The 58,640-nt window shown below is 39.8% G+C and overlaps 2 protein-coding genes across 3 annotated transcripts; one reads left to right on the top strand and one right to left on the bottom strand.

Annotated features, from left to right (window-relative positions):
* The first annotated feature begins 224 nt into the window (after nucleotides 1-224).
* On the top strand, nucleotides 225-29,074 carry cds1 (CDP-diacylglycerol synthase (phosphatidate cytidylyltransferase) 1). Its single transcript, XM_010742858.3, has 13 exons — nucleotides 225-569; nucleotides 11,714-11,871; nucleotides 15,161-15,257; nucleotides 15,433-15,530; nucleotides 16,354-16,493; nucleotides 18,802-18,860; nucleotides 19,857-19,939; nucleotides 20,208-20,295; nucleotides 21,372-21,440; nucleotides 22,031-22,183; nucleotides 22,377-22,496; nucleotides 23,199-23,302; nucleotides 23,537-29,074. Exons 1-13 carry the CDS (start codon nucleotides 504-506, stop codon nucleotides 23,670-23,672), a joined length of 1,371 nt encoding a protein of 456 aa, XP_010741160.1. The 5' UTR covers nucleotides 225-503; the 3' UTR covers nucleotides 23,673-29,074.
* On the bottom strand, nucleotides 25,766-33,835 carry tmem175 (transmembrane protein 175). 2 transcript variants are annotated; one of them, XM_027277419.1, is made up of 10 exons: nucleotides 33,629-33,835; nucleotides 32,494-32,532; nucleotides 31,860-31,957; nucleotides 31,731-31,782; nucleotides 31,469-31,504; nucleotides 31,290-31,373; nucleotides 30,975-31,139; nucleotides 30,491-30,569; nucleotides 30,200-30,335; nucleotides 25,766-29,983 (listed from the first exon to the last, which is right to left on the bottom strand). In XM_027277419.1, the coding sequence occupies exons 1-10, from the start codon at nucleotides 33,833-33,835 to the stop codon at nucleotides 29,314-29,316; spliced, it is 1,566 nt and encodes a 521-aa protein (XP_027133220.1). In that variant the 3' UTR covers nucleotides 25,766-29,313. The 2 variants fall into 2 exon arrangements, with proteins under 2 accessions (XP_027133220.1, XP_027133221.1); XM_027277420.1 differs by lacking the exon at nucleotides 31,860-31,957 and having other exon boundaries at nucleotides 33,629-33,663.
* Between the last annotated feature and the right edge of the window lie 24,805 nt (nucleotides 33,836-58,640).

The raw sequence follows: 58,640 nt of genomic DNA, 5'->3' as shown, positions 1-58,640 counted from the left end.
ATAGTATATATTTCTGGATATTATACTGATCTACATCTACATAAAAGCAGCATTTTATTGTTTATGAAATGAACACATCCACTACACCCACAACTATTTCCAACCACTAACGCAGAAATACATCTGCTCAAGAAAGACGGGTTAGTTTGTACATTTGCGAAAGTATTACCCCAGCAAAGCTTTTACTTTGAAAGTTTATCCCGGAAGCTGTGTGTGCTTGATTTATGGACCTTGACTGTGGTAGGAGGAGAGCAGGGACGGGGACTGCGGTGATAAACAAACACACGCAGTGGAGTCGTTAGTATCTTGTCGGGCTCTGTTGCGGCGCTTTGGCAGCACCGGCTGACTTTCAGGGAAGCTGACCTTCACAGACGGAGCTGTAAAGTCAAAACCGGGTTAAAAAAAAAATCCAGGATTTTATCCCCCTCTCTCCTTCCCTCTCTCCTTCCCTCGGACTCGGCTTATGTGACACATTAACGTCCCAGCAGCGAAACGAGCGAAACATGACGGAGCTGAGGAAGCGAGGCGGAGGCGGAGATCCTGACAGCACCGACAATATCAGCGACAAGGTAATTCGCACCTTCACGACAACAAAACGCATCAGTTTCTCCTTGAGACCTCGCCCTCCAAAACAAGTTAGTCCGGTTGTTGTCACGCACTGGTCAAGAAGCCAGGCCAGCTGGGTTGCCAGGTTAGCAAGGGGAGCTAAATAAGCTAGTTAGTTAGCTGCTGGCTCCAGTAATCATCCAGCAACATCAACACAGTCACGGAAACGGCTACGGATTAGGAAATAACGACTTCTAGCCGGTGTGAGGATTACGTCCTCATCGTGACAGGCGGCATTTTCACACTGGCATTATGAAATAAAGCCATGAATGTCATGTTCTTGCTGGTTCAGTCACATCCTTTTATGTGTCAGCTGAATATTCAGCTTAAAGTTGGATTCGTGTAGTTCAGTACTGGAACAGGTGAAAGGCTCGGAGGCCCTGGTGGCTTGTAGTCTATAGTAGAGTTGGGAATTGTGGGTCCTAGACGCTTTAAATAACCTTATTCTGAATTGTTTTGTGCATATATTCGCCCACTGATCTGAACCATTGTTGTCAACAAGACCACCAAATACTTACCTGTCATGAGTGATGCATTGACCTGAATGGCAGACATGCTTTTACATACAGTGAGTCAAGTGAAACTAATTGTCCAGAATCAAAGATTTTAATTTATTCATCTTTTAGCGACCCTAAATAAAACAAATACATTTCAGATTGTTTTAAAGTAGTAATTATAATGTTAGTAGCCATTTTGACATGAAATAGTCGGGTCAAGGCACGTGTTCCAAATGATACTAATTACGGCCCCGTTCCATTTATTGCAGCAGAGCCTTTCCAGTGGACCAACATGCACCACAGCAGCACCCTGACCCTCATTGATCTGAATGGAACTGAACCTTAATTAGTATCATTGGTAACACCTGTGTTTACCTACCATTTCATGTCAAAATGGCTGCTGTGAAAAAGGTCTATTAACAATATTCTTTGTATTCTCTTCGCCCATTTAGCTTTTGACCAAATCGCATTGGTGACATCAAGTCAATAAATTAATATAGCAAAAGGGGAAAAAAAAGGCCTGAAATGGTTTTTCAATCTCGAAAACAAAGGACAACATTATCAAACATAGCTTCAACAGAACATAACTGAGTATGGCTCATTCTCTTTTGCTTAGTTTTGTGAATTGAATATCTTTGGGTTACTATATTAGGATTTATAAATGGACCAAAAATGATTGGTTGTAACAACCTTAAAAGTAAATATCATGCACAGCCTAAGCCTTTTCCAAACAACAGATGAAGGAGTTGGCACAAGTTACAGGTTATATTGTTAATAATTACTGTTAGCTGCAGTATCTGCAACCACCGGCAAATATAGGTCGAGTATTGCATTAAGACTGGACATGAAACCCATCCACAATAAGATGGTGACATTAGCTTTTTAAATTTTCATTCATTTCATTTTAACATCACTAACTCTTGAAAAGGAGCCCTAACCCTTTGGCCAAGTCGCTCTGAGCTTTGGGAACATGTGATGGACATTTTGTTGACAGTTTCTAGAGTAAATAAACAAAGAAATTATCGGTGGATTAGTTGCAGTGCTAAATGTGGACGGATTCACCTGTGATGTTTATGGACAACCATGTCTCTGAAGATAAATAATATTTGAGGATAATCCAAGTAATTGTCTTGAAGCCATTCTTTGTCTTTTAAAATCTGAACCTCTGTCAGCGACCACACAATTATAGACAACTTTACATGCCCTCATTCCCCAGAGTCTTCCCTTCAGTGAGAATGTTTCAAAGCTTAGACAGGGTTAACTAATAACTAACAGCTCCTCTCAGGCCTCCAAGAATCCGGACCATTGATTAACTCACTTCAGTAAAGCAAAGTGTTCAAAATGGCCTAGAAACTCGGCAGTCCTCCATGAGATCATACATGTGCTGCTGTATGCCTGTTTTACACAAGGTCACCTCTCCAGGAAGTGTGCTGACACAGAAACTGAGATTTCCATATCACCTTAATATGTGAAAAGTCTTTGAACTTTAGTCCAAAAGCCTCTCAGTAGCATGAGTGTCTCGCATTGGGAATGTCTACGATGTGACCTCATGAGAAGCTCCTACTGCGTTCTGCTGGCCACGATTAGCTGGAGTAAAGTCTGTCAGTTATCTATAGAGGAAACCCTCTGGTGGATGCAAACCGTTAGAGCTGTAAGCCAAAGCAATAGACCCCACAATCCACAACTCATTCGCATAAAACCAGTGTGACTCCTTCCTGATGAGTGTGGCCGTGTTTATTTGTGCTTAGAACATGCCATAATAAGCCGCCTTACGAGTAGTCCCACAGCCACCACAATGCATTTCACAAACCTCAGTGGTCGGTGAAGTTGCACCCCCGTTCCCATAATGCAGGGTCAAGTGAAGCTGTCATCTCCTTAGCTTAGCTTGGTATGCTGTTAGAAGAAAAGTGGCATTATTGGCCTGGACTGATCTTGCAGCTACCTTGTAATACCTGTGAATCTGGATTGGAAAGGGTCCACAGGTCCAACTCATTGGTGATAGGTGAGGTAAGTTTCCCCCATTCAGTGTAAGTGTCTTGCACAAGTTCTGCAAGTTCAGTATGAGAGAAGGCCCACTCTGCTACAAGATAAATAGTTCTTATATTGGTCACTAACAGTGTGAGTTTGACAACTAGCGAGCTGTCTACCGCTTGTGCTGTCAGATCCATAGTCATCCTTATCAGTCACTTGGAGTTCTGATCCACCATATGAATCATCATCTGTCACCCCAACCGGACAATCCAACAAATCTTCCTCGAGGTTGGGTCCAGGTAATTCCTGTTTTCTGGTCTTTGAATCTGTTGTGGTGGCCATTCTGCAGCATAATTTGCATTGCTTGCAATCGGGCCACGCAACATAAAGTGACATCCAAACGATGAAAGATGTTGCCGTAAAGAGCATGATTTGTAACAGAACAAAATAAAGTCTAGAGCATATTATGACATGGTAGACTTTTTTTTTTATCATCATACAATATATTTCACAACCCTCATTTGTGTCTTACAGTACTCATTCTTTTTTATGTTTTTCCTGTCCCAGAATGAGTCTCCCATTCTGGGAGCAAGGGCAACATTAAAAAGATTTATGTGATTCCAGTCATGGAAAAGTTTGCGTGAATGGATGTTGAGAGGAATGCAGGTGTATTATATATCAACTAACTGCCTTTTTGTAGCTGATGGGTGATGTAAATCCTCTTTATAAGACGGGTTGCATCATGATGGTCTCTTTGTGCAAAATACACCACTAGGAGCCATCCAGCTTCGGACTGATGGTGTTTGGAGTTCATTCCCACTGGAGGTACTCGTACTAAAAACAGATTGACTTGTTATGGAACTGAAATACATCGACCACATGACTTGCACATAATATGCATTTGCTCCTGGTTACTGTTTACTGGCTGTGAGTGGGTTCACAGTTTGGCCATTCTGGCATAGTGCCACTCTTGACATCTCATTAGTGTCCCAACTTGTTTGTCCTCACCTCTAAAGTCCATTTTTGGCAAGCTCAGCTGTCCTAAGGAAGCCCTGTCTTTCTCAGCACATGAGAGGCATGACTATGAATTCAAACAGTGAAATAGTGAGTTTACTTTTACAAAAGCATTAGCCTATCTCTATTGAATTAGTTGATTTTGTTGAGCACGTACGCCCACAGTCACTACATTGGCTGTTTGGGGTGAATAAACAGTTCAACAATCAATTTAGCAAATGACACAAAGCAAAAAATAATTTTGCTTTGTGCCTGAACACACCTTTACACACTCTGCTGTTTCCGTCCTTCAATTTTAGATTTATTAACTTCTTATTAGGACAAACAACATGCTCGCAGCACACAAATGCATCTAAACTCAACCTGACATGTTAATGGACTGTTTTAATGCTTGGAGTGAAAGGTTTCCTGTGTGAGGTCATGTACATGCTCTCGGGTTTTACTAGGTCCGCAAATTCCCACTCAGCTACAAGAGAAATGCTTCTAATATTGGACGCTAACAAGTGTGAGTTTGACAACTAGCGAGCTGTCATTTGGAGCCCTGCCTCTTTTGAAAGCATCCAGCTGGAGTCTTAAGTGAAAGCAGTCGAAGAAATTGGGATACAGCAGCTACTGGGGATTTTAGATTAATATCATGGTTTCTATTAAAGGGCACTTTCACATCACATCAAGCACATTTGGAGCTTTTTATTGGATTGAACTAAAGTTTCTCCAAGACACATGCAACGTTATCCATGTGAAGTAAAGATAGTTCTGACTTTTCAGGAAATTACCACAGAAAGAACCATTTTATGGGTGAAAGGAGAGTGACACTCTGAAGGTGACTCACAGTCAGCAGTTCCTCATGTTTGAAAGCCAAGTGCAGCAAAATGAACAAAGGGCAAAACAGATAATCATATCAAGTTATTTACTTAAAGGGATTAAAAATCAGAAAGGTCCATTACTCTGAAAGAGCACAGTTGAGGATATCCTGTTTACCATGGTTACAGACTGGAGTCTGGCAGGATGACAAGGTACCAAACCTTAGCCTTGTGACTTGTGAGTCCATGTGACTTTGTTTACAAATCCTGATTCACTTGTACATGGTGTGAGCCTAATTTTACCATGTACAATGATGCAGCAAAATACATTTTTCTACAATGATTCAGACCAGAGAGGAAAAAAATGTAGGCGTTTATCCAGTAGAGAACAATGGTGCACAACACAGTTATTGGCTGTGCACTGCTGTCCACCCCCAAAGTGACAAACACGGCTATATCTTTCTGCGTCTTCCTCTTCCTCTGAAAGCATTTAAAAGATTTGCAGACTGCCAGAGAGTGAGAAATAAACGCATCAGTCAAATAATGGCTAAACTTTGTTTGTCAGCTAGTTTGGGGCCTTCTTATTAAGAAGCAGGCCTCTTCAGTGCAAAGCTGATAAGGTTTAAACAGGGATGAGTCAGCCCTATCTGTGTCTTGTTGGGGAGGTTAAAGGATCAGTTTGTTATTGTGCCATACACTGTGCTGCAACACCCAAACAGATCATGTTCTTGAGGCACATTATATTGTATGTCAGTGCAGGAAAAAGTGTTGGACTAGCTAAAGTGGCTTAAACATCCCACACAGCCACAAACAGATATATTCACACCCTCCCTCTTTATAATCTCCAAGGCCACTAATTAGTCAGCCAGACAAGCGTACCCAGCGGTGTGTGTTTGATTCACATATTGACCTGCTGCTCTCCCTTCACAGTCCTGCCCATGTTGCCGAGACAGTTAGCGACTGCTCAAGACACCACATGACAGTTGACCTTGGTGGGCTGTCTGCTGGCTGACTGGCAGCACCATTGGCAGTGGCAGTGGCGGTGGTGGCAGCAGGCCGTGAAACGCTCTGCTGGCCACAGCTTTATTCTGAGCAGCCCTAGTTAGAAATGTCTTTGGACAGGAGAGAAGTCAAGCCTGCTTCACACTGTGGCTCTGTATTCAGATAACCACGCTGTGTTTTCGTCCTCTAGCTCAGTGAAGTAAAAAGAAGCATAGTTTAGATTTTAAGCATTTTGTGTGGCTGTACAGATATTGACATGGGTTTGTAATGTTTTTGTCATAATAACTTGATGATTGCTGACTTTTAATGTAGCACCAGAAAGACATTAACATCTCTGAAACTGATGACAGGCCTTCAGTTTCATTCATACTTTGCTTTTAACTTGAAACCAAACATATATATATATATATATATTAAATAAATATTTTATTGTCACCTCATCACTCAGTCTGACATCATGTGCAGTTTTTTTGTGTTTGGGATGGGTTGATTATTTTTCCTTTCTTTAATCAGTAGTGTAACGACAAGTTAATTAACCATTTTTGTGCATTCGTTCCTCTGGCTCTGACATAGGAAGATGATGTCCCCATTCTCTACGGTACTAACAAAGCTCTGATTGTTTGTTGGCTTGGTTGTCTTTCATGCTAAGTGTAAGAGTGCTATCATGGTAACATTCTAAACAGAGTGATACATTACATGCATGCTAACATGCACACAGTAGTTTGCCAATAATTTTTCACCCAACAGGGTTAGACCAGATTCCGACTTATCAGCCAAGTATGTGCACACATACAAGAAATCTGACTCGTGCTGATTGTTTGCATGCCAGTATGCTAAAATTAACATACTGGTCAAACAAATGAGGCAAGCTATGGGTGAGGCAAACAGAAAGTCAGCATTGACTTTTCATTCATCCAGAAACACTGATTTCCCACATGATCACCTTTGTACCTACAAACTCTCTATCTCTATCTCTCTCTCTCTATCTCTATCTCTCTTTAGCTGTTGACAGCTAAGTGTTGCTGCTCGCAGCAGTGCTACTTTGGGTCAGTGTTGTTGCTGATTAGCCTAATGAGCCCATGTAGGTTATCCTTTCCCCTGTGACCAGAGCCAGGCTCTGCTGCTGAACTGGACCTCACAGGTGTGTAGACTTGTTTGTTGTCCTGTGGTGAGACTGTCGCTGTGTTTTCCTCTTTAATAGCAGCTTCTTACTGCGTATTGACTCTTCCTGGCTAAATTAGACCAGTCTCAGTTGAGATTGTGGTTCGCTGCACCTTTGCACCATGTTTATTTCTCTTGATCAAGCTGTCCATACATTCACTCGATGGTGGCTGGTTGCAGCACAACTAAATCCACAACTTTTTTTAGGTTGAGTTTATGATTATTTTCAGGGTTCATTCACAAGTCCAGGCAGGTTTTTGTTGTGGATGGTGAAATGTAACTGACCGTTATCTGTTTAAAGTCACATAGCTTCCTGTTCTGAGTGGAATCAGACTTTCCCTGTGTTGGATATCTTGAGGATTTTGTTGGGTTGTGTGGAACATTTCAAATGATCAGTTCAGTTTACTCTCATAGAAGATGAAGAAAACTGGCAAATATTAGCACATTTTAGCTGGAGCTGCCTTAGAAGGTGCTGATAGAGAAAATGGAGAGAGGCGTGTTCCTGCAGCTTTGGTGAAATGAACACGGCCTTTGTGTGGACGGGGCTTGAGCTGATTGTCACCCGTCCCCATGTCTGATCCGCTCCTCCCTGTCCCTCTTCCTCCCGCCTCTCTGCAGAGAGGGCATTAATGGCCAGAAGGAGGAGGAGGACAAAGACGATAGTGGAGGTGAGCTGAGCTGCAAGAACAGTCATGCTGCTTATGCCTCACTGTCTCCTTACAATGACACACTGCAGTTTTATTCAGATGCACCTCCTGCTGTGGCTGCTCATGTTTAATTTCATGCTCTGTTAGCATTTTTTTTGTGTCTGTGTTTTTTTAATAGCATTTCCTGCTGATGATTACAGGTGCCCAGGACTTGTTTGATCCAATTGCATAACTTTGATTTTTATTAGTAAGACTGTTTGATGTGTTTAAATGTCAAGTATTTGCACAGCGGTGAGCATACTTTGCTGGATAAACGAAAGATCAACAGCGTTTGACTTTAATTAACAAGCCTGAGTACATTCACCCAGATTATTCTGGAATATTTTGGCTATGCGCGTAACACATTTGGGTGTATGAAGTAATGTGCTCACCAAATCTGAAGCCTGTTCATAGACGAACTGTATCAGTAACTCCACTGTGAGAAAATACCACTGGCTACCAGTCAGTGGCAGATACTGAACTTTGCTTTCTGTGCCAGCCACTTTGTCAGCTAACAAGCGGTCATGGAAGATCTGTTGCTGGTAAACACTCAGTGTAGTGATAGAGGTAGAATAATGAAAGTGGCTGTGTGTATTAGCCTACCAGGCTAACAGTGGATGACCTGCTTGGGGCTTTTCTCCAATATTTGTTGCATAGAGTTCCAGCCCCTTGTCTGTGCATTCATGCCTGTAATACACACTATAAAATGATATGCAACAGAGAAAATAATCCTCATATTTGAGAGCCTGGAACCAAAGAATATTTGCTATTTTTCCCTCGAAATGATAAAAAATGATAAAAATCAACTCACTGTCAAACAATTCACCGACTAATTGTTTCAACAAAATGAAGCATGCTCTAAAACATCCTGTTATGTAGACACACAAATCATGAAAGTGAGAGCAGTTATTACTAAGATAAAAGGAACTCTTATAATAGACTATAGTCTTTATCATACAACAGGACTTCCTCAGAGACACATGAGCCACCTGTACTGTTCAAATGACGAACTTCAGCAGCATTTAGCTTGTGTTCACTTAATGCCATGATTATCATAAGTAAAGCTGGACGACTACTGGTCCAAGTAACTGTCTGTTCAGAGCCAGTGCAGCCTTCTAGAGTCACTGTATCATGTGTTTTTCAGTCGAGATATGTAAGTTACACTGCCAGTTAGAACCATGTAGCTTAGTTTCCACTCTTTGAATCTGCAGGCTTCAATGTTTCCTCATTAAAACCTGAGTGGAAATCTTCAGTTACAGCTTAACTCCCAACACCAACTCAAGTGACCCCCCTCTGTCTCAGCCTGTTCCTACGTTCTGCACTTCCCAAGCCAAAAGAAAAGCTCTTATTTAACCCTGATGCTGACCGTATTTAGCAGCGTTTGACTAAAAGTAACCATGAAAGGGAAAAAAATGTCCAGGAGCATCAGTGAGTCTCTCAAGTGTGAAAGGAAACTTTATCTCCCACAATCGGTGTGTGAGCTCAGGAGGGAATTTCACTTGGTTTTAAAAATAGCCTCTTTGATGCAGAAGTAGCTTCTCCTCTCACTGCTTTGTTACATGATCGAGTATTGCTGGTGTTCACTCAAGAACAAAAGTGTTGGGCTTAACTGTGTCACTGGTCTTACTTATTAACGATGTTAAGAGTATCTGCAGCCCATGTCCCCGCTCGTGCTGCTTAAATCTGTAAATACATCCTGTTCATCCTCACTGTGCCAGCATTTTTTTCAAAGCCACGGTGCTGATTTATGATTTTCATAAGTACGGCATATGTGCTGAGCAGTAGCAACACAGATTTCAATTTCTGTTGTCTTAACATTTTGCTGACTGTGATTGTTTATGTTGTGTGTTCATGCGGACAATGAAAGTAATTTTTTGAATACCTAAGCTGATTATTTTATTGTTTCTCAAACTGCTTTTGCACAGGCCATTTTAGATATTGTTTTCGGGAGTGTGGTGTATTATCAGCAGCATTTACATTTCCTCCTATTCTTGTCAACTCCTTGGAACAAAAACACAGGAACTTGTGGATGGGTGGGACACGACCAAAATCTAAACACAGTTTAGTTTATTCAGAAAAAAGAGGTGAAATTCGAAGTTTTGATTAAATTATGCTACATGAGTGAACAAAGTGTAACTCAACCAAATAGTCAAGTTGTCTGGCCGGAAGCTGAAGGGCAAGTCGAACTGTCTGTAGCTACAGCTAGCTGAGAGCTAACTATAGCAGTCTGTCTGTCATCATGTAAAATAAATAAAATGAAATAAGAGAGCATTTATACAGAGTTTGTTTTCATTCAGTCAAATCTAAAATGTACTTACCCTGCCTGTGTGGCACTAATGTTTGGTAAGATACTTACCCTTGGTAACGGACGTGCTGCTCAGTTGTGAAGCATGCATAGAGCATCAAATACAGGCACAGCATGTTTTAGTATTTTTCTGCCGTTTCCACCTGTATCATTTTACAGATGTTACAACTAACTGTTGTAATTTTCATGACATGAAGCCACTTTTTGCACCATTGCTTCCTTTCCACCTTAAGTGGTTCCTGCTTCAAGTTTCCAGCAGCGTAGATGCACGATGTTGACGTCATTGTTTTGCGATGTGCAGCTATCAGAAAAACATGCTGACACTGATTAAGGATCTGGAACCGGCTCTCAGTTACCTACTGATGAGCAGGGTTATATCAAGTGATCACGCTGCTCTCTCTTCCATTTTCCAGTTCTCTGTTGCATTCAGTAGTGGAAACTGTTCACATGCGGCTGTGGAGGCTGCGTGTGTGTGTTAATTGGGTTTAAATCCAGATTAAAGATTCATTAACACAAATAAAGATGTTTGCCTCTTGGGCCAGCAGCCTGTTAACCTGACGACACCAGGTGTAGACTTTCAGCTCGCTCATGCTGAGCCAGTAATCTTCCAGTTTCCTTTCAAACTTTCTCCTCATATGGACTTTTTGTGGATTTGGTTGGGTTGAAATTATGATGTTGAGAGTACACTGTTGTCCATAAAGTTGGATTAATTTTGTTTTCAGACACATTCCTCTTTTTTTATTCCTATTCATACACATCAGGCCAAATTGTGGTTTAATTTTCACTGTAATATGTTTGGAAGAGATTGATCAATAAAGTTATAGGAAGATACACTTTATCAATCAAGAATAAATCACTTTGTTACAATCACTTCATGAGAAGAGGTAAAAGTATTTTATTCCAACTTTATGGCAACAGTGTGCTTTGAAATATATAATAATAATAAATATAACATGTAACATATATAATGTTTCAGTTCAGGTCACTAGATAAACATGAATATGATAACTGGGTCATTAAAGGATCTCAAGAAACAATACCAATGGAAAGTTGTTTTTTTTAAACTGTTAATTAGTTTAAATCGTATATATACATCAGTATGTATTTAGGAAGATGTTCACTGAGTGGGAATGTGTCTTTAATTATGAAGTAATTCTAAATTAATTACAATGTCACAATTGTACCAAATGATGAAGAGAATTAATTGAGCAAATGAGTAAAGTCACAGATGATCTGATAGTTCTGAATTTCTAGAGGCTGTCTGATTTGAAAGATACACACAAAAACAAACACACTTCCACATTCACTTGCCGACCTACTTGAATCCCAGCCAAGCATAGAGGCCAATGCACCTCCTCCCCCCTCCTAGGTAGAGACTAAACTCTTGCCTAATAAAACTGCAGTCTGCCCAATCCTGTATGCCTCCACTCAGTTCAGACCAGATTCTATTTGACTACCTCAACATTTACTTGTCGTTTGCATCCAAAGCGCTCATACATCCTTTTCTTTTTCTCCATTGGATGCTGCTGCTTATACTCTTTCTTTTCTGTTATCACCTTGTGCACACTGCGCTGCTGTCTGTCTCTGTTTTATCCACTGACCCGTGTGTCATGTAAATGCTCATTATCTCAAGTCAGTATTTGATTATCTGTGTGTGTTTTGCCCTGGCAGGAGGCTGATGGCGATGACAGGTTGGGCCTGCAAGGTGACGCAGAAGGAGAATGTGACGGTGACTCCAAAGCAGACACTCCAGATGTTCCTCTCTCCACAGCAGACACCGACAACACTCCACAATACCTGAACAAAGCTCTGGAGGGCCTGCCACCCAGGTACACGCTCACAAGAGATGGATGCCAACAGATCATGTTCTTAAAATGCATCCTGGAGTTGTCACCACTTAGAAATTTAAAAAGAACTTACTCTGTTGCCTGATTTTTGGCTTTTTTTGTTGTGTGATCATGTTACCAAAAATATTCACATTTAGTATTTAACCATACTAGTGTGGTCCATTTTAGTTCAACAGGCTTTTTCCAAGATGGTACAAGGTCATCAAAAACGAATTAACTGTGGCCCACTGCTTAACTGTAACTCATCATGTTCACCTTGAAACAAATAGCCTCAAATAAGAGTAAATGTACACATTAGGGATTTATCTTTACAATCATTCAGTCTGACTTCGACTAAAATTATATTTGCATGCATGTGCGCTGGCCATTGTGTTGTTTTTCATAGCCAGAAACAACAGGAAGTTGAACAAGCGTGAAATCTTAGATTTCTTAGATTGCAAGTAGGTCACAATGCAAACGTCACAGCCACAGCACTCAAGGCATTCGATTTAAAGAAATGCAAAACAGGGCCAAAAGTGTGCAAATCAAATGACTTACTGATTTTACATACATACTGAAGAAGCCCGAGGTTCTGTTTAAATGTACTTCAGCCTTAATAATGCTGTCACAAGCACTCCCCTCCTCATCTTTCATGAAATGACCCTGACAGAGTGATTGATCATCTTTCCCCTATGAGTGTAGGTTAATTGGACCAGAAATAGATTGGATCCTGCAGACATGTTAGACCATGCTCTTATTAATGCAGTGAAGGAGTGAATTTGCAGCTAAGGACTTATATAGTTGGTGACTACTGTTGATTTAGTTTGAATTCCCCTTCCTAAATTTAATTTGAAATGACATCATTATCTATTTATGTTTCTGAAAATCTAACACTGATTCAGTATGATTCACAGCAGTAAATCAAATATGTCAGGGTTCATCCTGGTGTTTAGAATAGTTTTAAGGAAACGAAAAGGGTGTGAGGACAACCTATATGTCAGTTTTGCATCTTGCCATGTCCTTCATACTTTGGGTAAATGTGCCTAATGGAGAATAATCACCAATGGAGTTATGTGGCATGCTTAGAAGGGGAAATGTTGATCGAGTAATAGATTGTTAAAATAAACACAATAAAATCAAATCTAGAAAATGCACTGAAGGCTGACAAACGTTAAAACTCTTCATAGTGATTAAAGGAACTGTTCTTGCACAGTTGACATTCGTGTGGTGTGAAAACAGGTTTTGCCAGTCGTTCAGGGCTATCACACTTGTGTCAGCAGCACCTTGAACACAAATGAATGAGAGCCTTGTCTGATATACAGATGAGAAGTGGAGGGTGTAACCAATGAGTGACGGCCAGGTCACAGGGCTTAAAGGCTCACAAGGAGGGAAGCAGTAATCCTTACAAGCAGGAGAGCCATAGAGGGTGGTGTGCTGCAGAGAGATCTGTGGATGAACAGACTGCAGAGAAAGAGGGAGGGGGATGGATGTGGGAAAAGAGAGAGAGAGAGAGAGAGAGAGAGAGAAACAGATGTGGTATAGATGAGGAGATAGGGTAGCAGGTGATTGAGTGAAAAATGACACAGCAGAGAAGGAAGAATAGATGAAGATGACTTGAAGGTGAGGTAGTTATAATGAGAGTGGCATGGAGTCAGAGAAAGTGTGTGCGAGAGAGCCCACAGCACTGAGTGGAAGCATCGGCAGCTTGTTTTTCATGATGCAGCTGTTTTTTCTTCTCCATTCATACAGCAGGCACCAGGCTCTCTGCCCTGCTTGGCTCCTGTGCAGCTTTTAGCTGTTTCCTCTCTTTTGTTTTGCTCCCAGGCAGTGCAGCAGTTTGCCTCACAACAACACGCACTACACGATATGTTGTGAAAAGCTCTCCAGAGTACGAGGCCTCATTCCTAGTGTCATGCCACAGGTAGTACCGGTAATATGATTCGTTGTTAGGTCTAGAGAATCAGTTACCACTAAGCCTCATCGCTGTACCAGCTACTAACAGGCCACAACATACGCTGAATACCTTGACTGTAATAAAAAAAAAAAAAAAAAGAGGACGCAGTTGTTACGGGAGCAACTTCAACTAGCTTTCCACTATTCCTCCACCTGTTCACAGCAGTGTTGCTCACTTGTTTCAGTTCATTTTGGCTGGACGGTCTCAACTAAAGTTGTTCCCCACTTCTCTTTTTTTCTTGCCTTTGCTGGCCATTTCTGCATATCTTGGCACCGTGTTGCCACCTGTAGATGAGTGGAACAGCGTCACACCATTGGCAGGAATGTGTATTGTGCACACGGACAAGACAAACAAAAGGGGGCCCACTCATTAAAAAAAACATTTGTCTGAGGGAGAATTTTTCTGTGAAGACCCTGTGGGGGCTGGACTTCCAAATAATAGTAATTAGTATGAACAGACTAACAATATGGGATATCTATAATGATAAGATGCCTTAATAGAAAATGCTACTCTGTGAACAGCAGAAGTGAAAAGTAGTTTGTTACCTTGTTGAAAAGATTGTTGTCTGCAGCTCTCCATCTGCTGTCAAAAGACCATTGTCTTGTTTTGGTGACACACACATTGTTTTTCCTGTGAATAATAATAATAATAATAATAGTAGTAGTAGTAGTAGTAGTAGTAGTAGTAGTAGTAGTAGTAGTAGTAGTAGTAGTAATTAAAATCGTTGATTAATCAGTTAAGTGTTTTTAATGTAAAGCTGCAGCAGTTGGAAATGTTAGCTTTAGGTCATTATGGCATTTTTTTCACCACAGATACCCCGTTTGCTCCTCGCCTGATAGGAATATTTTTGCAGGCTGGATATGGCTTATGACCACTGCTGCAGACTCTGTTCAGCTCAGAGTCTTGTTCAGTGTATGCATCTAAACATACATTGATCAAATTTTCTGGTTTTATAATTTTGCCTTTCAACATTGGCTATAATCAGAGAGTGTCTTCTTTCCTGACAGTCCATGATTAACTCCACTCAGCTGATATAAATATAAATGCTATAAATCAGCCCTGTAAATTCAAAGCCTCTGCTCATATGATCTGCGTCTGTAATTTCATGGCTCTAATGTTGAATTATATGCAGTTCATGTTTTAGAACTGAAAAAATAGACACAGAGCCAGACAGTAAAACATGTATCAGTGTCATACTTTTCACTGTTCACTGTCTCTCTTCTTTGACTGAAAACTCAAATGAAGCATAAATTAATAAATGAAATATTCATATAATTCTTAAACGTGTTTTTTTTTTTGTTTTTTTGTTTTTTTTGTTTTTTTTTACATTCTCAACAGATGGAAGAACTACTGGATACGAGGGGTTCTGTCTTTAGCCATGATTTCAGGCTTTTTCCTCATCATCTATATGGGACCTGTCACTCTTATATTAGTGGTAAGTGACAATGATTGATACTGTACCTTGTCTATGAGTCCTCAAGGCAACTATCCTACTGTCAGTTATTTTTTAGGCTGGAAAGGAAAATAGTTGTTTTTGTTTTGCTCAAGCCTAAGATACAGACTTGAGCATTCATGGCTTATTTCTGCTCTGCTCCTATCATCTGACGTAGGTCATGACTGTCCAAATCAAGTGTTTCCAAGAAATCATCACCATCGGCTACAGAGTGTACCATTCCTATGAACTGCCTTGGTTCAGGACACTAAGCTGGTAAGGAGAATGGGTTTTACAGTGAACAGCAGATATACTGTATTATGAACCTTAGAATACTTTAATATATGTACACATGTCATTTTTTGACCAGATAGCTCTGAGTTAAGTTTTGTCTATTGTCTTGTTTCGATACAAGTGCAGAAACTAGTGCAGTATTAGCACTTGTATCAAAAACATTTAAATGATACTCAGCTCTACCTATACATCTTGGCCACAGTGGCCTGTAACAGGAACTCTAGGACGCCTGAATGTTAGATCTATATTTATTAGGAGTGTAATGGAATTTGAGGATATTTAATAATCGCGAAACGGACAGAATTTCTCTTTTAAAAAGTAACGCTTAGTCATTTCTTTTGGCACCAGCACTCCATTTAACTTTGCTGTTCCCCCAGTAATATGCTGACTCAAGCCCGCTTCGTCTTCAGGTAGTTGCTCTGAATAAGCATAACCCACCCCACGATATTGCCCAAATTTGCTCCCATTTCTGTTTCAAGTCACCTTTGCATACACAGCAGTGCTCAGTGCAGTGAGGAGCAAAGATCACTGCCATGTTGGAAGCAAATGGAAGCTAATTGAAACATGCCAATTTCACCAAGGCCACCCATCATAACAACTCCATAGACACACACACAGACACACACACAGACACACACACACACAGGTGGTCAATGTACACAACACATTTTCATACATTTCACGGAAACTCTTGCCCAACAACATGGCTCAATGCCAAGAAGCACTCAAAGGTACTGAGGAACAACATCCAAAAAGAAAAAATAATATATTAGAATATTTTAATATTAATATTTTTTTCCATCAGGTACTTCCTGATTTGCGTCAACTACTTCTTCTATGGGGAAACTGTCGCGGATTACTTTGGTGCCCTGGTGCAGAGGGAGGAACCTCTGCAGTTCCTGGCTCGCTATCACCGCTTCATCTCCTTCGCCTTGTACCTCGCAGGTGGGTGGCACCTCAAGACAATAAGGCTGCTGTATCTCACAAAACACACACGCTCTTTGGCCCCTCCACTTCGACTCACGTTTTCTTTAGAGGCGTATTAGATTTCGTCAGACACAGTGCAAGTGTAGTAGAGTTTGGTTACAAATAACATTACTGGGGAGAAAATAGAGCAAAAAGAGAAACAAAGACCCAAGGGAGGTATAAACTCATGAGTTTACAAACTGATTTACAGTCATATGAGCTCATCTCTGCTTTTACCTTGTAGCTTTCGTTTACTGATAAGATGGTTTATTGCTCTGGTAATGATTCACATACATTATGTGTAAAAAGAAGTGGCAGTTAACAAGAAAACATCTTTCCTAATAATGCTGAACAAGTTCAACAGCTACCTGTGTTGTAGATTTTATGCCAGCCACTGTTTCCATTCATGTTGGTACAAAATGAATGAATGAATCACCTTGCAAACATGCCAAATTGAGGTTATTTAGAAGCATTGTTATCCTTGTAATTTGACCTACATTTTTCTCAGTACAGTGGTCCCTCGTTTATCGCGGGGGATACGTTCTAAAAATAACCCGCAATAAACGAAATCCGCAAAGTAAGTTTTACAATTATTATACATGTTTTAAGGCCGTAAAACCCCTAACCACACACTTTTATAGACCTTTTTACACGCATTTTGTACAGTACTCCCTTAAACAGGATGCAGAACACATGTGCGGTTCTCCCTTAGCCAATTTAGGACGCAGAACACAATGCACGTTCATACTGTACAGTACGCTGTAAAAAAAAAAAGCATGCAAAATTACACTGAAAAAAATCTGCGAAACGGCGAGTCCGCGATATAGCGAGGATGACTGTACTTGTTTTGGTCATAATTCTTAGAAACCCTTAAAGTTGGTTGTCAGATCAAATTAAAAGCAGATGCATAATAATGTGTGACTGCCCGATTTAACCAAGTTTTTTTTTTTCCATACTGTGGGGAAACAAATGAAACACCTTTTTAAAGTTCATGAAAATGTTTAAAATCTAAAGTAGTTCATTATAACATTAACTAATCATGACTTAAGAAATAAAATTCAAAGTCATTTATATAGCATCTTTTATATACGCATGCAGCCCAGAGTGCTAGACAGGATAAAGTAAAAACAGAAATGGACAACAAGGAATTGAATTTTGCAAGACAGAAATCAATTTTAAAACAACAAAATAAATAAACACGAAGGTTACGAAATATGAGAGCAAATGATTAAGTCTTAAAAAGTAGGCAGTAAATAATAAGGCACTTTAAATAAAAGCCAGACTAAAGAGATATGTACAAATGTATTATTAGTTTAGTTATTATGAGTTTAGTACTCAAACAATCAGCTATCATCATTAGGACCTTGTGTTTGTAGTTTGAGGTTTGACTGACACTGCTGACCACATATGCAAACAATATGACAGGTATCATCAAAGTATGCGGTGTTGCTTTCTGTCCAGTTGGGAAAAGCACAGACAAAAGCACAAATGCCCTCAAGAGGGGCACCCCTGTAGCTCACATGGTAAAGCATGCGTCTCCTGTATCGAGGCTAAAGTCCTTATTGCAGCAACCTGGGTTCGATTCCAGTCTGGGTCCTTTGCTGCATGTCATTCCCTTCTCTCTCTCTTCCCTGAATCTCCTATCCATCTCTTTGGATTTCATTGTCAAATAAAGGATAAAAATAGCCCCCAAAAATATCTTTAAAAGAATCAATGGCAACATAAGTATGTGCATTTGTAGGAAATACGCTACAACATGCACAAACACTGATATAATCCTTTTTAGCCATTTCTCTGTCAAATGTAGACGTAGTGAATATAACTGCAGTGAAGGCTCGATCATTTCTGAATTTTCCCTCTGGTGTGATGAATAGAGCTGCTGCTCTCATTGGTTAGTTTTAGGGCCTGAACTGGGTTGTTGGAGTGTTGCTGACTTAGTTGTCTCTCTGTCGACCCAGCCAGGCGTCGGCTGCAGTTTTAAGCCCCAAGGACATTGTGAGCAAGACAGCATCTTCTGCATCTGTTGGCAGTAACCGTTCCCCTGAGGGCCTTCCCAGGTTTATGTAGACAAACCTCACAGAGATGTTTTCAGCCCATCAGCCTCCCCAATTCAAATTCTCACATCTAGTTTGTATGAAAGGCAATTGTGAATTGTTTAGTCATAGTCATGCTTCACACACCTCCCCATACAGTAAATAAGTTATTATATGTGATGTGTTTTTTAATCTAGCATATACTTTTAAAATTTGGATTAAAAACTGACAGCATGTTGTCTACTCTTTCACAGGTTTCTGCATGTTTGTGCTGAGTTTAGTGAAGAAACATTACCGCCTGCAGTTTTACATGGTGTGTATCAGCCAGTAACCCTCTCCTCCTCTCTTCTTCACCGCTAACCTTCCTGTCTGTCCTCTTCCACTGCTTCTTACTTACCGTTATGTTCTTTTTGAGACAGTTTTGGAAACTCATCTTGCGCTCTGATGTTGCCATTGTAGAACTCCTTTTGGGTGTGACACATTTTTCACACTTTTCTGCTATCTTGGAACACAAATGTGTTTTCTGTTAAATGCTGTTCTCAGGTTAACCGTCTGCATCATTATGCAGAGTTTGATCCTGGATAAACACAGGATTTCTGCAAAGGCTTTAGCTTTATTTCATTTGCATCACATGCATCTGTTTTGCTTTTTCTGCCCACACCTTTATGTGGCACACATCATCAGTCCAAACTAACTTTATTAGTAATTTTATAGGACTGTTTATTTATTAGTATTTTGCATTTCATTTTCAAGTTATTCAAGTTATATTTCAGACAGATTTATGAAAAGTCTTTCAAAGTGTCATGAATACACATTTTTTAGATTTCTGGCTCTAAAAAGAAATTGGATTCCCTCATCATTTATTAAATTACATTATCATACACACAAAAGCTCAAAGGGCAGATAAGTCATAATGCATGATTATAATAACTGGCAAAAGAAGGCACTTCCTCAGCTTGAATATTCAGTCCTGTTTGGTTTAATAATGCTGCTGGGTTATTGTTTTTTTTTTGTTTTTTGTTTTTTTTTATCATTTCACTGCATGCATCTTCACAAAATTCACTTGTTTGTGTATGGCCAATAAATTTGTGATACGAAAAGCTTCCACCTGCTGCCCGCTCTTCTCTCACTATCATACATTTCTCTGTTTCATCTCACTCTGCAATGTGGCTTTGTCAGTGTCGTTCACCTCGTCTGTCTGTTTGTTATGAATCCACTGTTTTTTCTGACACGAGCAACTTCTGAGCAGGCGTGGCTACATTCCAGTGCAGTGACACGGTGGTGTTTGTGTTTGTGTTTGCCATTCCAGTTTGCTTGGACCCATGTGACCCTGTTGATTGTGGTAACTCAGTCCCACCTTGTCATTCAGAACCTGTTTGAAGGGATGATCTGGTAAGCAGGACACAGACAGACTAAAAGAAACTCGCCTATCGCTGCACATGTGTCGTCACAAGTGTGTTCTCACTGTTTTGGTGCTCTTCATACAGACTTTTACATTTGAATAATGCAACTGATAGTCACCCAAAGTGGCAATTAATTTAAATATCCAAGACAAATAAAGCATATTCTGTCTTAATTAATGCTCATTTCAATGAGATTCATAATAATTACATTTTTATTTTCACATTTTTGTAATATGTGGCCACTTTTCTTCCTCCAGGTTCATTGTCCCGATCTCCATTGTGATCTGTAACGACATTATGGCCTATCTGTTTGGATTCTTTTTTGGGAGGACCCCACTGATCAAGGTAAATCAATTGTCACCTTATTCTCATAAGGATTTGCATTACATTTAGGCTTTGTTCAGACTGCAGGCAAATCAAATTTGTTTCTCAAATCAGATCTATAAGACATACTGCCCACACTGTTATTTGCAAGAGATCAGATCAGATTTGTGTGTCCAAACATCTCCAACCTGTCTGCTTGGGTTGCTATGGTGTAGACTGCATGATTCTGCTCAGCCACTCTGATGCACCTCCTTATACACTGGATTTGATGTCATTGTTGTACTGTACTGTCGGTCTGGATACAACCTGGATGTATGCAAAAAAGAAAAGGTAAAAATGTACAAAAATAAACTTATGGGGGGTATTTTTAATCATTTTATATGGTTTGAGTGAACAGTGTGAATAATAATAATGATGATGATGGTTATGCTTCATCATTATTATTCACACAGTGGACATATTTAGATATGCATCAGTGTTATAACTTCACTTTACATTTGAGTGAAGGCTTGGATATACTCCCAAATAGACACATAGAGTGGCAACATACAGTAGACACATAGTTCTGTTTATACGACCTTCTGGAGTCCACTTGTTTTCCACACATACAGATATATTCTGTATCTTGTTGGAGCGTAGTACAGTAGCAGTCACAAATTCAAAAAGTAACAAATTAGAGGTATGTGGACGTCCACGAAAAGTAAATTTGGGCTTGAGGATGACTTTGTGCAGCATCAGCAGTGATGGAGGTGTCTTGCACTAGACTCGGTGTATATGACTTTATCTATGTTCCACCCTCATCTAAAATGAGCTTTATGTATAAAGTGAGGAGCGCTATCATCCAGATGAAGATCTGAATAGAACTGGTGCTCATTTTGTGTTGAAAGAAGCTAGCTGAGATGGCTCAGCCTCTGATGAGGATGCTTACTGGAAGCCTCGCTGTGGATGTGTTCTGGAGACTATACATCTATCCACACAAGAGCTATTCAGTAACTCAGAGCTGACGTTTATTATAATTCACATGTGATCCGTGTTGAGGCTGATTTCATGATGATGTGAAAGACCGCCTCTGTTTCTGTCTCCAACTTCCCCTGCAGCTCTCCCCTAAGAAGACTTGGGAGGGGTTCATTGGTGGTTTCTTCTCCACTGTGGTCTTCGGCTTCATCGTGAGTACACACTATGTGCTTTTACCACTCACTCACATGGTCTTGGTTTTTTCTTCTACTCACAGTTTTCAAGTACCCAAGGCAAAAATGTTTGTTGTTTTTTTCCAGTAGCTTGCAGTAATGGATGCATTACAGGTCGACACATTTTTGGAACAGAATGAGGTGTCTCGATTGTAGTTTATTATCTGCTAAAGTTCTTGTAGATAAGAAACAGCAATTGCCAAAATGAGTTGTTTGGGTTGTGACATGATTGGCAGTTTCCCAACACGCTCACAACCTTCAGGCGGTGTTTTCAAAACATCTTGTCACATGGTCTGTAGTTTCTATTTCAACCAGAAATATTCAGTTGGATTTATGTGATTTAATCACATGCCAACCAGGATGGAGAATCATTTTTGCAGCATCACTGACCACCTTCAGTTGATGTGTTGGTACAGTATGCAGCTTTTGGAAATGTTCAAATTTGCACACTCTGAAGTTTGCACAAAAGCATGAACCCTACTTCAGCATTTTTGGTGATGTAATGCCATACTAATGTACCAACACAGAGTTAGAGGTTGATCTTTTTTTGTGTTTTGTTTCACCATCAGCTGGCCTACCTCCTGTCTCGGTTCCAGTACTTTGTGTGTCCCGTGGGCTTCAACAGTGAGACCAATGGGTTTACAGTTGAATGTGAGCCTTCTGATATCTTTGTGATGCAGGAGTACACTCTTCCCGCTGTGGTACAGAACACACTGAGATGGGTAAGACTTTGTCCTTCGTCCATTTGTAATATAAGGTGTTATAAATAAGTGTTTTATCATTGTAAACGTGGCATGCCATTGTATGATGATTAAGGAAAACTTTCATAAATTTTACTAAACCAAAAAAACAACGCTGTTAATCAACCCACATTTCAATGTTTATCTGTGTGTCCTCTCTCCCTCTCTCTTCCAGAAAACGGTTAACCTGTACCCCTTCCAGATCCACAGTATCTTCCTCTCGTCCTTCGCGTCTCTCATCGGGCCTTTTGGTGGTTTCTTTGCCAGCGGCTTCAAGCGAGCTTTCAAAATCAAAGTAAAGGACGTCTCCCTTTCTTTCTCAATTGTCTCTCATCCAACATGTTTTTTTAATATGTGTGCCTGTAGTCTTTTTTTATTTAAACAGTTGGTGGTATAGTTCTCACTTCAATTTGTTTTTCAGCTCATCGTTGAGCTCAAATTTCTAGCATTACTTGTTCACAGACAAATATTAGTTTAAGGGAGGCATTTGAATACCACAGAAACAGGTTAGACAACTTCAGCTGTGGTGAAGAGCAGAGATTTCACTTAAAGTGACAGGTAGCTCAGCAGTGCTTTGTGTAATCCCTGACACAGCAGCACACATCCATTACTGCAGGCTGTGGAGGTAAACTGCAGCCTCCTGCTGTCAGCCACTGAGTGGCTCAAGGCTACTGGGGTCCTGGCACCTTGTTCAAGGGCTTCCTGCTGTTAAAAGTTATTTCTCAAACAACTGGAACCAGTTAATGTTCGTGTAGTCAGTGCTTTCGCATTTTGCTCACTGCCTTTGGAGGACATCTCCACCTAGTGACACTATGTGTGTTTGACAGGTGATCTTTATCAAATTACAGCAGTGAAACACAAGAACACCAGCAAAAATAAATGAAGAGAATAATCAGGCTAAATCATACTGACAGCCACATACACATGATGTATTTGTTAATCTCAGCAGGTATGTGAGTTCTGGTGTTATGACCCCTTGCTCTCTCCTCTCCTGCAGGACTTCGCCAACACCATCCCCGGCCACGGTGGCATCATGGATCGATTTGACTGTCAGTACCTGATGGCCACCTTCACACATGTCTATATAGCCAGCTTCATCAGGTAAGAAGAGGAAAGGAGGCTCATAGTTAAATCTAAAAATGTCTCTTCATGCTTACAAGTTTGTATGTCTGTCGAATGTTTGCATATCAGTTTTCACAACATCTACAACCTCTGTTGGTGCATAAAAGGCTGTTACATTCTTACATTTGATTTTAAGATGAGCACCAGCTTTGGGATTTAATTTTTTACATTCTTGTTTCCATTCCGGTCACATTTTTAATTGTTGTCTTGCAGGGGACCGAACCCGAGCAAGGTGCTACAACAGCTGTTGATGCTTCAGCCCGAACAGCAGCTCAGCATTTTCCACACTCTGCACTCCCACCTGAGAGAGAGGGACATGCTGCCCCCCGCTGCTGCCCAGGCTGAATGAAAAACCTGCTGGCTTTACAGGGTGATGACTGGAGAATGTGTATGACCGTTTGGAAAGTTTGTGTAAGCATGTACACACACAGGCACACATGCTCCTAAGTATGGCTTTATGGTGTGTGATCCCAGGCCACTTGCAGAGTGTCCATCATCATCCTGCCGACTCTTCATTCGACTTCCAACCAGCTCCAAATCATGACTTCTACCCTGAGGTGACTCTCCAAGACTATGTGGAATAACCTCATAGTAAAACAAAAACAGAACAACAACAACAACGACAAAAAAAAATAAAAAATACCACCAACAACAACAGCAACAACAACAAAACAAATAGGTGGTTTCTCTCCACATGGACTGGCACATAAACAACAACATGCTTCATGAGCAAACAGGCAGTCCCCATCCTAAAAACTTACAGACTGAAGATAAAATGTCTTATTGAACAAAATGGACTCTAAAGCACATGGCTTTCTCAGCGCAGGTGGATGGTGGATGGTGGATGTGCAGTTTCTCTGTGGACAGCAAAGAATTGCACTGACTTTAGCTGAACAAACGAAATTTAAGAAGCTTTTACCAGCATAAACTGGGCCCAAAGTGTTGGCCACGTGGACCTGAGCTACAGCAAAAAGACTGTTGAGATTTGTCTTTCTGGGGGTTGGGTGTGGGTGAAGCAATGATGCAGCAGGGCTGTCAAACATACTGTAGACACTGTTTTATAGACTATGTTGTGTTTAATAGTCCTAACCTCACAGCAAAACTAAACATGTAGCATGTTCGCAAGTCCTGTCTTGGGCTACTGCTAAACTAAGCCATGTTTGTTCTCCTCTTCCACAGTGTGAACTTTTAGCTTTTAGTTTTTCTGTCTAAATTTAAACTACTTGCACAAATAAAGTCAACAGAGATTGACTGTAAGCATGCTAACGCAGAAACTAGAGCATCAGCACTCAAGTTATTGTATTGTACATAAATATATTGAAAATATTTAGCTGAACAAATATCTATCACATACTATAACTACTCTTGTGACCTACTGGGGGAAAGAAAAAACACTTCTATGAAATGATATGCAAAAAAAGATTTAATTCATTTGTAGCCTTTAGCATGAACAAATTAGATTTTTAACAGGTAGGGATGTAGATTTGTTCTGAGGTTGCTGCTTTCAAGGGTCTGCTGGGTGACCCTTCATTAGAGATTGTAAAAATAAATAAAGGAATAGTTTGACCTTTGGAAAATATGTTTATTCTTGCCAGGAATCGCATAATATCAATATCAATACCACTCTCATGTTTGTGCATTAAGTATGGAGTCTCACCAAATGCGAACGAGCAATTTGTGCACACACTGAAGACCAGCACGTAATTCTACAAAGCAGCTTGGTTGCTACATACTACATTGGAAAGTAAATAATCACAGTTTTGAGTTTCTAACCTGGTCTCCTATCTGGCTTTTGTTGAAGAATCCCAGATGCTCAATGTGGTTAGCTGATGTGGGTCAAAACTCTGGCTGCAAAATGCAGTGGAAAGTCAGCGTAGTGTCCAGCAGTGGTTCATACAGTTGATCTCCATTTTGGAAATAAGGACCCTTCTTTTGGTGTGAAGGCTCTGCAAGGTTCCCAGCAACTAGTGGAGATGTCGCACTTATTCGGTGGATTAACTGTTGTTGTATGAAATAACATGTCCAAAACCGCAAGTACTATTTGTATTTTTTTGTACGTCTCTGTTTGTGTAGAGATTGAACAAATGAGATCCATGTTCATTTGTGAATTTAAGAGGAATAACTTTGAAGAATGGCAGTCAAGCTGTTTCCACCAGCTTCCAGACTTTATGCTAAACTAGGCTAATCCTCCATATTTTACGCACATATTTGAGTGGGATAGTGATCTTGTTAAAGAAAGTGAATAAGCATATTTTCAAAATGGTGACCCATTCCTTGGAAAAAAACAAAAAAAAAACTCTCTTCCGTTATCAATTAAAGCAATGATTTTAGTTGCACTGTAGCTGTGGGGGTGGAGGCTGTAGATGCATCAGACCACTCCGAAGGTCCCCACATTATCTGACTCAATGTTTATTTAACTGTTTAAAAGAATCTTGCTATTTCTTCACTGTTAAATTATTACGTTTTGAATGTAGTTTGCAATATAGAATGTTACCAGTGATAACAATTGATTTGAGTACATTTGGAGCTTATATACTGTACGGTATGTGTGTGTATATACAGTACTGTATTAACACATATCTTTAGGTATATAAAAATCTGATACTCTGGGCAGTGGTTTTATTAGCAATATTTCATCTTATGCAAGTTGCAGTTAGACTCCTTAGACGAAGGGTTGGATAATTCAATACTGCAGGAAATCTGTGGCATTTACTTACTAATCACACGTTCACCAGTGTGATAAATGAGACAAAGCATAAGCATGTTATCAGGCTACGGTTGCAGCCGATGAGATTCTCTGATTGAATCCAGATGTTTTCAGAGAGGAATGTTTACCAAAGCACTGTCCAATTAACACTGATTTCTTTCTGTTATTGGAAAAGCTTCAGGGCCCAGGTCCAAACAAACGTCTCCTTTTTATTCCGACATTGTCTCTTCTGGAAAATGTAGAAAATCAGGAGAGAGTTTGGAACTGGGCTGCAGACTGGAGGGCTAACATTTACATCTGTGGCCTGTGCAATGTGTGTCACTGTTTTCTGTTCACTTTTTTCAGTTGTTGGGCGACAAATTGACCTGTCCAGCATGTTCTGTTTTCTTCATAAAAGTGCATTTTAGTGCGTTTTCCCCATTTGAAGGGGATGGGGATGGGGGTGCTGGGTGGACTTTTGGGACCAGCTGTATCGTACTGTATAAACCCTCTCTCTGGTCAATCAACACTACTGCTTTACAGGCTTCTCTGTATTCAACTTTCACTGTCCAACTTATGTACTGAACACAATGAAGCAAAGCATGTTGACATCTGGGCAGTGTTCAGACTAAAGCAATCTGACCAAAATCAACACAGACAGCAGATGGTCTTATTAAGATTCATATTTAGATTCTCTTATTAAAAGCTGTTTTACATGGAGTCTGGTGTGTGCCACTGGAATGATTCAAAAAAGGAGAATATCTGAAAAAATTGTGAAAAGCACAAAGACTCAAAGAATTATTTGATTGTTAAAATGGTTCCTGATGAATTTTCTATCAGTTGACTGTGTCAGCTTTTGTTAGAAGATACACATGCAAAGAGAGTAATGAAAGTAAAAAGTATTCTACAAAACCATTTAAAATATTATTGTCTCACAGGACAAAAAGCAGGTTGAACTATTAATTGGTAGAAAAATAGTTTTTATCAGCACCATCACTCAAGTAGAACTCCTTTTGTACAGTGTCCAATTTTACAAGCGTTACAATTAGTGTCATCAAAGTGTATTATTCCGCTGGAACACTCAGACTCCACAGTTTCACAGTTGTAGTTCAAACTTGAACTGCACTGTTGTGTGGACTAATTTATTTAATATATATATATATATAAGTTATGAAGGTGAAACACATCACAGTAGGAAGGAAATAGCTAGTTTGAGTAGCCCAAATGTCAGGTAATGATGCACTGCAGATGTTTGGTTGCTTGTCTTTTTAATTTATCAGTTTGTGTATATTTTGTGTGATTTGAGCAGAAATGTTTTTTTAATGGAAATCTATAGCTTTTGGAGTGGATAAGATTTGAAAATTATACAGAGGAAGAATGCTGTTAATATAGGGGCAATACAAAGTAATGTATAAACCACATATTGATATCTTGTTAGGGATATTGTGGAGCCGTTTACTATATGAAGGTGAATAAAGGTTTTTTGGGTTTTTTTTCTTTAAAATGTCGGGTTGATTGTGTTCAATGTGCCTTTGGTAATGACAAGACAGAGAATTGACTTTCACATTAAAGGAGCAACTTCAGATTTATTCACAAAACAAAGCTTCATACTTAAAAAAAACCTTTTGCACAGTGTTAAAAAGCAAATGTAGTGTTTACACGTATGTAGCTATTACAAACAGACCACACCTAAGCATTGAGATCTGTCAATGGGAATATTTGGAGAGGTACTCCTCTGGTCTCACAAATAAGCAGCCACCGTATTGGAAGAACGACAACAAGAAAAACAGAAAAGAAAAGAAAAAACTGGCAGATTTGAGTGTTGAGACTTAAAAGTATTAAGTTAAATGTCTCCATGATTTCAGATACTTAGATCTGGATGCTACTGCGCAAGTCACCTAACAAGATAAACAAAACAAATATGAAATGAAAAATGTCCAACCAATCACAAGCTTTTCACAAGCTCATTAAAGTCTTAGATTTGAGTTCCCTTTGAGTCCGTATCTCACACACACACACACACACACACACACACACACACACACACAGTACATCATAGCAGAGCACATCATCATTACATTGACCAAAATGGCTTCAGTACCTCAGGACTATTTAACAGAAACAACAGCGACCCCTTCTGGACAAATGTACTACACCTGACAAACCTTGTCATAAAAACAGAACAACAGTTTCCTTGTTTAAATAAGTTGGTTTGTTCTAATGTTAATATAATAACATTGGGTTGACATTACTTTTTTTTTAACATACTTTTTTAGAAAACCTAAAATCATTGTCACTGAAACTAAAAACATCAAACAGCTATGCACAATCAGGTCTTTTTCTACTTTAAAACATACCGCTTGTAAGTGCACTGCCTTCATACGAAAAGATAACAGCATTGGGACATATTTGAAAAAGTGATATTACATTCCAGTGGGCATTACACACAAATATCTCATTCTAAATATTTCAAAAGAGTGCAATTTGAAATTGTATGGCCATACCCGTTCAGTAAAATGTTTAAAGTGCAGAAAACTACAGACTTAAACCCATGCCTGTTCACTGACAGGTCAACTCCAACATTTATTTTGGGGGACAACTCTAAGAAAACCAAACCTCCTCTTTGTACACAGTATTATTTAGGAATACTTCAGCCACCAGCTCTCATGCATGAATTTCTACAGCTGTCTCAATTGTTTGCTTAAAAAAATCAGAGTAAAAACTAATTAAAATTGAGGCAGAATAATTAAAGCAGTTAGATGGACTGTTCATCTTACTGAACTTGGCACAGAAACTATAATTATGAAATCCTGCTCTGTCTGTTCAGCTGAACCTTTTCAGGGTGTGGTGGATACTTGGCTAAGAAATCAGCTAGCTCAAACGATTTCAAGACATCCCTAAAAAACAAAATTAGCCACTATGTTACACTTTTTGCTATTTTGGGTCACGTGAGCAATAAAACAAAGTGAGAAATCCTTTTCTGGCTGACCGAAGATGATTGATGGTTATTCACCAATCAAAACTAGCATGAGTTTATTTTTCAAGTTATCATGAAAAAAAAGAAATCAATCACTGGATAGGCTTTGGCTGTCTGTACCATTCACTACTTTGGTCTAGTGACTTTTCTAAATCTCTACCACTTCCATACTTTGCCTTCAAAATGTTGAAAAGAAAGCAATTGTCTTCTCAGTGCAGTTACCAAGTCAAACCCTGTCAGTAACTCTTTTAGAGACCAAGCATTTTAGCAATAATGCCTCACTTTCTCTGTCAGTTAGCTTCATTTTATGTGGCCTCTTCGCGTTAGCTAGGTAACTAAAGCATTGAATGGTACTCTTGTCTCATCTTCCTCTTCTACAACAGACCTTGGGTCGGGCCTATCGGGACAGAAAATGAGCCTTAGCAACGCTAGCCCGACCCGCACTAACAGCCTCAACACAAGAAAAGCAAAAGGTACCGTAATCTCCATCAGGTGGAAAATTGGGGCGCTAAATTTACTCAAAATACATGTGAGGAAAAACGTCCCCAGAGCTACGCAGGGGTACAGAGCTAGCTTAGCCAGCATAAACACGTGCTCACGCCCGCCATAACGTACATAAGGGTGCAGAGTTTCTTGTTCATTGTAAAGAGCGACTACCCAAATAGCCAGCTGAAATATACCTGCGAAGAAAATGATCACGCAGCTAATCTGAATGGCTTCCAGTTCGTTGCGAGAGTTCTCCGGGAATTCATGTGTTAGCTGGTAGGCTAGAGGCAAACCCCCGACAAACGCCAGTGAGAAGGTGTTCAGCAGACCCATGAAGCGCGTTGCCTTCGTGACATGGAGAAAGAGCGAGTGGTGCACAAACCAAAGAAGGCCAACGGTGGCGAAGGAACCAAAGTAGGCGAGGTATTCTGGGCCATATTCTTGCAGAGCTGCTATCAGGCTGCCAGCAAACTTCTTCTGCACGACTAACGGGTCTGGAACGTTGTCCTCGCTGAAAGGGGGGAACCAGACAGTAAAACTGTTAAGACTTTTTTTCCAGCACACTAAATCATGCGCATAGATGCAAAGGATTCTCCTATAGACCGACACATGGGTTGCATCAAATGTGATCATGGAGTCTCCTGATGCACGGCTTTGTGTTTTTATCTCGTTCCTAGACACAATGTACTGTATGCATTGTGTTCAAGGAAAGAAAGGGGAAACAAACCATATGTCCAGGATAAGAAGCGTTGCTACGATGGCATAAACTCCATCACTGAAAGCCTCCACCCGGTCCTTGCTGAGGGGCTCGTTGGGCAAGTAGGTGTAAAACAACATGGAGTCTGGAGTCTCCTCCACCTGACCTGAAGTGGACAAGATTTGATTTGTTTGGCGGTGTACATGACACGGGTCATTCTGAAAATAAATTTACATCCACAACTAAAGTAAATCTGATCAGACACATCAACACGTATTTCATACTTTTCTCCTACCTGTCGCAATAAAATCTAGTGCTTACCAATCGCTTTGTTGCGACACCACTTCAAACACTGGGAGATGTACGGCAAGAAAATCACAATGGCCAACAGCACATAAGACTGAGGGATGAAATGAAAATGTCACAGCAGAGAAAAGATTTACAGCATCAACAGTTCATCTATTAATTGTCTTTAAGCAAGCAACAAAGCTGAACATTTGCTTGTTTCAGCTTCTCAGATATGAAGATTTTATTCTTTCTCTCTGTTTTATAACATTCTTGAATATCTTTGTTTTAGACTGTTGGTTGGACGAAACAAGGAATCTGAAGAGGCCACCTTGAGCATTGCTTAATAATGAGAATCGCTATATCACTCGATTATAAAATAATCCTAAATCGCAGCCTTAAAACATCACAAGATGAATGGATCTCTCATAAGAGATGATCTCTAACCTTCTAATAATTTACAGAGGTTCAACTGTAACGTCTTTACACAGTTTACAAAAAAGAAGTAAATGTCACCTACCAGCTGGAAGAAGATGAAAGAGAAGATGCTGGCAAAGAAACACATGAGGGGAACCCGCATGATGACTTTGAGGATGTGGTGTTTGTAGAAGGCCTGATTCTCTGAGATCTGGATCTGTTCGTTCAGCAGGAAGGGACGGCTGAAGGCGTACAACACAATCACAGACTAGGGACACGAAACAAAGAGGATTATGACATATGTGATTACACAGAATGGAAATAAGGTGTAAGATATATATATATATATATATATTCTTTTTTTTTTTTTGCATTTGTCTCACAAAGGGCCGGAATAAAAACACTTTAACCGCCTCACCTGAATGACGCCCATCACCATCACCAAACCACAGAAGAGTAAAATCCCGAGGATGTGCTCAGGGAATGTCGCCATCAGGGAGAACTGCAAAGATTGAATGAAGTCAGTCCTCTTAACACGTATTTGTACAAACACTGAGCTTCAATTCCCGCTTAGCCACTGCAGTGACTCATACTCACCGTATACGGTAGAAAGGTTATCAGCATCATGCAAGCCTGAAACAGAACCGAAAGCAGAACTTAACATTAGAAAGAAAGAAACAAGCTCACCAGAGAAAACTTGATTCACAGTCAAGTACAATGGCCCTGAAAACATGACTCTCTTAGCAGGGAAAGGAAATTTGTGATATAACCCCAATCAAAAATATCAAACTAGACATTATTACAGTAAGTACATTAGCTTCCTCTGATTATCATTTGAAGATGGGCGCAGTCTACTCACGAGGTTCAGCAGTGCAAGGCAATCATCGATGCGTACAATCACTTGAAATAGCCTGTGAAACACAAAGAATCAGGAAGTGACAAAGTTTAAAACTTCTAAAAATAATGATGATAGCAAGCGACAACCTACCTGATATGAGCAGCCCATGCAACAGTCACAATCAGGAATGTCATTAAGTAAACAGCAATTTTTGTTGTCAGCAGAGCCTGAACGCTCTCACTCAACTTCTGCAAGACAAACACATTTACAACATGACGCATCACAACATTTCTACACTATTATACTGCAAACATTTGTACAACCACTTTTCCCAAAAAGGTTGGCACGCTGTGTCAAATGTAAATGGTAACATGTGATCATGCACCTGACCCGAACAGCAATATGTAATATGGTGCACTCTAAAAGTGGGTTTATGCATCAGGATAAATAAGCTCTTTGGTTAGTGCCAAAGAAAAAGGCTGTCTGATGGTCTTAACCAGATATTGATTTGTTGGAGGTGGGCCTTTTATTTTATATCTCTAAAATATGTTTTTCTTCTGACTCTGCATTGCTTCTGTGCTGGGATCCCTGTCTGCTTCTCTATAGCAGTCGAGCTAAAACACTGACTGAATATATACAAGCTCCACTTCAAAATATCCAAATTATCCCTTTAATCCTTGAAACAAACCTAAACACTACCACTGAATAGCCTTAATTCTATTGTTTTGAGGAAATAAATGATGACATTTGTCATTACAAATTTATTACTATTGTCAAACATTACCTCATTATCTTCCAACTTTGTATGGGCAACAGGTAATATCTGTGAATAAAGGAAATAAACTGCATTAGGAGACATCATAGAAAATAGTCTTCTCTGTATGACCTATAATGAATATAATCATAACTAATTCAAATCAAATCATTTTCTGAATTTGAACCTTTCTGTCATTGACACAAGTATATTATCTTTAAATGGTGGCTAATGAATGCTAACAACTCTACATACAGTAAACTCTGTATAGCAGCAATGCAAACTGTTACGATAGCTACAGCATATATTGCACCGTGGCAACACATGATCAAATAGAGACAACATAAACATACATATTACCCAGCAATCATCATTGCATATTTAGGCATATTAAGTAGGCTCTATTTACAGAATATGGCAGAAATGGAATACAGTATTCAGAACATTAACGTATAATCATCTGAAAAAAGAGTTGTTACATTTTTGCTACCTTATGATGAGCATTTTATATCTACAGACACCACCTTGTTGAGTCGCCATGTTTGTACTGTGGCCTAGAACGCTGACTCGTTTTTGCATTTTTAGCACATTTCCTAGTCACAATAGGTTCTGCTACACGCTAGGAAGGAGAGGGTGAGCCGAGATGGTTGCAATCAGATACCAAAAAAATGTCACTAAATCCTACACACTGGTCCTTTAACTGAATCTTTGTTTATTCATAGCCTTTATAGACTGTGTATAATGAGCTGATCATTTTGTACTGACTATTTTACCAAAGAAAATAAAACTATGACACATATTTGCCTTTCCCAGGGCCTATATAGCAAATAGCACGATTTTTGATTAACTTGAGTTCTTGTTGACGCCTTCTTGTTTGAGATGATAATCACAGACAAGGGCACGCTTTCCCCCAAACCCTTTATTGGGGGGGCCTGTTCTCTCTTGGGGCCCCTGTAGCCCACCCACCCTACTGCCTGCATTCTCTGTATTTACGCCCATGAAGCACTTGAGTCAGTGATCTAAGGTGTTACCACTGCTTGTGCAACATCCAGTTCATCAATAAAGTGATGCTGTACACTCGCGTCACATGCAGTCCAAACAGCAGACCGCCCCGCTGACCTCTACCCAGCATGTCTTTCTTCACATGTGAAGCTCGGAGTCTTACCATGACGGTGGCGATGATGGAGATGAGGGCATCGCTGTAGGCCAGCAGTCTGTGGGAGGACTGGGTGCCGCTGTGGCCCTCTCTGTCGGACGGAGTGACGCTCTCTAGGAACGAGGAGGAGGAAGGTGCGTGGCTCCTCGTGCCTTTCTTCTCCATCTCCTCCTCGACATGGTGCTCGATGATCTCGCTGTCGTCGTTTTCTCCCATCGTGGAGGAGCTACGGGGCGGCAGAGGACGCAGCGGGGACCATGCACCCAGTGGACGGAGGTGTTTGCAAACAACCGAGTGACAGAACAGCTGACTGAAAGGAAGTGGCTGCCCGGTTGTTTTCCTGTCCTCACCGAAGATCGTTTATGAAAGAGAGTGAACACTCTGTAGTTAAAAACAGATACGGTGCGTTACAACACGGTAAGTGGCGCCACAGAAAGACGAAGGGGCGTGAAGTGAAGTGATACCTCGACCCTGCTGCTGGCAGACAGAGGTGATCTCTGTGTTTTAGGCTAATGCTGTGGTCACATGAGATGTTCAGTTGAGGTAGGAAGACTTTAACAGCAGGTTGTACATACAGTCATTTATGTAAATGATTTTTCAACTTTTTATTCAGCAATAGTCTTTTTTTCACAGCAGCCATTTTGACATGAACTAGTAGGTAAACACAGGTGTTTCTAATGTTGCTAATTAAGGTTCAGTTCCATTTATTGGAGCAGAGACTTTCCAGTGAGTCAACATGCAGCACAGCGGCTCTCTGACTCTGTCTGACCTGAATGGAACTGGACCTTAATTAGTATCATTGGTAACACCTGTGTTGACTATTTCACGTCAAAAGGTTTATTGTGTGACGTCTGAAGTCTGCAGGGAAGGAACCGAGCACTGAGCAAATAATGTAACTAAATAATTAATAATAATAACTAAATGAGTGTCACAGTAAATGAACTCTTAAATGAACCCTTAAATTCGTCTACATTACTGTGCTGCTCATATCAGGTAAGTTGTCACTTGTTATCATCATTATTATTAGTAGGTAATAGTAGTCATAACAGCCATTTTAAGGTTTATTTATCCCGTCTTGATTCTTTGTGTTATACAGGTTATTTTAAGTGCAAAACATTGAAACCACATTTTCTAATTTAAAGTAGCACAAGATGAAACGTATCAAATGTTGAAACAGAGAAATGTTATTGTTTTGGGAAAATTATGCCAGCAACATGCTTCAAAAATTGGGACAGGGTTATGTTTACCACTCTGTTCACACCTCTTCTTCATTAACTCGCTGTAAGCATCTGGGAACTGAGACTTTGCTGTAATCTAGCTATCAGCTATCCACACTAAATTAAAGGTAACTGCACATTCAGATGAGTTTAGCCTGACTGTGAATTCAGAGATTGTAATCCATGATTTAGATCACTGTACATGTGTCAGGGATGCAAAACAAAAACAACAACAAAAAAAACAGCAGATGTCTGTTGTAGTCTGTTAATATATCAAGCTTTACTAACTCCATATTAGACCTGTGAAGCACTCTCCTGCCTCTAGAGGGTGACATTATACTATATCTTACACTGAAACTGGGAGATTCAGCTCTTCTCTGTGTGAGGACTCAAACTATTGTCCTATAACTCCATTTCCCCACTGGTGACACCTGTATGTTAGGGTATAAATTAATAAACAATGGAAACTAAATATAAGTTTATTGCTCCCATTAATTACTAATATGTCTTCCATTCTCTGGTAGGATATATTGCATTGTTCAGTCTGGGAAAAATTCTGGGAAATCTTCCACTAATTAGAAAGTAAAATATTTTGGTGTTTATTGATGATCTTCCTCCTCACTTCATCCCTACTTGTGTTGACACACTGCTACTGGCTCTGTCAGCCTCAGGAGCACCACAGTAGAGCTTTGAACTGGGGGGTCAAGGACAGAGGGGCAAAGCCTTGGGCGAATCCTGAGTCTGGCTCCAGGTCCTGGTGTCCACCAGTCTTATCCAACCCTTGTGTGACCAGTGTAGCTAGCGCCTTAGGCAGCACCTTGGGCTGTCTCTGCTAATGATGTCTCTACATCCTGGGGTCCACCTCCCTGAACCCTGCTCATGCAAATTAGCGTCAAATCTTTCCACTGATGCACCAGGATCCATTGGTTAAGCAGGCAGACATTTTAAAGTAATAAGTGCCCTGACCATAGTATCACTGCAGGGGCTAATACTTTGACTTTTAGTGCTCACCTTCGGGCCTCTACCTGTGCTTTTGAACATACACTTCCTGTGCGTGGACTCTGAAGACAATTTTCCACTGCAAAACCATTCAAATAAATTGACAGCCTCTGCAGAATGCACTCTCTCCACTAAACTGCTGTTGCAATTTGACTTGAAAATGAATACACATCTAAGTATTCTGTCTGTTCTGCTGTTGATTTGTACACCCATTATCTCTTTTTCCTTCTGCAATTCTCAAAACCAGCATTTAAAATTCTGCGACAGAGTTTCTTCAGTCCAATTTGTAATATGTGGCAGGTATTTATCTATATGCCAAACATTGTGTTTTTTTCTGTCATTTCTGCATCATTTGCAAATAAATATCTGTTTACAAAGAAAGATAACATGTTAGCAACAGATGCATATTTGCACTTCTAGTTGACATGGAGTAACATTAGCATTCATCCTCACAGTCCTTTTAGCTCCCGCCCATGTTCAGCAGCTAAAATAAAAACCCTGAAATACAGCTTTAACAAACTGGCATCTTGCATGAACAAGGTTATAAAACGTCTTTAATAAACCCTGAAATTCTTCTGAAGTCTATGACACTCCAGTTTTGCCTTGTAGCATTTGTATTTTATATAGGAGATAATTTGTCCTTGTAGGCTTTTTATCTTGTCCCTGGTTAGTTACATTGTCAAGCAATCAAGCAAACCAATCAAGGCAGCACAAAAGGAAGTGATAGTTGCAGCGAGTGGCTGACATAAAAGCTCCCTTTTACTGTTTCCAAAAGACATATTTAATGAGATAGAGGGCATTCACTGCATGTTAATGTAGCCTAGCAACTAAGAGCTACCAGCAACCACATACTGAGGTGTTTGTGAGCAAATCATAAGACAGGCAAGTCAAATCTCCACTTATACAGGAAGGACATTTTAAGGTTTGTAAATGAGTGAAATGAGGCATTTGACTCTAAAATATGGTTTATGTTTATTTAAATTACCAAAGTACAAACAACAGGCTGATTACAACCTCAAAATGTCAGAACCTTTAGTACTAACTAACTTCCAATAACAATATAATAACAATTCTACTGATGGACTGAGTTGATGTGGTGAACATGTTCGCACAGCTAAAAAAAAAAGAAAAACAAATCTGAGCTCCATCAGTGAGCAGACAATTACATAACATCATACAGACTGCGGATTTCATGGCTTAACTCCTTCCTCCAGACTGCAGATTAATTCAAGCTTATTTTCTCAACATGTGGCAGAACATTTGTGATGCCACACATCTGTGTGAGCTGCAAAACAAACAACAAAATTGTAATATTAAGCTTTCTCTGTGCTCCTTTGCACTGAAGAACACTTAAAAAACACATTGCTTTCCTGACTATCACCAAATCTCCTACATGTTGAGAAAGTTGGTGATTATTTTGCTCTGAGCCAGCTGGCATATAAAACTGGAGGTAACCATGCAGCACAGCCTCTCACACTGCTTGGCTATGCTTCTTTTGCCATAGAAGAGTACTTTGAGGACACACTGCTGCTCAGAGTGTTTTTCATAAGATCATTGAATCAGTGATGGGAGCTGTGTGGACAGAGAGAATCAATGTTGTTTTCCTGTTAATTCCTTACAATATTGACTTATGTTTTGCTGATTGATCATCTTACCTAAAATATTTCAGCATGTGATGAACAGATCAGCACAGAGCTACAGTCTGTATGCCTGGTAGGTAGCTTAACCCAGCAGCTATACATGTTTGTATTTTAGAACATATACTGTACTAATTTACTCAACACACATTCACATCCTATACAAACTCTTCTACTGTTGGCAACCGGGTCAGTGAAAGATTAATGGTTTAAATGCCTTGCTCAGTGGTAACATTCCCACAGCTGGTGTACTGCATTCACTTTTGCTGCAAGAACATTATAGCAAACCATAACATGAAAAACATTAAGTCCAATTCATACCACCAAAACATCAAAAACCAATACCTTATTCAAAACCACCAAACTACCAGTCTCAGTATATCAAAAAGAAATTCAAATACTGAACACTCAAAGTACTGTGTCAGAAATCAACAAACCACCCAACAATAATAACAAAAAACACAATTGTCAATAACTAACTAATAATCAAATACCAAAGTATCACAGACCACCAGTCCAGACACATCAGAAACCACCACAAAATATGAAAAATATCCAAATACAGTAATAGGTCACTAAAAAGTGACTTCAATGGACTCAACAAAACAACAGCACCTAGTCTTGAGTTTGAGAATGCCAAAACCAAACAACAAGCACCACAGTATCCTGTCCACAAACACCACAGAACAAAGCACATCACCAAAGAAAATTAAAAACATTAAAAAATTCAGACAGAAAATATTGGGGATGAATATTTTAAATCAAGAGAAAATTTGAAGTGAATTTCAGAACGTGCACTGGCACCCATACCAATAGAAAGTGTTTCATTCTTAGTGCATACATAAGCTAAATAAAACACAATTTGTCAGGCTTCATCTCCTCATTGACGAGACACTGCAGGCATACAAAAAATGTCAACCACCTGTCCAATAAAGTCACATTGAAGATGCTTGTCATCATATTTCCTTACTTTTGTTTTTCATTAAATGCAGCCAGTTGTTTGAGAAATTTGTCCATCTTCGTAACTACCAGTCTCTGACTTACCACATTGCTGTTCCACAGATGACTTGTGCTTGACTGGAGAGAGCAATGACTCTGAGTTATAGTTTGTTTGTTTGTCAGAACATAATCTGTGAAGATATTAGATTTTTTTTTTTTAAATGCCATTCAAAACATCAGAAACCACGAAACTACCTGAGGAAAAGTAGCAGAAGGGTTCTCCTGGCCTACTGCTCTCTCCTCAGTTTTTGACATCACATCAGATCACAAGCTATTTGGAAGCAGGTGGAAGCCCATCTGTCGAGGACTCATCTCTGTGAAAGCACATCACTCTCCGTTTCTCATTTCCCCCTCTCATCCCATCCTCCTGACCCCTTTCCCGGCTTTCCTCGCCTCCTTGTGCCATCCCCGTCTGAGTGTTCACATGCCATTATTGAGACATTACCTGGGTTACCTGAGTCTGGGATATTGTAGTCAGACTGTTGACTGTTCCCCCTCGCACAACCCAACCTTCCCTTCCCCAGACATGAACCATGATACCTTAATCAGTTTTGACAGGAGACGTGGCTGCCATCACAACCCCTGCTGTCTGGATTTCCTGCTCATCACCTCGACTTAATAAACTCTGTCAGATGTAACAGGCCTGCTGATGGTGGCACCTTCTTTCAGAAACCCTGCAATGATTACAGTTCATTACACTCACTAAAAAGGCCACATGTAGGCCATGTCTGGCTTTGAATCAAATGTTTTTTATCCACACGATTATTTTCAGGACTTTGTCTAAGAGATGTCGTCCATGTGGATAGTCTGAAGCAATGTCTATTCATCATTTCTACTCACAGATCCTGTTTAGAGTCAGGCACTAGTCTATCCCAGCATGCACTGGACGGTAGACTTACCGTATTTTCCGCACTATAAGGCGCACCTAAAAGCCTTCAATTTTCTCAAAAGCCAGTGCGCCTTATAATCCGATGCGCCTTATAGTGCGGAAAATACGGTATATGTCTGTTATAACCAGAAAGCAGAAGCTCCATGTTAACTTTCAAAGGTCACTTGAGGATTGCAGGTGATTTTCAGTGGCGACAGTTTTGCTGTGATGAGATGAGATGAGAGGTGACACATACTAATACAGACTTACTACTCAGGGTCCAGTTACTGTCACTATTTAGTAACTGAAATGATGATGAACTGAGGTGTTACATGGTAAATTAAAGCTATGTTTCCCTTTGGTGCCACATTGTTACTATCTAACAAACATTTTTAGAGCAGTTCAGAGGAATCTGGCCTCTGTCTTGAACAGCCTCAGATGTCTGTTTCTGTAACTTGTTCCTTTTTTTTTTTTATCTCTCCCAGTGTTGTTCATTACAGAACAGCAAAATGACTCCTTCAAACATGTCACCCCACAGAAAGAATTAAATAAATTGCATGAAATGTCAGCATTGTGTTGCGTGTGTTTGTGTGCCGTGACAAGTTAGAGTTCGTTGAAATAAAAAGAAGCTGAGATTCAGAGCCCTCTGAGCAGTCTGAGATGTGTGTTAAATGTCCACAGTATTACAGTATATCAGCTGCAGGCAGTTAAAAAGAAGCTTAGATAAATAAAGGCTGTAATATTTATTAGCTATTAATTTAATTTGATTAATAATGAATTAATTACGTTTTAAGGTTTTAATCAAAAAGCAGGCAACAGGCAAAAAAGTATATTGGTAAGGTGAAACATTTGCACAGGACATAATTTAAAATTGTGCTTGCATTAATTGACATCAATGGTTTTATCCATGTTTCACAGTCATCAGGGGCCTCATGTAGAAAGCTTGCGTACGCACAAAAAAGTGGCGTACGTCCTTTTCCACGCTCACGTTCAGATGTATCAAACATGAAATGATCGTAGAAATGTGCATGCCCCACGCCGTTTCTACAGCTATTGTTCCTTAGAGGTGATGCTGGGAAACTGTTAATAATCCTCTTACCCAGAAGCCACACATCGCGCACCGTGCCAGTGTGCCAACGCACATTTGGGCAAGTGCGCATTCAAATATCATGTTTTTGGTTTTCTTTATTTTCTGCTGGTGAAATTAGAGCTGCAGGGCTGTCTCCCTGTGTTCAGTATTCTTGTCAGTAAAAGCGGGCGTAAAATGTCAGCCACACCTGTCCACACCTGTGTGCGCGCTGCTTTTTGGTCATATTTATCCCTGTTGACAGGGCACCAACCAGAATCTCCACTTCATTCACTAGAATCTTTAGCTTAGACTCTGTGAAATTCATTTTCTTTCCTTTGTTCATCGCGTTATCTGATCGGACAAAGAGGTGAATCTCAGGTCCAGGGCCTATTTGAAATAGATTTGCATATGTACATGGGGGCGTGGACAGGGAGGAGTTGCATGTGCGCCCCATTCCACGTTGATTGGGATGTACAAAAGAAACGTGCTTGGATCCATGCGCATACGCACACTTTGATACATCTGAATTTTTTTTTGTGCGCACGACAGTTTCTGGGTTTTGGCGTACGCCAAGTTTCACGTGAAAATCCAGGCAAGTATTTGTACATGAGGCCCCCCATATCAGCCAACTCGTAACATCAAACCACCTTAGATCTCCCAGCACAATCCATATTTATCTAAAGCTTTAAAACTCAAAGAGCAGATTATGATGATGATTCACCATTCTTCAGGAAAGCAGCAAAAAATAAAAAAATTAAAATTTGTTGCATATTTCATTATGCAACAAAAATTTATGTATCATTTCCTCCTAAATTTCTGCTCTGTATTTCTGTCCACTCCATAATCTCTTCATTTATGTTCTGGTCATGTGTTGGAGTGCAGCAGTGGTCCAAACCTTTCAATCCTCGTTATGTCGCCAATATGAAACGACAGAAATGTTGAGGGGTGATTATAAATCCCTGCTATTAATCACAGAGTCTGAAATTGAGAAACAGAATAGAAGACTCTATAATAGAAAGATTAATCTCCTGCCTGCATAGCTTCATATTTAACAGACAATAGAGAGATATCAACCTTCTCATCTAAATCTCGGCAATAGAGCACATATCTCCCAAAATGTCAAACTATTCCTCTAAAACTGTTAGGAAAAAATAAATGATCTAACATAAGATTTGTATTATAACATTTTGTTACCTTTCAGTAGCTTTTTAAAGTGATTCAGCTCACTTTAAAGGATGATTGAGATATATTACTGCCTTTGGTAATTTCATTTCAAAGAGGAAGTGAAATTTAAAAAGGCAATAATAAGTCCCAGCAAACAACAACAACAAAACATGATTCCTACAACTAATGTAACTACAACTTTTATATTGTATTTGTATTGGAAGTCCACAGCAGCTGAACAGTCATCCTGAAAGAGACGGAGCCTCGTCCCTGCTGCTGCAGCTGTCCAACCTTTATTTACAATGTGCTGAGTTTACAGTTCGTGCTGCACTGGCCCAGCACAGCGTATATTATTGATGTGTCTATTCGCGAAACAGGAGCAAATTGGCAGTGGAGGTCAATTCCATTACACCTGGCTTGTGTAGTGTCAACATTCCTCAGCCTCAGGCAGACGCTCTGAGAGATTGTTTGGAGTTGAGATGAGAAGGGCTCACTCTTTTGATCAGAGCTTGCCGACCTGCACAGAGATCTTCGTTTTAACCTGCATCCAGCTGCCAATACAACCACACTCCACAAAGAAGATAGAATATAATGCAAGCTAAATAATACATTTTTACTACAGAATAAAAGCATAACACTTGACTTCAGCTCATGTGAGCCCACACATGTCTGGACAGTCTGTGTTTCAGAATTACCCAGAAAGCCTGCAGTGTGTTTTAGCCGGTCAGAAGGAAATAGAGGAGGTAATGAGCCTTTACTTCAAACCCTATTACCCAGGAGTCTCTGCTGCGACCCAGACCAACCATGCTTGGCTGCCGTACAATTCCGTCAAATGGAGAATGAGATGGATGAGACACTCCGCTCTTTCCTCCCTTCCTCCTCTTTGGCTGGTTAAAAACTTCTCTCCACTGCCGAGAAGATGTAAGTGATTAATTTGGCAAGAAAATGAGCTTAATGAGATAAAATTATTTCATGATCTGCGTAGGGCAGATTTAATGATCTGTAATGTGTGAGGACAGAGAGGAGGGACAGAGATCTATATAGGCATATTTTGGTCCTGAAGAGCCAATAATTCACAAATTATGATGCACACACATACTTGATAGCACTATTACTGTTTCCTGTTGCTTTGTGTGCCCTACAGATAGTCTATGTTTACGCATTTATTATGTCACAGACACTCAAGTATACACTCACACCTGTATGCAACAAGTACGGCTCCATGGTATCACTAAACTGTTACAGCGTAGTATGACTTCACCCAGTGGCAAACGTAGGACTTCAACTGCACTACTTCTATAGGCGTTGTCTCATAGATGCTTGTTAAAAGCTTGACCTGCATGATCCACACACAAGGTCACACCATTTCTATCTTTAGAAGTTAACATGACCATAAACCCCATCAGCAGTGCTTCAGTGACATTCACAGCCATCGCTTCTCTCGCCAGAGCAGACTAAGCTTTATTACTCATCAAAGGGATGAAATGATTGTGCCCATAGGCCATGAAAGCTTATCAGTAATATTGTGTGTGTGTGTGTGTGTGTGTGTGTAGTCCACATTTTACCGTGATCATCAGCTCACCTCAATCAATCAAGATGTGCGTTGACTAAATACATTAGTGACGTACAGAGATTAAACTCTGACAGTATGACATTAAGTGAAGTGTCCATAATCCCAGTAATAAACATGGATTTTATCTGCTTTGTGAAACAAAAGTATTTTAAATCCAGCATTATTTCCATCTGTTTACTTGCTAGCAGTCTTGTCCTTGCCCACCTTTGATGATTTGGTGCATTGCATTGTCCTTGTGTGTCTGCACAACATAAACAAAACAGCAAGCAGTTTATAGAAAGAGACAATAAAAAATCACTCCATAGCATGACTAGAAATCAAGTACAGTTGGTATCAACACAAACAGTCCAGCAGTCTAATTTGTGCAATTGACGAAAGGCAAATCTTTCTTTCTTTGGTCTGAACCCACTTGATCTTACTCATTACCATAATCACTTGTAAATGTTATATTACAGAAAAAAAAGGTCTGCACACAAAATGAACACTCTTACTCCGAGGTCCATGTAATCAATATTTTAATAACGTTCTCATCTTCTTTCTATTTTCTCCTCATCATCTTCTTTTTGTACATTTATTCTAAACACGTCTTTTTACTTTTTGTTTGTGCATGAACTGCTTCATTTTCCTCCAATGAACAATAAAGTTTTTTCTGACTGTCATTTCCTCGATTAATTTCCTCTTCTTGTGTTCTCTCCTCTCTGCCTTCTGTGCTCTCCTTATTTCCTCTCCTCTCCTCTCTTCTCTTTTCGTCTCTACCTCCTCTCTCCTTTTTTCCCAGAAGTGGGTCACCATCACGTAAGACAGGATCAGCACAGAGGATGTTATCATTAAAGAGCATCAGGAGAAGAGTTTTATCTTCCACAGAGTGACCGTCTGCCTACATCTGATGTCTGGGTTTAAGATATGAGTACTGCTGAGAATGTGTCCTGCTTTGTGTGGAGAGAGGCAGGAACTGTGTAAGCACTTAGTCTATCATGTCACATAGGACCCCACTGCAACATGACACTTTTCATCACAGCACGGTCACCTCTTCCATTTGAGACATGGGTGTTACAGGGAGTTATGTGATGTGACTTTCTTTAAAGACATCCTGGAATTTTATTATGACTCAACCAGTCAACCAGTGGAGACTCCAGGAAGCCTTTGATACTATTTTAATGTCATAATAAACTTAAACATGGTTAATTTTTATTGGACTGACGTTCACACTGGTCTGCTGTTGACTTTAGATGCATTCTCAGAACTTGAAATTTATTGCATTTAATATCAGAAAGAAATGCTTTCAATAACCTTATATTCACAGTCAATGCCCAAGGCTGACTTGTGCCCACATTGTTTTTATCTGTTGTGCGAAAAAATCACAGTGTGTCACAATGTGTCACGCCTCATCTCACTGCATGGTGAAACGCGATTGACCCTCTTGTCGTTTCAAAACTCCCTCCAGAGAGAGAGGGGAGGCAGGGACAAGCTGGAGCCATGATGGGAAGTAATTATGCACAAGACAGCTCACTACATCTTTGTTTACCCCTTTTACTTTGGTTCCATCTCTTTTTCTCACTCTCTCATTCATCCACTTTTGAGTTCATGCGTATGTGTAAGACAGTGACTGATAGTGGAGGGCAACTTGAAGGTAATGAGGCTTAGAAAGAGATGAAGTGTAACAAATTGGTATGGATGGAAAAGAGAAGAAAGAAAAAGACAGAAGGAAAGATTGGTGATTGGTTTATTGACTAAATGATTACATACCCAATTACAGTGGTGATTACTGGATATCTTAAATAATTATCTGCCATGTCCTCTTCATTTATGCCTTCTTATTTATAACTTATAAAAGAATGACAGGAAGAAAAAAGGCTAAAAGAAAGAAACCAGCCAAGAAATGAAATATTTGAGGTTTGTGCTACAATGAAATCAACTGTGTGGACTGAAGAATTGAGACGTGAAGAAAAAGCAACAGGGAGGAATTCAGCGGCTACATTTGTACACTGACATTTTCATTTCCCTTGAGATTTCCTTTTTGACACGAAATAGCTGAAAGCAGAAATCTAACATCAGATGTGTTGGTAGATGAATGTTGTGCGTATGTGTGTATATAGGCTCTCTAATAATAGTCATCTTGCATCCAGCAAACTTGTATAACGTTTGGTTTGACATGTTTTGGTCTGTGTGTGTATGTGCATGCCTGTCACCCAGCAGGCCAGTGGGAGATAGGATGGAGTGGAGGATCCATCTGGTTTCAGTCGATGGATGGAATGAATCAAAATTCACATCATTACATGAAAAATTGCCTGTATCTCACTTACAGTGGTATACCATCCCACAATTGGAATTTTTTAATCAAGACTCAAGCTCTCCTTGATGAAAATTTCATAGAGAGGGAAATCATGTGTGTGGGTCTGTGTGCATGCAGCAGTGTTTTTTAGGCTCAGCTGTCTGTTTGATGTTGGGAATGATTTCACCTCCCACAACACAACATCTGAGGTCTTGATCAGCCAGCCTCCCCCTTTTTTTCTACTCTTTTGTCGCACGCAGATATCAAAAGATATCAGGTGACAAACAATGAGAATCAAATAAGACAAAATTACAAGCGTGTCTTTCTTTCAACACTGAATTTTATTTTTACAATTTCATAGATTTTTAGCAGAATTAACAGCTGAGGTATAAGCTCTTTTACATTAACTGTACGATTACCTTTGTTTGCACTTGCTTTATCATTTGAAAATGAACTAAAATAAGCTGCTATCCTATCCTGTTTCAGGATGTTGTTTCTAGGAAAAGTGTGACTATTATATAGATGAAACCTGCAATCTTTGTGCTATTGCAGGGATTGATTCCAATCAGAAATTTGGATTTGATTCCCCAAATGATTTATGATTAAAGCCATTAGACAGAAGTTAACAAGCGAATTTGTGCATCACAAATATTTCTACATGCAAGCATGTACCAAGTTCCAAACCGATAATGGCGGACTAGTGTATTCATACCAACATGCATCGTGTGTACATACCATATATCCCATTTCTGTTGAGTGACTGAAGTTAAGCAGACTTGGCTAGTATCTGAATGGGAGACACCCTGGGAAAACTAACTTGCTGCTTGAAGTGGTGTTGGTGGGCAGATAGACGTAAAACTGATCTCCTGACTTTCTGTGGTCATTAAAAATCCCATGGCACCACAAAAAGTAGGGGGTTCCCCAAAATCCAAAATAACTAACCTAGCTGTCTCTATTGTAATATCCTGGCAACTTGTCCAGGGTGCACTTTGCCTCTTGCCAAATGACAGCTGGGACCAGCTTCTGTCCTCTGCAACCCTGATAGGGATTAGCAGTTACAGAAAATGAATGGATGGATGGCTCATAGGCTCAACGGTTCTTTCTCCGACTCCAGCTGTGTGTCCTGCGTGTTTTGGTACAAAATGGCTACCATGCATCACTTTTGTGGGTGCACTGGTTAAGGTGAGTTTCTCAATATAAAGCACAATATAAATGTAATTCATTATTATTATTTTATTATTTCAAATATTAATGTAAGTTTAGAAATATATCAAAGACATATTATTTCTTGTGATTCTTGATATATCAAGTGACCTTGAAAAACTTTGGGTTACAGCATAAGATGTCATACACTGAGATTTTCCATATTTCTTTAAGAGTTTGTCTTACTGTATATGTGGTCTTACCTGTAAAGCAGATCAGATCAAATTAAGAATCACATGGATACCTATGCTGTAAGTGAGCTAGCAGATCTTCTATGAGAGGGTAAGGGTTTGACAGCTTATGGTACAACTTAAACCTTCAAACTAAAGTAACCATTAGCTGTTGTTACACACACACAAACTAAAATAAAAGCCACAGAAGAGAAGATAGCTAAGAACGTTAATAAGTTTAACTTTAAAAGATAAACTAACCTAATAAGGCCTCAACAGTATCTGTTCTGTATAATCAGATACATGTCTTAGAGATTTTGGGAGAACTCTCTTAACCTGCCTTCGTCTTGAGTCGGGAAGAAATAACGTAACAGTTTAGTGGTTGTGTTTTTCTTTTTTAAATTTAAGTACTGAATGTGTTTTGTGATCTCTAGGACTGTAGATTGTAGACACCTTACACTCAATTGTATTGTAGTTGTGTGTTTCACAATTATATTCCAAACTTCTGCTATGCTCTTATGCAGTACTCAGCTGACTACTAATGTTCCTGAATAAGAAACACACTTAGTGTTAGTCATGTTAGGTGCTTATGGGTTTGTTAAGTCACTTGGAATAAATTTGCCTGCCTGTCACAAAACTAAAGGATTCTTGAGGGTTTTTCTAAAGATCAAGCATCTGACGGTCAGAGTTTAGAGTGCTCTTAGAAAAATATGGTAGACATTTTTTGACAAACACTCAAATTGTCTACCATTGTCAATGAACTGTCAGGAGATCTGAAACGGGTTATTGATCCCAGCATGAAGGAGTTTTTTAAGGAATCATCTGGGGCTTCTTGAGTCAGTCAATAATTTTGGACTTGATGGGATATGTAGCAATATTTTATTGAACCCAGCAGGTATCAGGGGGATGTGTTCAAATAATCTTGTCAAAATAGCAATTAGTGGGCTTGGAGAAATATATGTATTTCATAGACTATTGGAAGTGTGTACGCGCAAGCTACTTCATGGGAAGCATCCATTGTTGGGGCTTTACTCGTGCAGCACTAGGAGCTTTGGAGGTGAAAAAAGCAATTTCATCACATTTGATGGCAACGGTTTCTTTACTTGTGTCTATATGGATCAATAATAAAGCAGCAGAAGGAACTGAAGTTTGGTGCTGTGGCTGTTCTAGTCAGCCTGGAAAGAACCTAAACCTGGAGAAAACAAATGGAATAACTGGTCATTTTCTGAGGGAATTGGACTAGAGGTGTGAAGCCAGGGAGAAGGAGCTTCCTGAGCAGCACTGGCACTTGGCTTTGGGCTGTGAGTCAAGAACTTAAAAGACTGGGTGAATTAGGGCTCATTTGCTAATGGTGAAACCTGGTCCCCCCACCCGGCAAACTCATGGATAAATCACACCCACTGTTGTGCTGCAGTGCAGAGAGGGTGCTGATGGTCATGGTGGCTGGTCTCCTCTCTTCTTTATTTCCTCTCTTTAATTTTCTCTTCTCTCATTCTCATTCTCTCTATACTCTCAGGAGCTGTGTAATAGTTTATGGGGTTTGATGATGGAGCAGCAGTTTGGCACGTGGTATTAACATTGTGAAGATCCATCAGACTCAGAGAGGGTGATAAAAGGGAAAAAAAAAAACTCTCCATCACAGGCTTCGCTGTGAACGGCTGGGTCTTTGATGCAACATTAGGCAGATGCTGCAGTGAACAGAGGGAGGGTTGTGTAAGAGAGCAAAGACAGTGTCAGTGTATCAAAGTGTGTGGGTTTGACAGCATGTGTGTTTTGGTTATGTTTGTTAAACCTATTCTGGACTTTTATTGACATAAAACTAAATGTTTCACAACCATTAACTTATTTGCATAGCTGCACCCACACTTCTCTTCAGTTATATGATGCTATTTGTAGAAACAGACATGAACACATCAATAGTCTATAATATCTATGATTCAAAAGATTATGTCTACACTTTTTAAAAATTTCATTGTTAAATATATATAATATATACTAAGACTTCATTGTCACTGACTGAATGAGCATCTTTTTAGCAAAACAAGTCTATGACAAAGCTGGTACACATCAGGTGAGGGACATAAAAAGATTTCCAAGGCTTGAAGCACTGTTAGACTAATACAGGGAAATTCTGTAGAAGTACCTGAAAAGGTCTGCAAAAATACTGAAAATGTGAAATTGCAAATTCATGTTCTAACAAAACAATATCAACCCTGGTTGCTCCATGTTCAAAAGGCTCAGTTTGTCTGCCAAACAGCAAACAAAGTTAGTAACTAGCTCATGGGTCGGCGATCCCTCTGAACTGGCTCCCTGTGACTTTTGAAAATAATTGATGACTATAAAATTAAAATGTATTGTAGCATCCAGCCGGACACGTGAGGAATAATGAGGCGTTATTTGGCCAACCTGCTTTTATTGCCAAACAGTTTTGTTACAGAACTGGGTTATTGTCGGCCATAACCACGCCAAACGACATCACAGGTCCCACACATCAGCCTCGCTCGCGCCGTACTCCATCCACTCTCGCTCACACACGCGCGCTCCCCATAGACATATATACATAGACATATATACATAGACGCCGCATTGAGCGGGTTGGTCGTTGGTCGCGATACGTAAACGGCGCCGCCATATTGGTTCGGGCAGATCTGCCCGTAAACTAATACAAGGAAATGGACTGAACTTCATAAAGCGCCTTTCTACAAAGTTCTTTAAGTTAATGTCTCTTATACACCCATTCATACACACACTAATATGTCTGGGAAACAAACAGGCACCAAAAACAACGTATGTAACTTTTAAAGTGATGATTATAAATGTTTACTCCTTATGTAAGCACCAAACCAACCAACGTATGTATTTTTCTAATGCTGAGTGTTTACAGCTACTAATGTGTGTGACACTGTTACTGTGATGATAAATATTGAAATATTTATATTTAACATTTAATATGTCTATAATAACCACATCCTGAAATGTAGATGTGACATGAGGGTTTTCTGACTTTCTGAATTGAAATATTATTACTTTTTACAGATTGAAGTTATTTCTGTGACCATTGTGAGTTTTTCTTTCATTACACGAAGGGTACCAAAATTTTGTCCACGTGTGTAAGCTTGGCTGGTAACGGTGTGTGCTGAAGAGCATCAGCGTCCGCGTGGTCCATTGTGGCTAGATCTTTCTGTGACGACAGGTGGTAATTTGGACCAAAGAGGCGGACGCTGAGTTTACACGTGGTGATGTGTTTATTCGGGAGAACACAAAAAAGGGGGGAGAGGACGACGGTGGGGTAAGGGTCCGGGAGGGAGCGGGTCCGGGTTGGCAGTGCGAGCAGGGGTAGGTGTCTGTAGCACACGGGAGCTCAGGGTCAAAAAACAGGCAGGAACACAGGGAGGGAAAAAAACACAGGAAGACCAGGAAAGCACAGAGTATCAAAAACACTGGAAGTACAAGTCAAATCGAAAAGGGAGCCTGATAAGTTACCACGGGGGAAACTTGTAAAGATCTGGCGAAAGATGAATGGAGAACCGCTGTATTTCAGCAGGAGCTTAATTAAGATGAGCCTCAGGTGTGTAACAATGATACCCAAACCAAGGACTGACACACATGCACGGTGCACAACCCAGGTAATGAGGAGGAAGAAAAGGACCTGGAAGAGACAATGAAGATGGTCGTGTCCATTGTCCAAAACTACAAAGAGAAGGCAGGGGTGGGCCAGGATGGAAGGAAGAACAGCAAAGAATGAGGAATGAAGAGAACACAGATGAAGATGAAGAATTACCGGTCTGTTGTACAGGAGTGGAGTGTTGTACAGTAGAAAGTAGCAGAAGAATTGCTACTTTCTACTGTCCCATGGGCGGACTGGGACCAAAAATCTGCCCTGGCATTTTGGACCAGAGCAGCCCATAGTGTGCCATAGATGCCGTGCGCCCTAGCCTAACCAGCCCCCCCCCACTGCTCCTGCGCGGCCCACATTGCCCATCGCTAAGCCCCAGAGTGTGTTTGGGGTGTGTGATCTACTCATTAAATAAATAAAATATATATTAATAAATAAATATATATATATTATATATATATCGGGACTTGTCGGACCAAATAGCACGTCGGCCCATCGGGCAAATGCACGGTATGCCAGATTGCCAGTCCGTCCCTGACTGGTCCACCCCTGTACGGTAGACTGATAAGGGAAGGTGGATGATCAGGAGGAGAAACAGTCTGCTGTCCAGGCGTGAAACGAGTCAGGTGGAGAGAGGAAAAAGGCGAAGAGAGACACAAGGGGCAAACGAGTCAGAAAGCTGCAGAGGGAGGAGAAGATATGAACGGAGAAACAGAAGACTTGAAAGAAAGAGGGGAAAGGGGAGAGGAAGGACAGAGCAAACCAGGAAAAAGAAGCTCCAAATGTCGGCTGGCTTTCAAAGCTCAACACATGGTGGAGCAGATAGTTTCTGTAAGTGAAGCCATTCAGCGAGGACGAGGTCAGAGTACAGAGTAGGCTGCACTTATCTAATGTCCTCGTGTGAAATGACCGAACTGATGAAAAAAAAAATTGAGTGATATGCCTCGTGTTACTGCACGGTGACGGAGTTGTCGCGCACTGTGCCTGCTCACAGTGTCGACAAGATCAAGTAATCGTGACTGTCCCTGCCTTAGGTTGTCCCAAAGTTTTCAGGGGGATCTTACCCGTCATTGGTGAATCAGCCTTCCATACTTGACCTTTTAATTTTGAGTCATCCACTGTTTTGTTTTGTTTTTTTTCAGTTAACAATCTATTTGTTCTCTGTCTTGTTATCTCCCGTCACAACATGTCTGTGTGTTACTGCACAGTGACGGAGTTGTCGCGCAGTTGCCTGCTCACAGTGTCGAAAGGTCAAGTAATCGTGACTGTCCCTGCTTAGGTTGTCCCAAAGTTTTCAGGGGGATCTTACCCGTCATTGGTGAATCAGCCTTCCATACTGACCTTTTTTTAGAGTCATATCACTGTTTTGTTTTGTTTTTTTTAGTTACATCTATTTGTGTACCCCTATCTTTGTATCTCCCGTCAACACATGTGCTGTGTTACTGCACAGTGACGGAGTTGTCGCGCACTGTGCCTGCTCACCAGTGTCGCAAGGTCAAGTAATCGTGACTGTCCCTGCCTTAGGTTGTCCCAAAGTTTTCAGGGGGATCTTACCCGTCATTGGTGAATCAGCCTTCCATACTTGACCTTTTAATTTTAGAGTCATATCACTGTTTTGTTTTGTTTTTTTGAGTTAACATCTATTTGTTTCTCTGTCTTTGTATCTCCGTCACAACCTGTGCTGTGTTACTGCACGTGACGGAGTTTGCGCGCACTGTGCCTGCTCACAGTGTCGACAGGTCAGTAATCGTGACTGTCCTGCCTTAGGTTGTCCCAAGTTTTCAGGGGGTCTTACCCTCATTGGTGAATCAGCCTTCCATATTGACCTTTAATTTTAGAGTCATATCACTGTTTTGTTTTGTTTTTTTGAGTAAAATCTATTGTTTCTCTGTCTTTGTATCTCCTGTCACATCATGTGCTGTGTTACTGCACGGTGACGGAGTTGTCGCGCACTGTGCCTGCTCACAGTGTCGACAAGGTCAAGTAATCGTGACTGTCCCTGCCTTAGGTTGTCCCAAAGTTTTCAGGGGGATCTTACCCGTCATTGGTGAATCAGCCTTCCATACTTGACCTTTTAATTTTAGAGTCATATCACTGTTTTGTCAAGTAAACATGAGGCATATCACTCTATTTTGTTTTTCATCAGTTCGGTCATTTTACACGAGGACATTAGATAAGTTGCAGCCTACCTCTGTACCTCTGACCTCGTCCTCGCTGAATGGCTTCACTTATAGAAACTCCTGCTCCACCATGTGTTGAGCTTTGAAGCCAGCCGACATTTGGAGCTTCTTTTTCCTGGTTTGCTCTGTCCTTCCTCTTCCCTTTCCCCTCTTTCTTTCAAGTCTTCTGTTTCTCTCGTTCATTCTTCTCCTCCCTCTGCTAGCTTTCTGACTCGTTTGCCCCTTGCGTCTCTCTTCTACCTTTTTCCTCTCTCCACTTGACTCTTGTTTCACGCCTGGACAGCAGACCGTTTCTCCTCCTGATCATCCACCTTCCCTTACCAGTCTATCGTACAGGGGTGGACCAGCAGATAGTAGCAAGAAGAATTGCTACTTTCTGCTGGTTCACTCCTGTACAACAGGCCGGTAATTCTTCATCTTCATCGTGTTCTCTTCATTCCTCATTCTTTGCTGTTCTTCCTTCATCCTAGCCCACTCCTGCCTTCTCTTTGTAGTTCTGGACAATGGACACGACCATCTTCATTGTCTCTTCCAGGTCCTTTTCTTCCTCCTCATTACCTGGGTTGCACCGTGCAGGTGTGTCAGTCCTTGGTTTGGGTATCTTGTGTGAGCACAGTTGGAATTCAAATGATCTACCTCCTGCCTTTTGGAAATGTAACCTGCTAAAGTTATTTAGAGAGAGCACGTGTACTCCTCCTCCAACATGATACACAATACACAATACACACAATACAGTACAGAATAAGTGCTAAGCTTCAGTCATATTCAGCAAGTTAACATGAAATAATCTTTCCTTCTCACTGTTTATTTGAAAGAGCAAGAGAAAACACAGAGCAATGACTGCAAGCTTTTACCTCACATGAAGCACTGTCCTGTAAGAAAGATGTTGAATACAGTACATTTTGCACATGTGGAGTGAGTGAGGCAAAGTTTAAAGACATCATTTTGCAGTTGCAACCTCAACTTCTTATTTAAAATGTAACCGTGAATTAACTTAGCTTAAAAGACCGATGAAGGAAAAAAACACACATGCTCCTTCTCCAAGACGATGCCGTTCAGAAAAAGTAGACTGAAGAAACGACTTGTTAAACCAGCTCCAGGGCAGTCCTTCCTCTTTAAAAGTCATCTGGGAATGAGTGCTGATCTCTCTTTCTCTCTCTTATATGCAAATATCTTCAGAACACAGAACCATTTTCATTCTAAAGAGAACTGGAATTGAAACTCTCATTTGCATACTTAATATTCAGAAATGAAATGTAAATAACACTGCTGAACAGATCTATCTTTATAAATCCCCTAATAAATGTAAGGTGGGAGTAGTTACCTAATTATTATTTTTCATAACAGCCATCAGGCCCCTCCATCACACTTAACTGATATTAAACAAGCTAACAGTATTTATTGATTAGCAAACTGCTTTAGACTAACAGTTATTATTGTTCTGCAATAGACAAATCATTTTTAATGACATTATCTTCATTGTACCTCCGTCTTTGTCGTGTTTTTTTCCTCCTCTTCTTCTCTTTTCTTCCATCTCTGGACACTGACCGCAGAGTTTTGGTCATTTTTCTATTATTATTATCTATACACTATCTATTATATTATTTATTAAAATAATAATTATTCTAATTTATTATTAAATTGACTATTATTCTCCTTTCAGATGCCTTGCGTGCCTTCACTACTCATTTAGGACTATGTTCCTTCCTTGTCACATGTGAAGTCATTATTAATATACTGTAGGTCAAAATCAAACACAAATTTGCCTCAGAGGGTTTTACATCCTCAACACTTAGACCCTTTAAAAAGATGGAAAACCTCCCAAAAGGAGAGATAAATCAACACAATTGGATACATTTGTGTACTGGCAAATCGTTTTTATTATTATTATGCATTACCCTTTGGCACTTTGGTACAAGCACCTGAGACAGTTGTTGTTTTTAAAAGAAAGAAAAGAAAACAGAACACTACATTTCTGTATGTGTGGTAATGACATTTTAAGAAAACCACAAAAATAATGAATTTACATTCTTTTGTAAACTTAAAGGATGACAGAACATGTTCTGAACCGGTAACATAAATCAAAGTATAAATAAGGCATTATCATTCATGTGAAACGCTGAGTGTTGATTATAATGGAGAGAGAGGAGGCAGTTAACTGGAGAGTACTGATGTAGCTGTTCACGTGTCATGATGATTCAGAGTCTGTACCATGTACCGACAGGAGCGGCAAACACATAAAACCATAACGTGTTGCAGGTTTTTGCTGTCCTTTTGTGAAATATAATACAACCAAGTTCAAGTAATAAAAATATACATCTAGTGGTAACACTGTAAATCTCATAGATACATTTTGTGCTTACACTACAGATGGATGAGACAGAGTTAACATCTCCACTAAATGACCCATTACTTAAACACCCAACTACTACAGGATGATTGAAGGACATTTATATTAAGGGTAAATAAATACTAACAGATTGTACAACTGTATGAAATTCAATGTGTATCATGCTTATATAGAACAGCTGGATTAATAAAAATGACTTAAATTTAAATAATATTTTCTTTTTTATAACAATTGTTTTGATTCTTCGAGATACACCCAAGACTTGAATGATGAATCTGCATCCAGCTCAACAATTTTGTTGGGTCTACCAAGGCTACAAATCTTCACCATTTCATCATTTTCCAGTATATACACTCTATAAATATCTGATTTATGGATGGATTTTGTCATATATTTGTACACAGGAGAGCTCAGTGTGTGTGTGTGTACTATTAGTATGTATATATGTTCACGTGTAATGTACACTTAGTGCTCTTTATTCAGAAAACCCTCATGTCACATCTACATTTCAGGATGTGGTTATATAGACACATATTAAATGTTAAATAAAATATTTCAATATTTATCATCACAGTAACAGTGTTACACACATTACTAGCTGTAAACACTCAGCTTTAGAAAAATACATACGTTGGTTTGGTGCTTACATAAGGAGTAAACATTTATAATCATCACTTTATTAAAGTTACATCGTTTGTTTTTTGGTGCCTGTTTGTTTCCCAGATATATTAGTGTGTGTGTGAATGGGTGTATAAGAGACATTAACTTAAAGAACTTTGTAGAAAGGCGCTTTATGAAGTTCACTCCATTTCCTTGTATTAGTTTACGGGCAGATCTGCCTTATCCAATATGGCGGCGCCGGCGACGTACGATTCAGCGCTCAATGCGGCGTCTATGTATATATGTCTATGGCGCTCCCCCTCTCACCTGCTCCCCAGCCCCCTTGCTCTCATTCAGGTGCATTCACGCACCATGGGAAACCACAGAACTCAACATCGTAACACTGTAACATTACTGCAGGGTCGCTACAGTATCTTGTTCGACTTTTCTTGTATTTGTTAGTTTTTGAAAATGTAATTCTAAATATGAAGATTATGGTGATATTGTTACATTTAATAAACCATATTAAAAATACATTTTTGGCTATGCGCGCGCATTCTTGAACTTACAGAACCGTTCGAACCTAGACAGTAGCTACGTTCCAACCAGACCGCAGGTAGCTAGAGCTAACTATGAAGAATTAGAAAACAAAAGTGTCTGACCCCCGCAGCGACCGATTTCTTAACCCCAGGCAGGCCAACTATGGAGAATTCTAAGAAAAGTGTCTGAAGAAAACAGAAGTTTTCAGTCCTTCATTAAATGTAATAATAAAAAAAACGTTGCATTCCGTGTCATTTTAAATGTCAAAAGTGTTTTGCGGCTCCCGGTGCTTTCTTTACGGTGAGAAACTGGTCCAAATGGCTCTTTGAGTGGTAAAGGTTGCCGACCCCTGAACTAACTGATGGTCAAATGTGACCCCAAATGAATGCTAATGTTGCTCCGTGTTTGCTGAATATGCTTTGTGATTTTATGTTTCAGTGTCTTTGGTCAGACATTGCATTACAATATGTCATTGACACATTTGATGATGTTGAATATTAAGTATACATAAACGGTAAATTGCTAAATATTTAACAAAACAAAGCACTATACAAAGCATACACTTACATACACACCAATGGCAGCAGGCTATCATTGTTGAAACTTGCAGTTTGGAGTTCAGCGTCTTCCCCAGGGACACTTTGACACGTGGACCGGCGATCAGAGAACAACCCATTTACTTGTACAATATTCAGAAAAATGTGACACACTGACATGAATAACAGAACAAAAAATTGTGTTTTTATGTTAGTTGAATGTACACTATAAAGAATGTGAGATAAGTGACAGCCTCAGTCTCCTTTCTGTGTTCATCTGTTCAGTCACATCATGTTACAGAGAAGATGAGTGTCTTTATTCTTATTTGCACAGTATTGGCACTGCAGGGCTATAAAACCACAGGCACTGCAGTATCAAATAACACAGAGTATAATTACATATATGTGCATATTAAAACAGATCATACGTACACCCAGTTATTTGTCTCAGCAGGCTACTCACCAGTGAAAAATAAAGCTCCTCAGTCTGGCATTAAAATGATTTCTTGTAAGAAAAAAAATTCTATTGTATTTAAACAAGGATATGAATCTAAATCCATGTTGTCGCCCTCTGAGGCTTTAGTGAGCACAATTCTCCGCAAATTAAAATTTTTGACCAAAATCAATTCATTCAAATCAAATCATTCAATTGCTGCAACCAGTGAATTGACTCATGGAGGCAGGAGGAAGTGACAAGAAATAAGTAAATTCACATGAAGCTGAAACTTGAGTAAAGTTTGACATACAAATTAACGCTGCTGACAAATTTCATGTAGTCTTTACTGGCTTTTGAAGGGATTTGTTGTGTCCAAATGTAGTATCATCTATTTTGTACCACAACCACACCACAATCTGTTCAACAAAAAGATATAGCATCATCTGTAGTAGAGCCCATGGTCTCTAGTATGGTATGGTAGTAGTATGGTCTCTACTAGAGACCATAACCCTAACCCTAACTTACATATTGTACTTCTTATTACTTAGATTACATTAAATAACTTTAACTTTATTGTCATTGTGCAAAGTATAAGACAAGTCTCAAGAAAGACAGTGATTGGTTTACAGACACAATGGTATATAGAAACATACATATGGGGATATATGTATGTATGTATGTAGATATAAGTAAGTGAGTATGTGAGTGCAATTATAGGAGACAGACTATATATTCTTCAGACAGATCTTAACATTGAATGTATTCACCCACTGTTGTACGACAGAAATGCTGATGTGACCACTTATCTTTGGAAAAAACAGGACTGATTATTTTGAATTACTGTATAGTTGGATTGATGCAGGATGTAGTAGCAAGTATACCACGTACTACTATTGTAAAGGGAGTATTGGTTTAAAGTCTCGAGCAAAAACCCCATCAGCTGGTTTAGATCAGGATTTCTCACAGTACAGTGTGGCATGGGAATCCCATGTGAAAACAAAATATAACTGTACAAAACTGGATCTATGCTGTAAATCAACAGCTACACTTTAAAACAGTTTATACCCGCTTTTAAACTACTAGAAATACTGATAAACCTGTCTGACTTTGTATAACAAGGTACTCCGCATCTTTGCATAGGTTTCAATAGCTGACAAAGAAAGCGTGCTGTGTGTGAAAATATATGACATGTTAAGCCACTAAAATAGGATTTATTCTTGTTTTTATACATTTCCTGGAGTAACATGGATGATGGGACGCATAATGATAAACTATTTTGCATGATGTCGTGTAATGTGACATTTATTTTCGACTTCACTGATGAAAATATTACACAAATTGATTTCGTCTTTGTTTACAAATGATCTGATGTAACATAACACCAGCTTTGAATGAAAAAAAAATTCAAATTTATTCTTACCACATACACATGTAATCCACAACCACCACAGGATTGTTAATCCACCAGGCATCATCTCAGTCTGCCTAACACACACTGTGTGTGTTAAAATCATCCCAGAAATGTGTCAGAGAGGATCATTATAGTAACTTCTGGGAAAATGAAATGATGACCTGCTCTGTTTGGCTTTACA

The sequence above is a fragment of the Larimichthys crocea genome, chromosome III, assembly GCF_000972845.2.
Source record: "Larimichthys crocea isolate SSNF chromosome III, L_crocea_2.0, whole genome shotgun sequence".
Classification (NCBI taxonomy): domain Eukaryota; kingdom Metazoa; phylum Chordata; class Actinopteri; family Sciaenidae; genus Larimichthys; species Larimichthys crocea.
The sequence above is the reverse complement of the archived record's forward strand: the minus strand, read 5'-3'. Positions and strand labels throughout refer to the sequence as shown.

Bases quoted from the DNA above. Each gene is read 5' to 3' on its own strand.
- cds1 (XM_010742858.3), top strand. From the start codon at position 504: ATGACGGAGCTGAGGAAGCGAGGCGGAGGCGGAGATCCTGACAGCACC. The intron at 15,258-15,432 runs GTAAGTGACAAT...CATCTGACGTAG, and splicing joins CTGTCACTCTTATATTAGTG to GTCATGACTGTCCAAATCAA. The intron at 18,861-19,856 runs GTGTGTATCAGC...TTGCCATTCCAG, and splicing joins ACCGCCTGCAGTTTTACATG to TTTGCTTGGACCCATGTGAC.
- tmem175 (XM_027277419.1), bottom strand. From the start codon at position 33,835: ATGGGAGAAAACGACGACAGCGAGATCATCGAGCACCATGTCGAGGAG. The intron at 30,336-30,490 runs GTAAGCACTAGA...TGTCCACTTCAG, and splicing joins GTGTCGCAACAAAGCGATTG to GTCAGGTGGAGGAGACTCCA. The intron at 29,984-30,199 runs GTTTGTTTCCCC...CCCCCCTTTCAG, and splicing joins CTTCTTATCCTGGACATATG to CGAGGACAACGTTCCAGACC.